The sequence below is a fragment of the Lolium rigidum genome, chromosome 7, assembly GCF_022539505.1.
Source record: "Lolium rigidum isolate FL_2022 chromosome 7, APGP_CSIRO_Lrig_0.1, whole genome shotgun sequence".
NCBI classification, from domain to species: Eukaryota; Viridiplantae; Streptophyta; class Magnoliopsida; order Poales; family Poaceae; genus Lolium; species Lolium rigidum.
In genome coordinates, this window is record NC_061514.1 from 292,676,641 (window position 1) to 292,748,195 (window position 71,555).

General features: G+C 46.3%; 4 protein-coding genes across 5 annotated transcripts; 3 read left to right on the forward strand and 1 right to left on the reverse strand.

The window, feature by feature from the left end:
- Nucleotides 1–15,403: 15,403 nt before the first annotated feature.
- LOC124670632 (probable cellulose synthase A catalytic subunit 8 [UDP-forming]) lies at nt 15,404–20,929 on the forward strand. Its single transcript, XM_047207108.1, has 14 exons — nt 15,404–15,442; nt 15,537–15,729; nt 16,088–16,332; nt 16,426–16,525; nt 16,628–16,814; nt 17,028–17,294; nt 17,384–17,729; nt 17,815–17,952; nt 18,086–18,211; nt 18,288–18,500; nt 18,680–18,935; nt 19,065–19,267; nt 19,551–19,901; nt 19,984–20,929. The coding sequence occupies exons 1-14, from the start codon at nt 15,419–15,421 to the stop codon at nt 20,566–20,568; spliced, it is 3,234 nt and encodes a 1,077-aa protein (XP_047063064.1). The 5' UTR covers nt 15,404–15,418; the 3' UTR covers nt 20,569–20,929.
- A 9,583-nt stretch (nt 20,930–30,512) lies between these two features.
- On the forward strand, nt 30,513–31,746 carry LOC124677091 (fruit protein pKIWI502-like). The gene has a single exon (XM_047213088.1). The coding sequence runs from the start codon at nt 30,619–30,621 to the stop codon at nt 31,492–31,494; it is 876 nt and encodes a 291-aa protein (XP_047069044.1). The 5' UTR covers nt 30,513–30,618; the 3' UTR covers nt 31,495–31,746.
- Nucleotides 31,747–33,213: 1,467 nt separating this feature from the next.
- LOC124672999 (F-box/kelch-repeat protein At3g23880-like) lies at nt 33,214–34,590 on the forward strand. Its single transcript, XM_047209139.1, has one exon. The coding sequence runs from the start codon at nt 33,214–33,216 to the stop codon at nt 34,516–34,518; it is 1,305 nt and encodes a 434-aa protein (XP_047065095.1). The 3' UTR covers nt 34,519–34,590.
- A 12,374-nt stretch (nt 34,591–46,964) lies between these two features.
- Nucleotides 46,965–50,519, reverse strand: LOC124676779 (zinc finger CCCH domain-containing protein 53-like). Of its 2 annotated transcripts, none has more exons than XR_006993796.1 (8): nt 49,158–50,518; nt 48,882–49,067; nt 48,604–48,789; nt 48,419–48,501; nt 47,850–48,312; nt 47,479–47,709; nt 47,285–47,368; nt 46,965–47,150 (listed from the first exon to the last, which is right to left on the reverse strand). XR_006993796.1 is itself a non-coding variant. In XM_047212810.1 (8 exons), exons 1-7 carry the CDS (start codon nt 50,135–50,137, stop codon nt 47,335–47,337), a joined length of 2,163 nt encoding a protein of 720 aa, XP_047068766.1. In that variant the 5' UTR covers nt 50,138–50,519; the 3' UTR covers nt 46,965–47,150; nt 47,317–47,334. The 2 variants fall into 2 exon arrangements, 1 of the variants encoding a protein (XP_047068766.1); XM_047212810.1 differs by having other exon boundaries at nt 47,317–47,368; nt 49,158–50,519.
- Nucleotides 50,520–71,555: the final 21,036 nt, after the last annotated feature.

The window sequence follows — 71,555 nt, forward strand, 5'->3', positions numbered from 1 at the left end:
CAACCTCCATAGTAAATATGTGTAATGTGGTACTGCCATAAACCTTGCATAAGCTGGACGTCCCAACAAAGCATGATACTGTGACGGGAAATCCACGACCTCAAACTCCAACCTCTCTATTCTGTAGTTTTCTCGGGTTCCAAACTGAACGTCGAGGTTGATCTTCCCCAGCGGATAACTTGGCTTGTCTGGCGTGATACCATGGAAACGTGTGTCAGTTGGTTGTAGGTTCGCCAGGGATATATTCATCTTCCTTAGTGTATCTGCATACATAAGGTTTAGACTGCTGCCTCCGTCTATGAATACTCGAGAAACGTCGAATCCTGCGATCACCGCTGGTAAAATAAGTGCTGATTGCCCTGGTCGAGGAACTTGCTGTGGGTGATCCGCAATTGTGAAGCCGATGTCTTGTCCCGACCAATTCAGGTACTCAATTGTTGGTGGAGGCATCTTTTCTGCCATGAACACTTGACGCGAGATTACTTTCTGAGCCCTGTTAGATGGCCTAGCTTTCTGAATCATCGAGACCGCACCATTGGTGTTGATATAGGGGGGTGGGTTTGGAGCTGCCGCTATTTGCAGCTGATGTCGATTTTGATCTGTAATTGCGGGAGGAGGTGGAAGGTGAATCTCACTCCTTGGCCCCTGGGGGTTTCTATTCATTGCTTGCGTATTGGCTTGCCCTGCAAATCTCAGCATTGCTTGAAAATTTCGACAGTCCTTCTGCAAATGTCCTGACTGCCTCTTTCCATTATTATCGAGGTAAAAATGCATCTAACATGGTCCGTTCATCATATCCTCGAGAGATATGTATGGTCTCTGGAACCTTGGTCCACTATTTTGTTTGTTGCTACGGGAATCGTCTCTATTGTCGCCTCGCTGCTCGCTACTCCTTTGATAATCATCTCGATTGTTTCCTCCCGTGTTTCCTCGAAATCCAGCCGATATTTGGCCAGGAGCATCATAGCTCGAAACTGTCGAGGGAATCGTCATCTATTTTGAAAGTTTCGACTGCGGTCCTCCTCTGGCGACCTGTGTCGCTTGTTGTGAACAGCGTCTTCTCCATCTACCCGCCGATTCGCTATTTCCATGAGTGCTTATATTGTTTTGGGGTTGGTTCTACCCAAATCCTCGACAAAGTCTCTCCTCCTAATACCAGCGACAAATGCATCTATTGCCCTCTCGTCAGTTATATTCTCTGCCGAGTTTTTGATGATGTTCCACCTCTGAATGTACGTCCTCATTGATTCATCGTGTTTCTGCCTGCACGCCCGCAGCTGCTCCAGTGACGTAGGTTTCTTGCACGTGGATCGGAAATTCTTCACGAAGATATCCTCGAAACTTTCCCAGCTGTCGACACACCCAGGGGACAGCTTTTTGATCCATGACCGTGCAGCACCGCTCAAGTGTACTTGAATACTCTGCATGGCTGTTGCCCTAGTTCCACCATCAGCTTCACCGTCTCGAGATAATCAACTAACCAATCCTCAGGATCTTGCAGGCCGTCGAATTTTTTGTAGTTATCGGGTAGTTTAAATCCTGACGGAACTCGAGTTTTGCGTACTCGCCTCGTAAAGCACAGGAGTCCACACATATCCTCATCATCTTCTGGTGAACGCCGACGTTCTCTTCGTTCATGTCGCGCTCTATCTACCCTTGCCTGGGTTGCTGCGTCTCTTGCCCCACTCGATCTTGCGGGATCTTGCACCGCTGCAGTGGGTCGTGGACTATTTAGTCTTGCCGAACCTTCGGGAGGTGTACTTGCAAATGCTATTCCCATGGCTCCAACTCCTGTCCATGGCCATGTTATACAGTGCTTCTCTTGGATCTCCGGGAGGTGGTCTGGACGCCAGGATGAAGGCCTGCGTTGCCATATATCCAGCCTCTGGTGTTTTGGGAATGATGTTTCCCCTTGTATCTATCGACATAAAGGACATGTCGAGGTTCTGGACTAGGTTCTCCCTCTCAGCTTCAGTTATATTTTGCAGTCGAGATCTTGCCCTGTTTCGAGCTTCTCTATGGCTGCTTCCCGAAGTGCCTGATTGTCGACTCAAATCTGCTCTTCGCCTGCTTGACTCAGAAGCTGCGGCTTGTATTTTATCCAACTCGATCTTCTGTTTTTCGAGTTGCCGCCTGGCACGGGCGAGTCTATATTGATATGCTTATAACTCTTCAGCTGTCGCGGTTACAGTCATTGGCTTTGTACCGTCAATGGCTCTAGCGACTCTATCCCATACTGCTCGCGGAATTGCACCATATCTCGCGTTCCAGGCCCAACGTACTTGCTTCCTAAACCTCGCGTAAGATCAGCGGGGTCGACGTACGGATTTCCCAAGTCGTCGAAGTGCTCAGATGTTTCCTCCTGAGGTTGGCTTGAATCTCTGGTTGCGTAGATCTGATGGTACTTTATTTTTTGTATTTTGTCGAGATTGGTGACACCGTCATGTAGATCGGTGAAGACCTTTCCAACAGCAGTGGATTTGTCGATGAAACCGAAGCTGTCGACGTTGTCAGAATCGCTGCTTATATAGGAGTCCGCAGACGACTCGAAGGACATGTCGCTGAAGATCTTGGCGTGTTTTTCGCTTGCCAAAGTGTTGATGAAGCGTGGCGGTGAAATTTCTTCATCGCCTGTCTCGATTGATGTCGATGAGTCCGAAGAATCGTAATCGACCGCCGATAATTCCGTTGGAGATGGGAACTCGAGACGATACGACCCTTCTTTCTCGACGTGGAAATTGAACTTTCCGAACGTCATCTCCATGGGCTCCTCCAGATACGCATATGCATCCAAACGGGAGGGGCGGGTGAGGAACAAAAGCGACTAGATCAGTTTCGATCTGTTTACCTCTATCCATCGCGTTGCTTGCTGTTGAAGAAGTTGACGATCTTGAACGTGCCATCGAGATCAGTTCCTTGTCTCCTCTAATTCCCACAGACGGCGCCAATTGACAAGGTATTAACTAGTCAATGCCTACAGATTGTAGACTAGGGTTTAGTTGGAAGTAGAGGACAAGTAGATCTCGAAGGTTTCAGCCGAAAAGTACTCGACGATTAAGAAACTAGGGTTATGTTGACAATGGATTCGATGCTCTCTTTGTCCCTCGACTCCCCCTTATATAGGAGGCGGAGCCGAGGACTTCGTGTTACACAAGATTACATATTCCGGGAGACTCTCTGAGTTCAACCCGTAAAGTTACACATCTCTATATTTCCTAATACAACTCTATATTTCCTAAATTCTAGTTGGGCTTCCGAACTTCATATTCTTCGGGTCGTGGGCCTTCAGTAAACCCCGGGTACCTTCTCTGGCAGGCCCATTGGGGATGCCTATGTCAACCGGTGAGAAAGAAACCCTATCAAGAGCAAACCTTAACCTTGCGCATTCCACTTGAGCTTGATGATGACGGTCTTGACCGCAACAAGATGGAACGCCTTTCTTGATTGTGCTTGCTTGATGAAGTCATGCGAAATTCTCCCCCATACTCCACCATGGGAGAGCTACTTCTTCGGCACATCTTCACATATCCATGATCACCATATGGATGGCAAGCTTCAAGCATATGATCTCTTCAAGTTGGCTCATCTTGAACTTGCACTACATTTCTTCATTCTTCATCATGTTGATGTCTTGAAGTAACTTGAGGGCTCACTTCATCTTCAACTTCAAGACATACTTGATACTTGATATCCTTCATCAATTTCTTCTTATTGCAACCTTGAAGCCAACATATGGTTCAAGCATTGCCTATGGACAACTCCTACAAATATAACTCAATGCAAACAATAGTCCATAGGGATTGTCATTAATTACCAAAACCACACATGGGGGCTCCATGCACTTTCAGCGGCGTGCCCTGATTCGGCCGGAGTAGGCCGGAGCACGGCGGCGACCATGGAGGCGGCTCATTCGCCACGAGAATCGCCTCGGGCGATTAGGGTTAGGGTTCGAGAGCGAAGCGGTAAGGACAAGAGAGAGTGAGGTGGGCCGAGTGACTCGGTGCCACCGAGTCGTTTTGGACTGTCCCTGATGGGCTGTCCAAATGGGCCAGAGAGGTGGGTCGGCCCAATTGGGCAACGTGCATTTTAGTCTTTTAGGTTTTTGAATTATCTCCTGGATTCTACCAAATAAAAATAAATGGAAAAGACCTCTAAAAATTCAAGAAATATAAGATTAAGGAATAATAAATTATTCTTAGCAAAAATAAAATAAGAAATGAGAATGAAGGAAAAATCAAGGAAAAATGCAAAATGAATTCAAATAATAATTAGTATTCAAATAATTTCAAAGGGAATTCTATTATTCCAAATCATTTCTTTTCAAAGTTAAGATTTTCCAAAAAGAGGGAAAATCTTAATAATTAAAAATTCATTAATAATTCCCAAATATGGGAAACCCTAATTTTCAAATTCTTTATTTGAAAGAAATGTTTTCCAAAGGAAAATATCAACTATATTTCATTCTTTTCTTATTAGAAAAGCAAACCATGTTAAAGTACTTACATATTTATAAAGTACCGCCAAAGGCACCAATCCTTAACTCAAACTCTAAATGTGTAATAAGTAATAACCAGGTCGGGGTAAGGGTTCCAACATGAAATAACACATCCATACATGCATCATTTAGATCTTATAACATTGTCTTTACCGGACAATGATGCTTCTTTACGAGGTTCAGGTTCAATCCAACACTTCGAACTGCATTATCTCGCAGTCACCAGGCAAGTTCACTCTTGCTCATGTCACCTTGATTATTTTCTATCAATTTACCGCGAAAGTACTATACTTATCATTCATGCATTGAAAAGGAAAATGTTACTTTTCCAATTATGAATATGACTATGTGGTGGGCAATGGAACCATGGTATGTGTTGATATGGTGGAGGTTCCATTGCAAGGGTTCTATTAATCTAGGACTAATCACCAATGCTGTCTAGTGATTCTAGCGCCGTACAATTCGCGTTAACCATAAGATCTATAATGGCTCTGGGGAAGTCAGCTGTATCTTTTCCCTTTTGCATATCAACGGACCTGCTGGTAGAGCATGGCTGGGTGTTGGAGATAACACTGCAGTAGGTTGGGTAATCCTTTAAAAATCCCCATCCGTGTGGATGATAGGCTCTATCGTCTATGAGGGATTGTCCATAGTACACCGGGGGTAAAGCCGTATGATCAGGAGATGTCTACCGGGGGTGTACGGATGGACAAAAGGGTGGGTATGCAGGGTCGCGGAGAAGGCAGTGATTGACTTGGATCTTACACCTGGCCCACACCAAGGAAGTGTGGACGAGAAACGCGTCTCGGTTGGTATCAAGGATAAGTTCTCTTATGGGAAAAGTAACGCACCTCTGCAGAGGGTATCAAACTGTGACAGTCACTCCTTGTTCCGGGAAGGGAACTACGAACGCGGCAAGAAAGGAACTGTAGCGACCCAGGAAAAAAATCCCCATATTAGATTTCGTTTGTTATTTTTCTTTTTGCATCATCATGCATCATGCATCATATCATCCATGATTTTACTAAATAAAATTATTTTATAAACCCTCTCTTGTCCTTCCTTTTAAATAAAACCTTACTCTTCCCTCTCATATTTCTTATCTTATAATTAAGTTCTTCCAACAAATAAATTCTTGAATATAAATGTGCTTTGTTTTGATTAAAAATAAATTAAATAATTTAAAACTAGTTTTGATTCTTGATCCCATCCCTATTTCAAAATTAAAACTGAAAAGAAGTTTGTTTTCAAAAGGTTTGAATAAAAACAGAAAAGAAAACCCCTAACCCTATCTTCCCTGGACCTATCTAACCCGGCGGCCCACCACCACTCCTCATCTTACAACCCAACAGCAGCAGCCCAACCCATTGTCCTCTCTCTTTCTCTCTTCCTGGCCCAAGCTCGGCCCGACCCTTTCTCTCATTGAAACGGTACCGGTTCGGATGGAGAGAGATAGAGCTCTCTCCGTTGTCGTCATCCACCTCACGCAAAGGGCGTGAGCCCCTCTGGTCCTCCACCAACACCGCGCCCAGCTCCATCTGCCCCGCGTGAGCCTCCCCTCTCCTCACGCTTTATCTCTGGGCCACGCCTCTCTCGCCTCCCTTCTTTCTTCTGCTGCAAGCCAAAACCGAGAGAGGGAGAAACCCCATCGCCGGCCACCGTGGCATCTCCACCATGGCGCCGCCAGCTCCGTCCACCCCAACCAGCGCCGATGCCGCCGTTCGAAGCGCCTCGTCGTCGAGCATCTCCTGGTGCAAGGAATTGTCCGAGGGCGCCCTAGATCGAGCGCAAAATCGCCGTTCCCCTCTCCGTCCCTGGCGGCGTTCTTCCCCGATTCCGGCGACCACCATCCACCTCCGGCCACACCGACTCCTCCTTCATCTTCCTGGTAACCTCGCACGCCTTCTGGACATCCTCCCCTCCTCTTTTGCTTCCTGGTTCGTCCTCCCCTCGTTGATGCCGATCGCCCCTCCCTGCAGATGCTCCCCGCCGGCGGCTTCCGGTGACCTCCCGTGGGCGGCGCCACCACCTCCTTGCTCACCACGACGAGACGAAGCCGACGCGCCTAGCCTTGCTTCCTCACGCGCCCTGCACCGCCCGCGCGCGCGACATCTGGGCGCTGGTGGTCACCGCCTGCGACGCGCCGGCATCCCCTCGTCGAACAGGTTCTGTGCGCTCCACACGCTTTGCCACGCTGGCCGCCACATCACCCTCCGGCCCCTCCCGTCAGCCAGCCGGGCTAGCCATGTCTTCGGTGAGAAATCCCTTCAGATCCAGATCTGGACGCTTTTGCAGTTAGGCCCCTGCACTTTTCCGTTTCCTAACCCGGGGTCCTCTCTTCTGCCTTGTCAGCGCCGCGTCAGCTCCCCCGGGCCCCGCATGTCAGCTGCTGCGGGTAGCACAGCCTGGGTGAGAAAAATCTTCCCCTTTTTCCCTATTTTGCAGAAATTCCAGAAAATGTGTAAATCTCGTATAAATCATATCTTTTAAACCGTAACTCGAAATAAAAAGTGTTACATATGAAAATTGATCAGAAAAATGCAAGGATCATTAATATGCCATCCATTCATCTGTTTGCATCATGCATCATGTCGAGACGTGATAGTTATGCATGTTCACCTAACATATATGCGGACTATTTTGGATTTCCAACTAGGGTTTTCCCCGCTCCATTTAATATTGAAGTAGCGCACTTTTGCCATGTTATGCCATGCTAATCAACATTTAACTTTGCCGGTAGAAAAATAACTTGAACCATATAATTGTGCGCCGGGATTCCGATTCCGCTTAAATTGGATAAGTTGTATTGCATCATCGCTGCCATGTCATGCATATCATCTTAATCATGCTGGTTCTTATTCCGTAGTAGTACGACTTGCATCCGTTGCGTGTTCCAGCATTTGCTTCTTCCCGGATAGGATCACGAAGTGTTGTTGTGAGATACGACGAGTTCTTCGACAAGTTCTTCTGCAGCTTTTCACAGGCGAGCCCTCTCTCTTCACCTATTTTACTCTCTCCCTCGCACTGCTATCCTTATGTTGCGCTTCTTTATTGAGTCACGTGTCCTATTCCACTTGTTTACCATATTAATCCTATATGCACCATTCCTTATCCATAGCCGTTGCTTGATGTTTGAGCCTTGCGAGTCGTAGGCGTGTTTAGGCTTTGCTGTTTATCTCGATCTGTTATCGGGATATGTTGGGTTGTTGGGAGGTTATCACATGCTATATCAGTTGTTGGAGATACACATGCTTTACTTGTTTGTTAACAACTAAAATTGTAAGCAGAGGCATCTGTGAGCCCCTTTGCGAAAGCATCGGAACTTTGACTCACTAATGTCCCCTAGGACCCGAGTTCTTGTTATACATTCAGAGGCTGAGCGCTCTAACCACACGTGGGTATGTTTCTGGGTCTCCCCTCGACCACTGCCGGAATCTACAGCTTTGTCCAGTGGCCACAACTAGTTTGCAATGTTTTACCATTTGTTGTTTGCGTGCATGCCAGCCTGTTACTTATTTATTTTGGGGAAGCCCAGTGAGCCTTGTATCCCTTGATTCTGGTATGCACGTATAGGTTTGCGGCCTGAGCATTTATCGCATGCTGAAGCGGGTCATTCGCCCCTGTGTGTGTTTTGACCCTCGGAAGCCGTGCACGCAATAGCTGGGTCCGTTTCGGAGATACGGCCGGACTTCGATTCGGGTTCAACTTGGTTAGGTGGCTTCCTGGACATTGTTGTCGTGAAGGAGAGTGCGAGTCGTGATATCCACCTGCCGCAAGTGGGTTGAGCGTGCGTGTGGGTACATTTGGGCAACCCCTGCAGGGTGTACATCTTATCGATAAGCCGTGTCCGCGGTTATGGACGACTTGGAGCTGTTTAACTCGATCATAGAATAACTTACACCTTTATGCTGCTGATAATAATTTGCTAATAACTTGTTTAGTAATATAGCATTACTACAACCGATACCTAATAAAACTTGTCCACCGTTGAGTGCCTTTTACATTGCCTCTTCGCAATTGTTGAAGGGGATATGTGTAATCGGCCAGGTTATGTTTGTGTAGTATTTATCTCATTACCTTGTGCGCTCTCTTATCTTCTACGAGTAGACGGATGTTGTAGCGTGTCTCTATTGGTTATAGTTTTGCTGCCGCTAAACCTACCATATAGCCCCGGGCGATATATATCTATACTCGCCTGCGTGAGCATAGCCATTTCTAGTCTCGCTAAGTACGTGCTGGAGTTCGTTCCTTGGTACTTACTCTCGCCTTTTCCCTTTCTCTTTTGCTTCCTCCCTTTTGTCGGCAACCGATGGCCCGACTTCGACGAGTACAAGATGACGACGTTAGCAAGGTTACCCTTCCGGCTTGGCATGGGCGGGGTTATGGGCGCCATTGGTTATCTTCAGGACTCTTAGTCCAATTTGTATCTTGTCCGTACTCGGACGCATTCGATCTTCTGTATGATTTGGATCTTTGTATTGTATATTTGTGTCTTGACTCGTTGGAGTCGTTGTTGTAATATATCTGTATCTTGTGGGCTCTATTGTAATCCTGTTGTAATGTTACCGCTCGTGATTGATTCCACCCGCATCGCGTGCATGCTTCGGCGTGTACGAGGCGCTTGGTGGTGCGTCTCCTAAAATCGATATCGTGCGGATTTCGGCGGATTCGCTGGGATCCTCATGGTACCGGTTTTGGGGCGTCACAGGAACTCCATGAAGTTCTGTTCAACATGTGAAGACTGGCAAGCATAGTTTTATGAATAAAATAAACCTTTTGAAAAATGTTTGCGAAACATGCATTGACCGGAGATTTTTTAATCAATGGTCGTAGCTAATGCATCAAACACATTTTTCCTTTTGAGCTTGCTGAGTACCTCTGTACTCACTTTCTTTCGACACCCTTGCTAGACCGTAATAATGAAGTGGAGGCCACTAACGGAGCACTGGAAGGCGACTACGAGCTGGTCTATGAAGAACCTGATCTATCCGGAGGAATGGAAGGCGTGGACTATGGGATAGTCTACGAGCCCGACAACAATGAGGCGGAGGAGTAGTGTCATACCCTAGTGACATAGAGCCGAGCAGCGTAGAAACTTACCCAAATAAGTTGCTGAGCTCAGTTTACTATTTATGTTGGTTTGTAATGAACTTAAATAGTACCTTAGGTTGTTCTCATCGGACCTGTGAGAACACCAACTTGTTAAGTCTGTGATTGTAATATAATCTCGAGTGTTATGACCTGCAATGTTTCTGTTGTACCACTCTGAAGGATGTGATATTTGTGAAGAAGTCCCTTCATGAAGATCATATCAATAACTTATATACTACAACATGCAGTGGTATGCTGGGTCACCGCAGAAGCGTTCATAATCTTTCTAGATTGTAGCATTCTCATAGAAATTCTTGAGGATTCTAGTCTCTGATTTGTTTTCTGTGTGAGCCTTATGCATCATAGGTTCAGAGTTCACAATTTCCTATATATTTCATTCACATGGCCCATTCTCTACAAAATATGCAAGTCCATTTGCATTTTTATCTATATCTTTCCACGTTTTTTTCACTAATCCAAAGTTTTCAACTTTCTTTTATTTAGGTATCTTGCAAAAATCATTATTTTGTGCCATGTTATTAATGTGTTGTTTCTATGCATATGCTTTTATGATATCTTCATATGTCACGAATGGGAGAAGGATGGATTAAAAAAAACTTAACAGAACGTCACATCACGTCACGTTGACGCAGGGTTGGCCTGGTCGAACCAATATGTTTTTTTAGGGTCCGTTTGGTTGCAGACCAAAAGAGGGATGGGATGGGATGGCTCTAATTTTGTATGCGTTTGGTTGTAAATTATGAGGGATGGTACCATCCACCCAACAGAATATACCCAAAAGATGCTGAATCAAGTGATCCCTCCAAATTGACCGGATCTCCTCATCCATGTTTTTCTAATTTGTGGACCGCTTCCTAACCTCTCTTCCTGGCACTAATCCGCCCATCGGAGTTAACCGCCACTGCCCCATCGGATCTCACTGCGCCGCCGCCCCATCGGATCTCACTGCGCCTCCTCATCTCCCAGAGCCACCCCGTCGAGGCCGGCCACCTCGTGCGTCGTGGCTGCGTGGGGAGGTCATCGGCAAGGCCAACAACCTCGCGCGTCGTGGCGGCATGGGGAGGCCGTCGGTGAGGCCCGCCACCTCGCGCGTCCTGGCGGCTTGGGGAGGCCGCCGGCGAGGCCAGCCACCTCGCGCATCCTGGCGGTGTGGGGATACCGTCGGCGAGGCCCGCCACCTCGCGTATCGTGGCGGCGTGGGGATGCCGCCGGCGAGGCCAGCCACTTCGCGCGTCGTGGCGGCGTGGGGAGGCCGCCGGCGAGGCCCACCACCTCGCGCGTCCTGGCGGCTTGGGGAGGCCGCCGGCGAGGCCCGCCACCTCGCGCATCGCGGCGGCGTGGGCAGGCATGCGCTTGATGTCGCCCGTGTCTACCTCCATCGTTCCCTTTTTTGCTAATTGCAATTTGCCTTGTTAACCCACTGTTGTTGAAAATTAGAAGCTAATCACATTCCATCCCGTCCATTAAATTCTTGGAACCAAACAAAACAAGGGATCACTTTAATTGGGACCATCCCATCCACCAAATCCGATCCATCCCATCCCATACATGCTTGTCCATCAACCAAACGGACCCTTAGAGAATGGGCCAGGCAGTATGTGCGATGGTCTAGGACCGAAGCTGAATAGGGCCGACACCTCATTTCATATAGCATTTTAGCTTGTAGTCTAGACTCACGTAGTCCAAGTCCAAACATTATTGGGCCTGTTTTCGGGGACTGCTATACGCTGACTTGTCCGGCTCGTGCGGGGGCGCCGCACACCCCAGCGACCAGGTCGGGTAGGCTGGGCCTCGGCCAATTAGCCTCAGTTACGGGTTTTTTCTTTTCTTCTTCTTCTTCTTTTTTCTATTACTAATATTTTCTTTTTCATAATTTAACATTTTTTAGAAAATAAAAATTCGAGATTTTTTCGAAATATGAATAGTTTTAAAACTCGAACAATTTTTAGATCTGAACAGTTTTAAAATTTGAATGGATTTTCAAAATTTGAATAATTCAAAAATAATAATTTGAATAGTTTTTAAAGCTGTATATTTTTATTGAACAAACCAAATTTCAAATTTGAGCATTTTTTTGATTTGAACAATTTTCAAATTTGAACAGTTTTTAGATATGAACAAATTCCAAATTTGAACAATTTTCAGATTTAAACAATTTTCATTTTTTTAAAAATTACAAAAAATTCAAATTTTATTTTTTATCATTTGTTTGAATTTTATCGTTTTTAAATCCTATAAGAAAAAATAAAAAATAAAAAAAAACAGAAATGAAAAAACATAACAGAAAAAATAACTCAAAAAAAGAAACGGCCAACTAGCCCAACACCTGAACTAGGCCGGCCCGTACCGCGCGGTACACGCCGACCTGGTCGGTGTATAGGAAATCCCCCTGTTTAGTCCCCGGGGTTCTCAAATATCAGGCCCGGTCCAGTTAGTATGAACATATTTTTAGCTCATTGTCTTTAAAGGGGGAAATAAACGCATACATTTGAGATAGAGAGAGCGAGAGAGACAGAAAACATCATACATCTTAAATTGAAATCACGTAGAGATTCAAGTTTACATTGGTTATGTGTTGCACGGCAATACATTTCCTAGATATTTTAATATTTACCTCCTGCGACTTAAATATATCTTATATTTAAAATTTTAATTATGGAGATTCTCCAGATATTTGATGAGAATAGTAAGTCTAGAGAGCTTCTTAATTCACGCGATCAGCGACTTAGTGCCCATGGGTTATGTTCACTTGCCTGTTACTGTTTGCACTGCCGCTCTGACAGTGGAATGGAATCTCATATATTATTTGTCACATGCGGGGGTTAAGGGACCAACCTTCTTCCAATTATTTTATTCTGAATGATGAGTTATTTGAAAAAATCTTGAGCGGTGAAAAGAAGACAAGTCAATTATACATGCCCATGAGAGTCAATTGCAGCTCCTGAGCTGTCCTATTCCTTCGTATTGCGATGCCAGCTAATTTGCATGTTGTGGCCATTAATAATTAGTTTGGATGTTAAGCTCTACTTGGTCTGTTCAAGCATTGCCATCAGCTATAGACAGCCGTCACCTATCGAGATTATAGAGTAGAGGTGCACAGACGAATATCTCTTGGCACGGTTAAAACTGAATTAAACAAAGTTCTTTTACAGAAAAAAGTTAAAAATAATAATTGGGGCACAAAGAGTCCATGTTTTATCTTCTGATAAAACTAGGCATCCTAACACCTATCGACATTATAGAGGTAAGATCTCTTGATGCGGTTAAAACTGAATTAAACAAAGATCTTTTACAAAAAAGATATTCATAAAACTAATTGGGGCACAAAGGGTCTATGTTTTATCTTCTGATAAAACTAGACATCCAAGAAATATTATGCGGCTCGAAAATCCTATGTTGATTCTAGGTGGCCTCAACGTCGCTCTTATATGACTCGGGTGGTGAACCCTAGCCCGCTTCATGCTCCGCCCATTCACCTACTTGGAGGTGTCATCACAGTCGTTCTCAAAGGAGAAGGGATTTCCCGCAACTGATTGTGGTTGCAGCTCGTATCATGCACGTCCAGATTTTTTTGGAATCCATGCCACCAACCTATTCCAAAGATTTGAACTGAAATACAAGCAGGAGAAAATTATCTATACGGCCATATCGTATGCTAGGAGGCCTATGATGGCTAGTGCATTTATTTGAAGTAGTTATGACAAATTCGAACGATTTTGAATCCGTGTGTGCCAACATCTAATGTATGGTTGGCACAGATGAGGCTCTTCAAATAATCTGTACCAAAGCGTCCATACTTATGTTTTCATATGATTCAACTAAACATGGCATCTCAATTCTACAACATATATATTTCGACACTTTATTATCAGCGAAGTAGCCATATTGAGACATGTGTGGTCAATTGACCTGTTGGAAAATCCTTTTGTATGCTAGTGTGAATCATGCAAAAAAATCAAAATAAGTAAAACACATGTACTTGACAATTGAAATGACAACCCAAACTTCAAATTCTGGCCCGTTGTTTCTTATCCAATGAATCAGAAGTTTGCCGGTCGGTGGGTGTTGTGCTCATTGTACTCCCTCCGATCTCTTTTAATCTCTTTTAAAAGAGATCCGAGGGAGTATATGTTTACACCATTTGGCTCCTCGATCTTAAATCATATCCACCTGTGACCCCCATACAATAAGCAACACCATACATGCGAGCTAGCGTATTGGGTTCGTCGACCATACATGTCGCCTAAATGTCTTCCGAGTGCCCTCACCAGTTGTCCCCCAAATCAACTCCCAATGGAAAAACATAACCGAAGAGCAGGGCGGGGCAGTGTCGTCTGCAGCTAGTGCTCGCCGGCAGAATCTGCATGCATCCGCCACCGCATATCCACTGGGAGCAAGCGCCATCTCCTCCGCCTGTAGCGGCCGCCGCGACATCACTGCCGGGAGCATGATCCTCGACCGCGGTAACCTACCCAGCCACAAGCGTGGGACCATCCTCAAACCACTCCGTCCAGATCTTCACGCCAACCATTACCACCGTCGGTGAGTAAGGCTCATTGGTCGGGGAAGGCTGGGCCACGCCTGAAATCCAGCGGGGAATGCTGAACCGTGCGTGAAAGCACGTCGTCTCCGCACGTGCTTGAGGAAGGAGACGAGCTCCAGGGCAGCGGCCATCAGGATGGCAACAGAAGTGGGTTGCGTCGAGCGTGCAGCCGTGCAAGTGACTGGCTGGAGAGCGCGAGCGAAGCGGCGCAAAGGGCGTTTGAAATGCGTGGAGCGTTCGACGATAACGATGAGACACGATCGAGGAAGACGAGTGGTGCGGTTGGTGAGGAAATTGAGAGAGTGTGGAGGGAGGGAGGGGTAAGTGAGAATTGAACGCTGATGCGTGTGCCTGTCGGTCCTGATCTGACGTGGAGTTGGTGTTGGCGCCCCGATTGCCACCCCAAATATCGGGTTCATTTGGGGTTGTCGGTGCCTGTATGGGGCTCACGATGACGTTCTTCTTTTGTTTAGACCCCAATAATAATGACCCTAATGGCCGTATGGGATGTTATTGTAGTCACCGGTTAAGACGCTTTAGCGTAAAAAGTAATATTCACACGACTCTAGCCATGACGATGAGAGTAGCGACAGGTTTTACGAGTTCCGAGTTTTTGCAAAGCCTGGTGGCAGTTTAGTCGGTCCAAGCCATCGATGCACTACTAGTGAGTGGGGAAAAAGGATGACAAGCCGTCAGCCCGGTTGATGACACGCATAATATTTCTTTGCGACTTTCATCAAACTTCCCAAATGAAACATTTTCTGCATCTCATGTGCAAAGCTTTGCTAGGCTCTTCAGACCGCGTCACTCCCACTCTGTGAGCCTGATTGATTGTTTCCGGCTAATAATCACACATTTCCCGTGGTGTCGGTGGTGTGAGAGTGCACCTACCAAAATCGCCCCTCCAACGCCACTCTGCCTGTCGGTGACCGACGGCCATCGCTCTCTGCCGCGCGGGCCCTCCACAGCTCACCTTTCTTCCACCTCCCGCCTCGCTGTTCTCCGAGTAGAAAAAAACTAATCAGGCTGGCCAACCATGTCGCGGAGATCCATTGTTAATGGTTAACTAATAATCCCGCATGGAAACCGACAGCGCAACCACCTCACTCTCGGTGGCCCGTCCTTTTCCCCCCTCCTCCCGTTAGTTAAGCGCCAGTGCTACTAGTACCAGCGGCATCCCCGCGGTCACCCCCCACCACTGCCCCCCAACCCCGCGCGCGCTCGGGATCGGAGCTCGGCTGGGAGATCGGTGCGGCGTGCGAGGCGCCATGGACCGCGACGCCGATGCCGTGGTGAGTCCGTCTCCTCGCGGGATCTCGCTCGCTTGCATTTCGCGGGTGGATCTCTGGGCATGGCGGAGTGTCTGAATTTTGTTTCCGTGTGCAGAAGTCGGGGAGGCTCGTGGGCGGGCAGGTGTGCCAGATCTGCGGCGACGGGGTGGGCGCCGCGGCGGAGGGCGAGGTCTTCGCCGCCTGCGACATCTGCGGATTCCCGGTCTGCCGACCCTGCTACGAGTACGAGCGCAAGGACGGCACCCAGGCTTGCCCGCAGTGCAAGACCAAGTACAAGCGACACAAGGGTAACGCCATCTCTCCACCCCATTCTCGATTCCCCCAATTCAACTACTATTGACCACAAAACTGGCAAGTTTGTAGATATAAGAACAGGCGAAATGAAATGGGGATTTTATTTACTAGATCTTATTATTAGAGCGTCCTCTCCCTATCTCGCTTCCTGCCTCAAATTCGAGCGTAATTCAGTAGATCTTACAGCATTACTCTCTCGCGAGCTACTAATAGGAGCTCTCAGGTTTCGCATATTTTTGGAATTTGTTCTATCTGGCCTCTATGAATTGTAGCTATGGATAACTAGTAGATAGAGAAGTATTGTTACCATATGGTGCCAATTCTATGCTGAGCTGTGTATCCCTTCTGCAGGGAGCCCTGCGATCCGCGGGGAGGAAGGCGACGACACCGACGCCGACGACGGCAGCGACTTCAACTACCCCGCGTCGGGCACCGAGGACCAGAAGCAGAAGGTTGCTGACAGGATGCGCAGCTGGCGCATGAGTGGCAGTGGGAATGTTGGCCACCCCAAGTATGACAGCGGCGAGATCGGGCTCTCCAAGTATGACAGCGGCGAGATCCCCAGGGGATACATCCCTTCAGTCACTAACAGCCAGGTTGGTGGTGCTATTAACGAGTTCTTTACTAGGTTTTGCTTGGGTACACACTATTAGTTACATTATTATTGAGTTTGATTTTTTTGCTTGCAGATCTCTGGAGAAATCCCTGGAGCTTCCCCTGATCATCACATGATGTCCCCTACCGGGAACATCGGCAAACGTGCTCCGTTTCCCTACGTCAATCATTCACGTATGTTCGTTTCTTGCCATTATTTCTCGTGTTCCGTTTTGCAACACCCATTCTAGTGATGATATGAGTGCTAAGAGGAGTTGAATCATTTCCCTTTGCCAGCGAATCCGTCAAGGGAGTTCTCTGGGAGTGTCGGGAACGTTGCCTGGAAAGATAGGGTTGATGGCTGGAAAATGAAGCAGGAAAAGGGTGCTGTTCCCATGACCAATGGCTCAAGCATTGCTCCCTCTGAAGGCCGGGGAGCTGCTGATGATGCATCTACTGAATACAACATGGAAGATTCTTTACTGTGAGTGCCAGCACCCTCTTAGCACCTGTATTTTACAGCTGCATCTGCTGTTTGTCACTACGAAACCTGATTGAACTTAGGATGCTGTTGTCTTTATACTTGCATGACTACTAAGCCTATCCTTTTCAGGAATGTTGCACATTGTTCTTTTCAGCAAATGTTCTAGCCTATTCTGTTGCAGCATTAAGTAATTTTATGCCATCTAAATTACAGGAATGATGAAACTCGCCAGCCTCTATCTAGGAAAGTCCCCATCCCTTCATCCAGGATAAATCCCTACAGAATGGTCATTGTTCTGCGATTGGTTGTTCTAAGCATCTTCCTGCACTACCGTATCACAAATCCCGTGCGTAATGCATACCCGCTGTGGCTTTTATCTGTTATATGTGAGATTTGGTTTGCTATGTCCTGGATTCTGGATCAGTTCCCAAAGTGGAATCCAATCAACCGGGAGACCTACCTTGATAGACTGGCTTTAAGGTGATTCTTCTTATCAGCTCTTTTGTACTTAGTTTTAAGTAGACCTTCTTTGATCATTCTTCCTGATGCTATTACTATTCCACTAACAGGTATGACCGAGAAGGTGAACCATCTCAGTTGGCTGCTGTTGACATTTTCGTCAGTACAGTCGACCCGTTGAAGGAGCCACCTATCGTCACTGCCAACACTATATTATCCATTCTTGCTGTTGATTATCCCGTGGATAAGGTTTCTTGCTATATATCTGATGATGGAGCTTCAATGCTGACTTTTGATGCACTGGCCGAGACTTCAGAGTTTGCTAGGAAATGGGTACCGTTCGTTAAGAAGTATGAAATTGAACCCAGAGCTCCTGAGTTTTACTTCTCCCAGAAAATTGATTACTTGAAAGACAAAGTCCAGCCTTCATTTGTTAAAGAACGCCGGGCCATGAAGGTTTGTATGCTTTTTATATACATAAATATTGATTTCACTTTTTTCTGATCCTATGCTAATATGTCTTCCAAAAAAACTGTTGCAGAGAGAATATGAAGAATTTAAAATTAGGATAAATGGCCTAGTTGCTAAGGCAATAAAGGTCCCTGAGGAAGGATGGATCATGCAAGATGGCACACCATGGCCAGGAAACAATACCAGGGACCATCCTGGAATGATTCAGGTTAGCGTATTTCCAATATAGACTACAATTGCTGAATACATAGACTCGTCTGGTTAGGTAGCTTTTGTGTATTCTGCTATTTAGAATGGTCATTGCTTGGCTAACTCTAACTCCTGTTTCTGACCATACTCAGGTTTTCCTTGGTCACAGTGGTGGCCTTGATGCTGAGGGTAATGAGCTGCCCCGTTTGGTTTATGTATCTCGTGAGAAGCGTCCTGGATTCCAGCACCACAAGAAGGCTGGTGCCATGAATGCTCTTGTGAGTAGTTAAATGTTACTGACGTTAAATTATCTACTTAGCTTTGGTTCTAATGGCAGATCAATCTTTTCCACAGGTTCGTGTCTCGGCTGTCCTTACTAATGGACAATACATGTTGAATCTCGATTGTGATCACTACATCAATAACAGCAAGGCTGTCCGGGAAGCTATGTGCTTCCTTATGGATCCAAACCTAGGAAGGGGAGTCTGTTATGTTCAGTTCCCACAAAGGTTTGATGGTATTGATACTAATGATCGATATGCAAACAGGAACACTGTCTTTTTTGATGTAAGTCTGCGATCCTCTCCCATGTCTGTATTCACTGATGTCAAGTAATCATAGCTTAATAGGTGATGTTTTTTTGGGTACTTAATAAGTGATGTTAAGAGCCTAAGTTTGTTGATGCACTAGTTTTAAAATTCCTAACCGTATCCATTAACTTTTTGGGTTATTTCTGCTTCCTGCAGATTAACTTGAGGGGCCTTGATGGCATTCAAGGGCCTGTTTATGTGGGAACTGGTTGTGTTTTCAACAGAACAGCTATCTATGGTTATGAACCCCCAATTAAGGCGAAGAAGCCTGGTTTCTTGTCATCACTGTGTGGGGGCAAAAAGAAGGCAAGTAAGTCGAAGAAAAAGAGCTCAGATAAGAAAAAGTCGAGCAAGCATGTGGACAGTTCTGTCCCAGTATTCAATCTTGAAGACATAGAGGAGGGTGTTGAAGGTACAATCTTTATTTTCTTGCATCATCTAGGGTCCGATTCCTGAGTTACTGTTTTGTCATCCTGCAGCGGTTATTGTTTCCGGAGCTTTAACCAACATGTAAGCATATTAACATGTCAACTTGTTGCAGGTGCTGGGTTTGATGATGAGAAATCAGTTCTCATGTCTCAAATGAGCTTAGAGAAGAGATTTGGCCAGTCGGCAGCATTTGTTGCCTCCACTCTGATGGAATATGGTGGTGTTCCTCAGTCCTCAACTCCAGAATCTCTTTTGAAAGAAGCTATCCATGTCATAAGTTGTGGCTATGAGGACAAGTCTGAATGGGGAACTGAGGTAACATAACAATCATCCCATCAATAATATTCACATTCATATTTTCTAGTATTACTAAATTTGTGTGGAAAAATAGAAGTGAAATACCAGTTTGCAAAATTAGGGATGCAACTGATGTTTGTGTATCTTCCCTCCGGACAATAAAACTTCGTTGCTATTTTTTATCAATTGCAAGTTGCAAATGATATGTCTCAGTTGGCATGAGTAAGGCCAGTTTTTTTTTTTTTTTGAGGGAGTAAGGCCAGTTCTTGATTAACTGTAACAAGGTTGTTCTGAATTGCAGATTGGTTGGATCTATGGATCTGTTACAGAAGATATTCTCACTGGATTCAAGATGCACGCACGAGGCTGGCGGTCAATCTACTGCATGCCTAAACGCCCAGCTTTCAAGGGATCTGCCCCCATCAATCTTTCAGATCGTCTGAACCAAGTGCTCAGGTGGGCTCTTGGTTCTGTTGAAATTCTTTTCAGCCGGCATTGCCCCTTATGGTATGGCTACGGAGGACGCCTCAAGTTCCTAGAGAGATTCGCTTACATCAACACCACCATCTACCCACTAACGTCGATCCCGCTTCTAGTCTATTGTATATTGCCTGCTATCTGTCTGCTCACTGGAAAGTTCATCATGCCAGAGGTAAACGTTGGTTTCATATTTCCGTTATTCAGTTGAGAGAGCTTGCAACAACACAACTGACTGAATTCATTTTGGAATGCAGATCAGCAACTTGGCCAGTATCTGGTTCATCTCTCTCTTCATTTCAATTTTCGCCACTGGTATCCTTGAGATGAGATGGAGTGGTGTTGGCATCGATGAGTGGTGGAGGAATGAACAGTTCTGGGTTATTGGAGGTATCTCTGCCCATTTGTTTGCCGTCTTTCAGGGTCTTCTGAAGGTACTTGCGGGTATCGACACCAACTTCACTGTCACCTCAAAGGCTAATGATGAAGAGGGTGACTTTGCTGAGCTCTACATGTTCAAGTGGACGACACTTCTGATCCCTCCAACGACCATTTTGATCATTAACATGGTCGGTGTTGTTGCTGGTACCTCCTACGCCATCAACAGTGGTTACCAATCATGGGGGCCGCTCTTTGGAAAGCTCTTCTTTGCCTTCTGGGTGATTGTTCACTTATACCCATTCCTCAAGGGTCTTATGGGCAGGACAAACCGCACACCGACGATCGTTGTCGTCTGGGCTATCCTTCTTGCTTCGATCTTCTCCTTGCTGTGGGTTCGTATTGATCCATTCACTACCCGTGTTGCTGGCCCGAACGTCCAAACCTGTGGCATCAACTGCTAGGAAAATGGTAGTTGCAGAGACACAGAAAATACGAAGAATTGTGTTCTTTTGTTCAGAATATGTACATGGTCAGTGATTGACTGACAACCCACGGAAGATAGTTGTTGGGGTTGCAAATTACTACCTTTGAAAAAGTTGCCATGACAAACAGGGCATTTCTGAAGAACACAATTGTAAATAGATGTAATGGGCCATTTGCCATTTTCACAAGGTCGAGGGCTTGTTTGAAACAAAGCAGTTTTCATAGGATTTTAATCCTATAGCAATTTTTTCTTATGAGACACTTTGGATTGTAAGCATGTACCTATAAATTATTATAGAAGATATTCTTGTCCTCATTATGAGACACTTTGGATTGTAAGCATGAAGTCCACCATCATGTTAATGTTTCTTTGAGAACTACTACCTCTGATCCGATCAAATCGACGCCAACTTATGTTGTATCTATTAAAACGGATTGGAAGGAGTACAAGGCAAGATGAGTATCCCTCCCTTCACCTCTCTGCAATCACGATTCTATTTTCTTCAAAATTGCTGCAGTGCATCCAAACCATTTATTTTGTGAAAGTCATGTGCTTTGCATTCATGTAGGAAATCCACAAGAAAAGGCAATCAAATCATGTACTGCCCATATATATGAAAAAATGTACTGCCTACATCTGTTAAATAATGTCTAACTTTAATTAGACCCGTATGTCTAAAGAGTAATCTATGAGTATCTAGATTGAGTTGAGACACCTTTTCCGGATGGAGGAAGTATGATTTCTCGTAAACAAAGAACAGTGAACTCTTCGTGGGAGCTCCGTCCTGTTTACAGACCACTCTGCTGCAGATTTTTTTTCTATTGAGATATACTACCTTCATCCAAAAGCTTAAGCACTGTAATAATTTTAGAAAATCAAACTATGTTAAATTTGATCAAGTTTTTACTAAAAATCGTTAACATGCAAAATATAAAATCAATACCATTAGAAAGATAATAAAATATATTTTCATATAATATCTATAAAATATAATATTCATTGAAATATTCTACAAATAATTTGATCAAACTTTACTTGGTTTAATTTTCTAAAAAAATATATAAACCTTAATCTTTCTATCTGCTTCGCACGTATGACGGTGGAGAATGAGGTGGCCGCCGAGGCGCCGACCCAGGTGGAGGACATCTCCAACACGCGATCTGAAAAAAGAGTCGCACGACTAATTTCTCTAGAACGCATTTGATTTTATCTTTTAGCATGTGAGTCAGACGATCGTTTTATAGGGCGCTGTACGTTTTGGCGCGAATAGCAGCGCGCTTCACCAGACGCGCTAAAGTCGTGTGATAAGTTTAGTGCTAGATCAATATAAGGCAATATCAAATGATAAACAATTTAAAACACATTCAACTAAATTGATAATTTTGTTCCATATAACATATTTGAAATTCATGACATAGTTTAAAAGGAAAGTATAGCTCAGCAAGTTCATGACAAACAAAGTTCATAGAAACAAATGAGAAATCAACATTCAATCTTCATGTATAACAAATATGTTTCATCATCGACACTACGTCGCACGGAAATGATTAAAATAAATTGCTATTCATCTACCTCAAGACAACACAAAGAAGAAGGGTTTTTGTCTTACCTTCTGTCGTCGTCGAGCAGGTTGGGCACACCGCTGTTGCCGATGGTGCATGTGTCGGCAGAGGTGGTGGCTAGCGGTCGCCTTGGACTTCTTCGCTACGGCCACCTTCGGCTTTTTCTGGCCAACGGTCGCCTTGGACCTTTTTTTTTGTCGTCTCGGTTTGTCGCACGCTGGAGTGAACACACCAAATATGTTGCGCTCGATAGCGTGTTATCCCGCGCTCTGAATTTTTCTACCACGTGCCCGATTTTACAACGCCTGTTGGAACGCTGATCTCCAACCCCCCACCCCCCCCCCCCCACCCAAAATGTAGTTTTTTCAGGCGCCAATTTTTTCTTTTCTGAGAGACACAGTACAAACATAGTCGTTCACACACACGCGTTTACACTCGCCCATATGGATGCACACATGCACACCCTACCTCTATGATCACCTCTGAAAAACTGAGCCGACGGATTGGATATTGAAATTGACGAAGTCAACACAGCCGCTTCGTTATCGACGGGAACATCACCTCACACTTAATGAATATTCCATCTTTATGACATACACATATGTTAAATCTGAGGTTTAAACTCTGGTGAGCTCGGGGTATAACCATCATCCTAAGCATCCAACCTCAGATTTGTTCTCTTCAGGTGTCAGCTGTTCGTTTCATCCGGGCGTATAGTTGGCTGAATTTTCAGCAGATGTGAATGAAGAGTTTTTTTTTGTTGAAATTGTTAACAATGGAGAAAATGTAACCAGTTGGATCCAAATAAAGACTTTGCGGCCCAGGACTAGACAGAGCAAACAAATCCATCGAATTACCCTTCTAAAAAAGACATAATAACACCACAGGTTGTGGGCCTTGTGGCCGGGGGCTACAAAACCTAACCGATCGTCAATCCGACGATCTTGGCAGCTGCGCATCCGTAACTAGAATATCAGATCAACACCTACGAGGTAGCCGTCGAATCGAAGGTCATATTGGTGGTATCGGTGGCGGCGGCGCGGTACGAGGCTGTGATCTAGCCATCTAGGGCACTGCGATTGCTGCTAGCTGGTCGGCAAGGCACCACCATGGCCAGGACACTCTGCGTTGCGCGAAAGCGGGTACCTCAGCGACCTACGCGGCTGCCGCGGCGCAGGATCCTCGTCGCATCTCTCCTAATCCAAAACCCTACTACCGCCGAGCAGAGGGGAGCCACCGACGACAACTTTCCGGTGGTCGACCGTGAGGCCACGGCGGCTCTACCTAAGCGGAGACGGAGACAGAGGCGCTGGGTGGCCGTCGCCGCCCTCGACCTCCCGAAGGAGATCATGGCGTGGGAGATTTTTATCCGCCTTTCGGCAAAGGATATCCTTCGCTGCCGCGCCGTCTGCCGCTTCTGGCATGACCTCACCTGCGCCCCTGATTTTCTCCAAGCCCACCATCAACGCCAGCCGACGCTCCCGCTCGTCATGCTCCACCGCACAGTTAGTACAGACGGCGGCTTGCCATTCCGTGAGCGCGGCCGCACTGTCCTCGGGTTTGACGACTACGAAGGCTTCAAGCTTCTTGCGTCCTGCAACGGCCTTCTCTTGCTCTACCTCTCTGACGGCCGCTACAGCATCTGCAACCCGGCCACGCGTCAGTGCTCTCCACTCTCATGCCCATCCGGCGAGTACCGCGTCCTGTACTGGAAGGGCAGACAACAGGGCCACCCCGAAGCTGCCTACTACATCCTTATGGTACGGCGAGGGCGCTCGCCAAGGTGCATCGGCGTTCCTTCAGATACCCCTGGCATCAAGAAAGCTATACTAACCTGGAATGGAGTAACTCCTAACTATTATGCCCCACCTGTCATGTTCCGCAATTGCCTCCATTGGGACAGTAAGGTTCCCAACGGTGTCAGGCTAGTTGTTTTCGACACTGTGGTTGAGTCATTCAGGTTCATGCGTCGTCCGGATGGCGCGACCAGATTCGTCACTCGTTTGTGTGACATGGAAGGTTCAATTGGCTTCAGCTGTTTGAACGTTGAGCGGACATGTGCCAAAATCTGGGTGCTAGAGGATTATGAAAGGGAGGTGTGGTCAATCAAATACCACGTTAATTTCCCAAGCAAGAACTTGTCTTACCTTGACGATATAAAACATTTTGTTTTGTCACAAAAAGGAGATGTGCTGGTCTACAGTTGCTCCACAGGTTACATGTTCCACTGTGACAGCACTGGAAAACTGCTAGAGGAATTCCAGTGTGGTGATCCATGGAGTTTGAGCATCATTGGGCATCGCTTCAAAGAAAGCCTCGTCAAACAGGACATCTCCTTGAGGCGAGGCTGTGGCTGTGTTAGACAACTACGATTTTTCCAAAAGATCTAAGGTACCTTCGCATATACATATTTCCCTGATTCAGTGGAGCTTCTTCTCTCCTCCTAGATAAAATATGTTCCACAAATTTAAGATCTTACTACCTTTAACTCAGACTTCTGGTGGGGGGAGTTACACTGGAAGTATCTACTAGTAAGTAGATATTATCTCAGTGTTTCTTCTAACAGGTCAATATTGCATATATTTGGTAAAATTTAGATGGCCAGTAGACACAAAATGCATAATATCTCCAGAGGTGGTAGTAATGATTTGATGCCTCCCCACTTATCAAGTAGTCAATATGGTTCATCTTATTCATTGAACATTAGATTTCATGTATCACGAATGGAGAATAGGATTGAAACTGCATGCTTTACACACCTGGAATGTCAGGTCTTGTTAGTTGGTTTGTCTATGAACTTCCTGGTGTGTGAAGATGAACCCTGATATGTTCACTGGGGTAATCTATTTTTTAACACCTAGGTCACTAGGGTACTTGTAGACTTTATTTGTTCCTTTTTAGAACATGGTTGCTCCTTTGTTGTAGAGAATAATAAAACCACCGGTTTCATATGATGTAGGAGTGTCTCTATATAGTCAGGTTACGGTTTAGTGCAGATACAACATCGAGATTTATAACTATGGGAGAATACTTGATGCATTAATTCTATCGTTGTTGCACTCTCACTCTTTCGGGCCATAGGCTAATGATTCTTTCATGCATCCTGAGTTTCATCTTCTATTTTATTGACGTCTTTGATGCATCCTGAATATAATGTTTTCATATGTTGCAGTTAGAATGCACTCTCTGAAATTTACTTCTACTTACTATCTGTCTATCTATCTATCGAAAATCCAAGACACAATGGATACTAGGTTATTTTGAGCTCCGAATCATTTTCTTATTATAATTTACTGATGGTATCACTTTCTCTCTCTTTGTTGTTTCTAGACTATGTCAAAGACGCCTCTGTTGATAAGGAGTATTGGTCAACACCACGGAGATTTATTTCATGCGTTGCCAGTGACAGAATTTCAAGACAGAGTCATCTATTTTGTCCAATCACAACATTTACAAATGCAATGTCTCTCTCCCATTTATACTCCTTTAGTTCATTCACTTTTGATATTTCATATACTCTTCATGTTTGTCGTAGTTCTCTTAGTTGGTTTTGCCATTCCTTAGTCGATTGAGAATAAGCTTAATTTTCAGTTGACTCTGATTATTGGATTGCGTCATGATTCACGCTAGTCATGAGTTGCAACTTAGATTTCTTTCGGTCGCACGTGAAGTTGCAACTAAGAATTTTCTGAGACTTTTCAGATCGCACATGAGGTTGCAACTGAGATTTAATTACTTGCACGCGGATTGCAACTGAGAAAAATACCCTGCCGTTGGATTGCTTCATGATTTGTGCTAGTAATGACTTGTCACATGGGTTGCAACTCAGAAAAATGCCCGGGCTGATTGATTGCTTCATGATTCGTGATAATATGAGTTGCAAGTGACATTTGACTGAGAATTAATTTAATTCTCAGTCGCTCCCTTCCTTAGTTTTCATGCTCCGGTTATATGTTCTTCGGGGGATTTTATATTCCAAGTTCGGGGGATTATATAGATGATTCCAGATTGAAAATAACTTCGAGAATAGTTTGAGTGAGAGAAAATATATGATCCAACACAACTTGTGTTTTATGTTTTATATTTTGAGATGAGCATAGCTTATAACTTTCTTTAAAACCCCGCAAAAAAGTACCACTTCCTTTAAAAGGTGGATCTGATTTGATAAACCACATCTTGCTTCTTTTGGATTGTTTGAATTCACTTCCTGTAACATCAATATTCTCGCAATGATGCCTATGAATGAACACTACAAATTATGGACCTTATTTCCATGGAGAGTATACAGTTCTGTGTATTATCAACACCTGCTGGAACAATGTTGCTAGTGTTCAGATTTGCAACTTTTGTTTGATCTACTTTCAGTTGATTCCTTGATGTGTTATGGTGTTAGTAAAAACACTTATTGGTGAATTCTGGAGCTTGTGGATTCTGAGGGAGAGTACATGTAGTAGGTATATTGTGTCTTCTGATCTTCAGCTTGGGTAATGCATTAGACTTATGAAGCACCAAGCTTCTTGATGGATACTCTTCCTACATACATCTCAATGATTTTTCTGCGAGATATCTCCATGATTAATCCCTATAAATTATCTTCTCTAGTGTATCCCTGATATTCATTTTCGCAGAAACTTTCTCAAAATAAATGTATAGGTACCTTCTCTATATGATTTAACTGTCTAGTCATAATATTACTATGATAATCTCGCCAAATAAATATTACTCTGATAATCGGAGGCGACACGAGAGTCAGTTCCAAGTTCCAAGTCAATTATTAGTGGGTCACTTTTTCTACTGGTCGCCCCAGTCAAAAAGGATTTGGCTGTCAGAGTTAGCATCGTATTGCAAAGCTTTTTCTCCATCCTTTTTTTGTTCATTGCGTTATTTAAGTGGATTTGGGAACAGGACACCATTGGGTCTGTCCAGGTCATTACTTCAATTCAATATTGGCTCCAAGAATGGTTTGTATTGCGGATTTAGGCAAGCAGATTGCAGATTAAACGTTCAACTCACATAGTTGAAGTACCATTTTGTAAAAATTTGCAATACTGCATGGACTTTACATGCTTAAAGTAGTTGCTTCTAATAAGCTAAGTGGAATTTAATTTTCATATGGTTATAGGAACAATACTTAATTTGCATGTGTACTTGATGGTTGTATTTAATTTCTAATGTGTGTACTTAGAAATCAATGTCTATGATGTATTGATTTCTATACATATGTCTGTGGCAGCATTCTGCTGCGAGCTGGAACTTGCAGAAAAGCTTTGCATTTAACTCGGTTTCTTCACCTTGATAAACTATATAAATTGGGTGGTTCGGCTCCCTGCATCGTGGTTGCCAGTTTGCATATTAGTTTCATGCCTACGTATACCCGAGCATTTCTCGGGCTGGGCCGGGCCTTGGGCTGAAAAATAGGCCCAGGCCTGGCCCATCACACAAAAAGCCCATCGAGCCTCGGGTCGGGCCGCTTCACTAAATCGCACAAAATCAAGGCCCAGGCCTGGCCCATCCTGACCATCGGGCCAAAAAATAGGCCTAGGCCCAGCCCGAGGCATGGTCGGGTCGGGCTTGACCCGGGAATTTTGGGCCGGGCCGAGCCAGGCCCGTACATTATAGGTGTGCACGCCAAGTGGGAATATGACATTTATTTGTGCTCTATGTAAAAAAAAAGATTAAAAACGTATCGTGAAAAGTTTTTTTAAACACCAAATTTTATGTTTTTGCACGCGGCAGAGAAAATATCGATTTTCGACGAAACGACTTTCTGAGCATGTAGAATATCAACATGTATCCTTCTATTTTTTGCTCGGATTTTTTTTGACATTTTAAACTACATTTGGAACTCGTTCAAAAACCGAGAGCATATGCTCCCGGGTGCAAAAACGACTCGTCCTAAATATGTGTACTTTGTTTCATATTGACTGGCTTCCCTCAGCTTAGACCGGTGTCGCCACCTCGCCCAGGACTGGAATGATTATCCCAGCCCGATGGGTCTACATTTATCCCTGAATGTCGTCGGGTACTCTTTACTTCCCCACCTTAAAATATGTTTAGATATATCTAAATAAATGACAAGTAATATAGAACGGAGAGAGTATGAACGAGGGGAAATACTTCTGTACACTTATACCTCAAGATTTGTGCCCACCATGGTAGATGAAAAGATTTCTTTCTGTCACCTCTTTTTATCCGAATCTCAAAGGACAATGAACGGTGACGAAAACACCCATACCCATGCGTGAGTGTATAAAATCCACTCTCTATGAAAGAGATATCAACATCTATAATATAAAATCAATATTATTAGAATCATAAAATATATTTTTATATTGTATGTATTTGGTACTACAATTATAAAATTATACTCCAGAATAGCATTCACTCAAAAATGAAATTTGATTTTTTTAGGTAAACATATATATTAAACCGAGCAAGCAAGTCGCCTCATTAAAAATCTTCTAGTCCCCTTTAAGGAAAATAGTGCGTCAAAAACTTGCTGCTCCCAATCAAAGTACAGTTACATCATTTAGGAAGGCCGAAAGGAGAAAGCTAGTGGGTTCATCGACCTAATTACAACAAGATTTTCTAGAAAAACTATCCCTAGTCAACTCATGAGCAACTAAATTTGTATCCCTCCAACAATGCATGAACACAACCTTCCCTATATTTGCAGCTTGTGCAAGAATATCAGCATATATTGCAGTTGCCTCATTCCACATACGGTTTTCTCCCCCACAAATCCGGATTACCTCCATAGAATCAGATTCAGCTTCCACTGCATTGCCCCCTATTTGGTTCACCAGAGAGAGACCATGCATCATTGCCGTAGCTTCTGCCACCGCCGCTGAGTGCACATGCGGTATGAAAACTGAGGAATCCGCCATAAAATTACCTTGGCTGTCCCTTATCACCGCCCCGTTGCCCCAGCATGCTCCTCAATGGAGAAGGCAACATCAACATTCAGTTTTAAATTTCGAGCACAAGGTTTCAGCCATATATGTTTCTTGGCAGATGAGGTCGGTATTGTAGCTTTCCCAGAATTTGCTGTAATGGCTCTGATTGAATTAACGCAATGATGAACAGGAGGAACTTGATCACCATGAGATTGGCATCGCCGAATCCACCAGATGTACCAACACTCCATTGCAATAAGATCTTGCACCTTGATATTGCTAAAATGTGGAATAGACAGCAGAGTTGATTTTAAGATAAATTCCAGTGCTTGAGGTCCTGCTCTCCCACCACTCATAGGTCTATTGATTACATCCGTCACACCTAGACCTTCCCAGATCAGCGCAGCACTTTGACATTTGAACAACATATGATTAACATCCTCAGCTTCCAGATTGCATAAAGGACAAAGATCAGAGGTACCAATATGTCTTTGAAATAAAATAGCCTTCAGCGGAATAACTCCATGCATAATTCGCCAGCAATGGATTTTTACTTTTGCAGGGACTGCCAACCTCCATAAAATCTTCCAAGTCGGATTGTCAAGGGAAGTACCCATAATAAGGGATCGACAAGTAACCCCATTAAATTGGTGCCTCCACTCCACATGATAAGATGACCTAACTGAAAACATACCAGTTTTTGTACCATGCCACGCAATGAAGTCTTCAAACGCGCCAATATTGATGGGAATTTGTAAGATCCGAGAGACATAAGAGGATTAAAAATATCATGTATCAGTGCCTGGTCCTAGGCTCCAGAAATTGGGTCAATCAGCTCTTCCACCTTACGGAGGATACAATCACCTCTGGGTGTCATTACCTTGCGGTTAGGGCTATTGGGTATCCAAGGATCGACTCCAAATATCAATTTGATCACCAATTCCCACTCTCCAGATACAACCTCTTTTAAACGTTTGAATGCCCACCACAATGCTCTGCCAAGTAAAAGAGGAGCCCGCTTTAGGACCAACTTTAAGGGCATCACCATGAGGGTAATATTTGGCCCGTAGAATTTGAGCACACAGAGAGTCAGGCTCATCAATAAGTCTCCAGAATTGTTTTGAAAGCATAGCAAGATTGAAGGAGTGCAGGTCACGGAAGCCCATTCCCCTTCCTTCTTCGAAAAGCACATCTTCCATCAAGAATACCAATGCATTTTTTTTACTTTGATCATCATCACCCACCAAAATTGAGCTATGACATCAGTAATCTTTTTACAGATATTTTTTGGAATCAAGAAAACCGACATAGCATATACAGAAATACATTGAGCAATTGCTTTTATAAGAATCTCCTTACCATCAATAGATAATTGTTTTTCCACCAAAAATGAAATTTGATTTTATTAAGCTGAATCGATGGAGAAGGGAGACAATTGGAACTACTCCGGAGCGCACCAGTGCCCCATCCCAAAGGCCAGGCTATCACGGCCTGCTATTCTCATCGCCACAGAGCCAGTTTATCTCCGGCTTTCTCGGCGCCTTCCAAATCCCCAACCCTCCCTCCGCCATGGCCACCATCTCCACGGCCGCCACCATCTCCACGCCCACCACCCTCCGCCCCTCCTCCAGGCATGCCTTCGCCCACCCCAAAATGCTGCGCTCGCTCCCCTCCCTCCGCCGCCGCCTGCCCTCCCTAGTCACCGTCGCCGCGGTCCAGCAGGACGCGGCCGTCTGGAACGCGGCCCCGGTCGCCTCCGTCGGCGCGGCCAGCGCCGACGGCACGCTCTTCCACCTGCGCGTCGACCTCTCCGACGCCGCCGACCTCGCCGCCTCCTACACGTCCCCGGGGCAGTACCTCACGATCCGCGTGCCCGGCGACGACGGCCTCAAGCCGGCCTTCATGGCCATCGCGTCGCCGCCGGGGGCGGGCGGCGGGTTCGAGTTCCTGGTCAAGACCGTTCCCGGCGCCACGGCGGAGAAGCTCTGCGGCCTCCGCGACGGGGACGTGGTGGAGCTCGGCGCCGTCATGGGGAAGGGGTTCCCGATCGAGCGGGTCACCGCCGAGGAGACCCTGCTCCTCTTCGCCACCGGGACAGGGATCAGCCCGATCCGCTCGCTCATCGAGTTCGGCTTCGCGGCCGATCAGAGGGCCGACGTGAGGCTCTACTACGGCGCCAGGAATCTCCAGACCATGGCGTATCAGGATCGATTTGCAGAGTGGGAGTCGACGGGGCTCAAGATCGTGCCCGTCCTGTCACAGCCTGATGATAGTTGGGAAGGTGCACGAGGGTATGTTCAGAAGGCGTTCTTGGATGCCAAGAACATTGCAAATCCTGCTTCTACTGGAGCAGTGCTGTGTGGGCAGAAGCAGATGCTTGAGGAGGTCACATTGGCCCTTGCAGCAGATGGTGTATCACAGGATAAAATCTTGAAGAACTTCTGAAGCGGATTACTGTGTAAACTTGTCCATCTTTTCGCCTTACTGTGACTTTCTGCTCCTATTAGAGTTTTGTGATCAAATTTGATCCATTGTTTTGATACTTCTCAACAAAAGAAATGGTAGATATGTATCAGAGAGCATGTGCCACCGTGCCTAGCCTCCACGAAACCCTGCTGTGTGCTGCCCCTTTGCCAACAGATATGTGTATCATCTCTCAGGTTAAAGATCAATAACGAGACATTTACATTTCTCTCACCCTTAAGTCCAGTGGTTTATTTAGCAGGCCTGCTTTGTGCTATTCTAGTTCCAGTATACATAATTACATATTTTTCTGGCAGGTCTGCTTTGTGATGTTCTAATTCAAATTGTGGTTTCATCTGCCTTGTTTTCTCTTCATAGTCAAGGTTCAAAGGCACCTTGGTTAATGTTCCCTGGACATGCTCATACAAAACCCTTCTTTGGCTCAAAGCTGTAAACTGATCGCAGGCCATGTAACTGATACTGGGCATGGATTGATCATGGGTTCACTTGAGCAGGACAAACTATGACATATTTGCCTAACAAGGTAAAGTTCTCTTCGCATGCGCTATTCTGACTTCAAAATTTGGTTGTCACAAAATTGTGTTGTGTCCAATCTTTTATTGTTTAATTTTCTAGCAGTCCACTCCCCATCACTTTCAATATCAATTAGGCAACCCCATCTCCAAGAAACATAAAAATCACCTCTAATGCCATAGCTGTTTAATGTAATCGTCCATATTTATTGCATATCTTTGTAAACCGGCCAAACTCATCAACCATTTCTACTATGAGTAGATTAATTTTATGTATTGGTTCCGTGCTTGGCAAAATGCATAGGATAAAGCTAAGGATGAAAAGGCATAAAGCTCATTTTTCCTCGATTGGACTCGTATCCTCATGAAACTGATTCTGCAATACTTCCTGTCGCTCTGAATTATAAGTTCGGTTGGATATTCTGATGTATATTACATATAGACTTACAATTGAGCAAATACATTGGAATGCGTCTACATACGTAGCTATAGAACATTTTATAATTCCGAACGGACTGATAGATCTCTAGGGGCTAAAAGTTCACTGCTATTTACGTTTTGAATTTTGGATTGATCAAAACTTCGAGACCCACCACATTAACAGGAATTTCGTGTTTTTTGGACATTATTTTGAAATTATCTCAACCATATTTCATCAAATTTTAAAATAAACTTGATTTAAATTTAAATTTCATTTGTATTCTGTCTGAATGTTCACTGAAAATTTTGAAGAACATATATTGCAGAACCCACGGAAATTACTCAAATTTTGTTGAAGATTTTATCCCTGCAATAGACGCATCCAAAGAAGATTAAAAAAACGGGTGGGCTAATTCTCATCTATGTATAAACAAATATTCCAAAGTCAAAGACTCTACCGAGTCGATCTCCTCCCTGCTGTGATCGGAAGCGGAAATTCCCATCCCCATTCTAGCACACTGCAAGGTCAAAAAAGTTCTGGCTCTTCGAAGCGGGGATTGAGCACGCCGGAGCGCCTTCTACCCCGAGCGATACAGGTGACCAGCATCACCGCCCAAACTGGCCACGGCCTCTATTTTCTCTGGTGCGTATTTTCTTATTTTTCTTGGCGCTCAAATCACCCTTGTATTTTCGTGTCCGATCGCAGCCGTTCATCTGAATCGAGTTCTCAGCCCCTGGTCGTCGCGAAATGGCTGCCAGTTCGAGCACTTCTCCTGCCCTGGGTGCGGACGCGAACGATCCCGCTACGAGAGCCGCGACCCTGCTCGAGGACCTGCCTCAGGAGATCATTGACAAGATCCTCGTCCAGTTGCCGTCCAAGGACATCGGCCGCTTCCGCGCCGTCTGCACATCGTGGGGCAGTGCTACCTCCACTCCCGAATTCATGCTCGAACACCACCGCCGCCAGCCATCGCTCCCCATCATCAACGGGAATGGGCGGCCGGCAAGTCTAGTCGTCCTCCGTGACACTAGTGCTCGAGCCTCCAATCAACACCTCTGGCCTTTCCGTCCGGGCTTCAAACACCGCTCCGAGTATCGCCTCCTAGGCTCTTGCGATGGCTTCCTCGTCGTATGCCGAAGATCCCAATTTGGATCCCGATTCTACGCCTACAACCCGGTCATCCGCAAGCATGCTCTCCTAGCACAGCCTCAAGTTGGGCAATCCTTCTACAATACCATGATCGGTTTCTACCGGCACCATCCAACCGGAGAATACAGGGTACTGTGGGTCTCACGGTCACATCACTCGTGGTCACATCATTTGTGTAAACCCGGCTTATACATCCTCACGGTAGGATCAGACAGGCCAAGGTACGTCGGATTCAGAACAACAAAAGACTTGCCGCCTTCGGAGCATATTATGTTTCTGCAAAGGCTGTGTTGTTCGTCCTATTATTCGCCACCGGTCCACCACCGTGGTAGCCTGCACTGGTGTTCTTATGGCACATCAGACATAATTGTGTTTGACACACAAGCTGAGTCATTCCGGTGGATGCAGAGTCCCACCGAGTTGTGGCCTAGTAAGTTGTTCGACATGAAAGGGATGTTGGCTCTCTGGGCCGGCTCGGCTCGCTATTACAATGGTTTCACCATCATGGATGTCTGGGTGATGCGGGATTACGAGGCTGAAATCTGGGATTTCATGTACCGAATTGACCTGTCAACGGTGGAAGCATCTAGACAACTTTATTCTACTTCCTTCTATAAGAGAAATAAAAGGAAATTTAAAAAGAAAAAGCTACTTCATTCACCAGTTCGACTGTTCGAAGATATGGCTGTGCTCAACAACCGTGAGTTGTTGATCATGTATAATGAAAACCATGTCTTGCGCTGCAACATTGATGGCAAGTTCTTAGGAATTGTGAACCTTGGAAAAGGACAATATTATATGTGGCTTACTCAGCACCGCCTCCAAGAGAGCATTGTTCCAATTCCTTATCATGAGACGCAAGAGGAAGATGAGGAGTCTGTGTTCTCCACGGGGTGTGTCTGAATGTTCAGGGCTCCTGGTTTGCTTTGCCTTTGGTTTGCGAGCATGTCTTTTGCTCTTAGGTCTTCTTACTTACTACTACCATTGGAACATTTTATTTTGGATGGTTGCGATGTCATTATTTGGTGGGTGCATATTATCATGTCTTCAACATCTTGTTAATGTTCTGAGCTATGGAGTACCTATCTAGGACATAGAACTTCTTGTTCATCCCTGTCTCCCAAAATTCCGAGCTATGGAGTACATATCTTGGACATAGAACTTCATTTTCATCCCTTCTTTTTTGTATGCACTAGTGACATCGCTAAGATAAGAAATTCACTCTTGGTCGCGCTCTCTTTTGTTTTTGCGATTTAACTCTTGGCCGCCCTCTTTGAGCGAGCGGATTTATAGTTGTTGAATTGTTATTCTAGATCTCTTCCATAGGTTGTTAGTTTGATCTCTCGTTTAGTGTACAATTTGTCTGTAACTGCTATGTTGCACCTGCACTTTGTATGAACATACGCGTACTTGCATAGCTGTTCTATTAAGACCGCGTAAAAAATCCAGTGATTCCAATGATGATTAGAAGATGGTTATACGGTTGTGTGATCGTGATTATTTCTATAAACACAAACTGGAACTCCACACTATCGCAGAGAAGTGAACACCTAGATCAATGTGTTCAGAAGAATGGAGGCTCCAACTTCTGGCCAGAACTTCGGAAATAGAACCTTTGTTTCTATCTTGTTGCAAGTTTAAAGTTGGGAATGGTGCTAAAAGGAGATATGGGAAGATAATTCGCTCTCAGGTAACTGTCTAGCAACTTTTTTTCCCTAGATTTTATTCTATTTCCTTGGAACATAACAGCTCCACTGTCCAGATTGTGTTCTCACAAGGACTGATTCCCTGACTTTCAGAAGAACTTTTGTTGGATGGAGACTTTCTGAATGAAACATAGTTATTGAGCAAAGTGGATCTTTTACTTTGTTTGGTGGGGAAGACAGAATCATTAATTTTTTATCATTATAAACAATTCCGGTTAAATCCATATATGTTGCGAAGCAAAATTGTTTTACAGTTCCCTACAGGTTTATGTCAAAACTAAAAATCCCTTAGAGGATCAACATATTTTTGTGGATGGCTCTGAAAAAAGTGTTCCCGGACAAGATGTTCTCTCCTTACTTCAGAGAGGAGGGGTATGTGCACAAATTGTTTGTTTTGTGGTCAAAACAAAAATATCAATCATCTTTTTTTGCATGTCCGTTGGCCAGCTTGTTTGAAATAGGATGTTATAAGCTGACTTGAAATGCATGTTTGTAAGCACTCAACATCGCTTAACAGAATGGCTGAACAGTTTTGGCACTAAGAGTAAAAAACATGACAGTAGGGTTAGAGATACATTCTTCTGGGGTATCTGGAAAACAAGAAACAAAGCGTGTTTTGAAAACAAATGGCTTTCTGAGCCAATTGAAGTTATTCACATGATTTTTTTATTGGATTCACTCGTGTGCTAATTGTAGGTATCGGAGGGAGAAGGTAACTTTTGCTCATATGCGCTATTTTGAATTCAAATTTTGGTTGGAAAATTCACAAAATGGTGTTTATTTATCTAGCAGTTCACTTCCCAACACTTTCAATGCTTTAACAAATAATCTAACAATTACGTCAGTAGGCAACCCCATCTCAGAAGTTATAATTAAACTCACCTCTAGTTTAATAGTCTGTTAATTTATTCATCAATTAACCTCCCCAATTTTGCCAAACCTCTGTGATTGAAAGTAGACCAAACAGAACCTTATCTACTAGGTTAATTTTCATATTTGTTTCAGGTTGGGAAAAAACATAGGAGAAAGTCAAGAGTTCAATATTGGCACCTCTAGATTAAATTGTTGCAGTGTATGTGTCCTTTTCATTTAGACTTGATTTCCTAATTAGCATAGGTGGTAATAGCTGATCTGAGAACAGATGGCGATTTTATCAGGCAGGGCAAAGTGTTTGTTAGAAATGAGTTATATCAGATGCAATTTTGAAAGATAAATCAAACAATATATTCTTAAGCCATGATGATAGTATTGTCTCAATCTTTATATAATTAAAAGAGGCTTGCTGGTTGGTGGGGAAAACATTTCACAAGGGCGGGAAGGGTGATTCTCTGCAGATCAGTCCTCTCCTCCATGGTGCTTTACCACCTTGCGGTTTTCAAGCTGCCTGTATGGGTGCTGAGGAGGATTGAAAAGATCATGAGATCCTTCCTTTGGATGAAGCCGGGGGCGACCCCGGGGACGAGGCCACACCCTTTGGTTAACTGGCGCACAGTTTGCAGGCCAAAGGAGCTTGGAGGCCTGGGCGTCCTAGACCTTGAGAGGTTTGGGCGGGCGATGAGGCTCCGCTGGCTGTGGTACGCTTGGACTGACCCCGACAGGCCATGGATCGGGACGGAGAACCGTTGCGACGACACAGATATGGCACTTTTCCGTGCCTCCACGGAGATCACGCTTGGGGACGGGGCCAAGTGCCTCTTTTGGCATGACCACTGGACGCTGGGAGGTGCGTTGCGCCACCAATTCCCGGACCTCTTCACCATTGCCACTAGGAAAAGGAGAACGGTCCAGAAGGAGCTTCACCAGCAAAACTGGATAAGGTCCCTAGCGCGCATATCGACCATGGCACAGTTACAACAGTTTATTGCGCTATGGACCACCATGCAGGGGGTGGCACTGTAGCCACACCCGGACTTGATTCGCTGGAGATGGACGGAATCAGGCATATACACGACGGCTTCTGCATACCGCTACCAGTTCATGGGATCTTGTGCTCCCTCCGCTCAGCCAAGTTCTGGAAAGGACATGCCGAGGCCAAATGCAGGTTTTTCGCGTGGATTGCCCTGCATGGCAAGGCACTCACGGCCGATAACCTGGCGCTCCGGGGTTGGCCTCATGACCCAATCTGCAAGCTGTGCCAAATCCACCATGAGACGGTCCAGCATCTCACTCTGGACTGCCACTTCTCCACCTCCGTCAGGGAGCAAATCTTCGCTTGGAATGGGACAATCGGCATCCCACCACCACCTGGTGGAAAGTCACTCAACGACTGGTGGGATGAGACGATCTCCTATCTTCCAAAGGAGAAGAAGCGGGAAGCTAGCGGTGCGATCATCTACTCCATGTGGGGAGTGTGGAAGGAGAGGAACAGACGGGTGTTTCAGAACACCGCCTTGCAGTCGGCGGCCGTGGCGGCTCTTGTCAAGGAGGACATTGCTCAGAGGGCGTACGCGCACACCCAAGATCCCGGAGATGGGATTGTAGCCTAGCATTCTTAGCTCCTCTTTTTGACCCTTTGTCATCTGACCCGCTTGCGGGGCTGTTGTAATTAAAATTCTCCTTCTATCTAATCGATTGTAAATATGTCCATATTTTCTTGATTCGTATTGGTTATCTAGTACTACCTCCGTTTCAAGGAATAATGCGCATGCGTATTTCAAGACGAACTTTGACCATAAAAGTTGAGTAACAAAATCTTGATTATATTATATGTATATAGTATCGTTGGATTCGTATTGAAAAGCACTTTTTAATAATACTAATTTCATACAAACAATCTTTATCTATTTGAAGTAATTCTTGATTAAATAAAAAGCTCGTAAAACGAGAGCGCCTTATTCCTTGAAACGGAGGTACTATGTTTCAGTCTTGTCTTCTTTACTCTTATTTGATTTTACGTATTGGGCTGGTCTCCCTAACCCTAAACAGTAGCCTCCCACTAACTACTTTTTGTTGTATTCCCATGAATATGTGTCAACCTCGTTTTCTCGGCTAAGGATCGTATCCATCAAATTGTTTGTCCCCTCCTCTCCCTAGCAGGGATAGTCTACATGGCCTCCACTGTCCCCTCCCACCCCTAGACACATTTCCCCATCTCCTCATTTGGCCTTCTCCACCCCCTCCGCTTCTCCAAAGCATCAGACCGCAATGTGTCCATCTACCAATCTAGATTCCCAGAAGGCTCAAGAGAAGATGAGCATACACATCGCCTTATCAAGACCTGCGAGAAGATGGAGCATACCATCAACGGTGCTTACCAATCATGTGGAGCACTCATTTGAAAGTTCTTCTTTGTCTTCCTCATAAGTGCTTACTTACAAATTACCCAACTGTTTTCTAGGTAGGCAATACCACGCAGTACTGATTGTATCGTCTTGGCTATCGTCCTCGCTTTAATTTTCTTGTGTATGTGGGTTAGTGTTGATCCGTTCACTGGATGTACCACTGGCTCAAATATCAAATCTAGGTTTTGCACAACTAACCGTGTTTTTTCAAACAAATAAAAAATTAAAAAAATGGGTGTGCAAGTGTGACTTCAACGCGCGTGGAGCCTAAAAATTAGTTTGTCGGGTTGAAATTACTGGTGTAATACTTTCTCTTGGATAGGTCTTTCTTTATTCAAAAACTTGTTGATCTCGTTACTCATTTTGTTCCCCACCAATCTAAGCCGTAGATGTTTGAGTATTTTCATTGCCCTTGCAACATTATTTATGTGCTATGTGTGTCTTAGACGGTATACACATGTTGTTTATTGAAAAATTGTAAAATTTATCTTCTATTATCGGATGGATGTCTCCCATGATGGGAAACCTATATGTCTTATCTGATGTATATTGTTGATTCCTGAAAAGCGGGCATGTTCTTTATATCGTTCGTCGAGTTGAAATACTTTTTTCTTCTCAAAAGCTTGAGCAACATTCACGGCTGACGACATGAACACCGAACTATACATGTAACTTCTTATGGTAACATCTTAAATTTAACTTTTTCTAATAAACTGATTGTTTTATGTTAGCCTAATTTAGTTTTTAATTTTCTGAGAGAAAGAACCTATTTTTAGGTTGGTGTAAAGAAATGTTCATTTTTTTGCTGGCCCATTGGAGGGAGGATTCAGTGCATTGTTTTTTTTTTTTTGAACAGCCCACCGAGAGGGTTTTTTTTTTGCGAAACACCAAGAGGGTATCGCAAATGTTTTCTTTATAGTACCTGCTTGTCTTCTTTATCAGGCCCATTTGGGTTTACCAAGCGGGGCTCTAATCTTCCTGTATGGACTTTTATTCTTAAATCCTTTGTAACTAAATGGCCCACCGTTCCCCCTAAAAATAAAAGAATGTCCAACTGGTTGTAATAATACTAGATGTGGCTGTAATTGTGTGAGCCAAATCATTTTGCAACACAATGCTGAATGCCAAGTACAAGAACGCTTCTAGCAGGTTGCAAAATTAATTAGCAACCGTGCAATGCGCATGTGAGCTTAATCTGCGCCCAAGACGTGGCTGCAGCATTGCACATGCGGCGCAGAAGCAAGAAAAACACGGCGACGGACGGACGTTGAGAAGTGAGACGGACCCATGGTCCATGGATCCGTGGAACCCATGGTCCATGGACGTTGAGAAGTGAGACGGAGTCTGTGTTTTCTATCTCTACGAACCCCGGCGGATGGGGAGTCGGGACAGCCGTGCGTGCATCCGAAGGAAGCCTCCACGGCGGAGACGACGGCCGGCCGGCACAGCACGGTCTCCCGGGCGGGCGCGCGCGCACATTCCCCATCCATCCACCACCACCCACCATGGAACCGGACCAAATTAATTTCTCCCTCAAGCCTGGCGATGCACGAGTACTAATAACCATCCGTGCAGTGGGGCGCAGATCGCTCTGCCATTAATTGGCGGTTCCTGCATTGCACGCGCACCTAATCATCCGGTTAACCTGGTTGATCTGGTGATCCACTCCGGATAACGATTCCAGCACCAGCCGGTCGGGCCGGCTCCACGTCCACGGTGGTGATCCGATAATCAGATCAGTTCCACGCATCTACAGTCGCTGTATCTACGCTGAGGATCTGTTCTGTCCTGCGCTACGTAGACGTAGCGTCTCCATCAACAAGCTGTACCTGCATGCAGCTCAGCTACGTGCCCGATCCAACGGCACGGCACTGTACGGATACGGTCGATGGATCATGCAGCGAGAGCGAGTGAGGACTGACACTGGAGTATTATTGAGTGAGTGATCCGTAGATACAGCTACAGATACGCACCCAGGGTCACACGCATACGGTAGTGCATCTGAGGGGAAGGGGACAAGGTGGAGATGGGCAGCAGCGGCAGCACATGGACGCACATGCAGCTCGGCCCTCCCTCCGTCCTCGACCACGGCGCCGGGCCGGTAGGGTAGTCCTCGTCCGTGTAGGGTAGTCCTACACGCGCGCCGCGATCGGCGCAAATCTGCGGATCATGCATGCATACATACCTGATGGAGGAGAGACCATACAAGCAAAACGGGAACATATCAGGTGAAAATGAGGCAGATCCTGAAAATCTGAAAATTTCAGTTCCTAGCCGTTGGATCTTGCTCTAAGGGTCAGATTCGAGTCTTCATCCTCCACCAACCACTTGGTGCATGTTTCCTAGAAACCCCCCGTGAACTGACATATTCGCCAACATGATGCTTCGATTTTGAAGCTTTTGACGTATGGAAGCATGGGTTAGGTCGATGGGACCATCTCCTGAAGAATTGAATCAGACTTAGAACTCGAATTCCACATATCAAGTACACAACCAGGAACGGGACAATACAACCGATTAGAGATCTGAACAAACTCTAAATCAAGAAAAGGGGAATCCAAGATCCAATATTGACCAAGATCTAGTGTCTTTGTTGACAGATCTATGCCTCCAGCCTTGGCAGAATCAAACGAAGTTTGTCGGGAGGAGCCACTAGAGGTTGCTGGGGGAGGCGGTCGTCGGAGAAGCCGAAGCCGACGACAACAAATCTTGCTGCAACTTCAGAATTGAAGAACGCGACCATGAGAGGAAAAAAGAGGTGGATGGCTCTGTGCTATAGTTCAAGGGACTTCTGTGCGAAAGTGGTGGATATGCTCGATCTGAGCGTTCCCTCACGATCCAGTGGTGCAGAACAACATTTTCAGATTTTCAGAATCTGTTCGTTTGCACCAGATACGTCCCCCAAGCAAAACCGCCCTGGTTTCGCTTTGCCAAATCAAGCTGCCACCGCGAGAACGAAGGTGGGCGCTGGACTCGCGGCCGTGTCGCCGTGCTGGCCCGCACCGCCGCAGGCTCGCCAACAGGGGCGCTGTCTGGATTCATTATTTGCGATTGAACCAGCATCATTATATGAGCAAGATGGTCCGAACAGCCGCGGTGCATCGGCTATCTGGCCAATGCTTTGACTAATCAGGAACGGAATTTTGCACATTACACCCTCAGCTTTTCGCTGTAATCAGGGCGTTTGACCGGTCCACGCCCAGCCACGAGCTGCCCGCCCCACGTGCATGCGGGCGACACAAGGGAACGAACAGGAACGAGAACTGATTGGATTGGATTGGACCGATTTTTAACCGCGGTAATCACGCGTGCAGTCCACGTGGACGCCTAGCATAGGCCACCCGTTATCGCTTGTCGCGTGCGCGCGCAAAACTCAAAAAAGTTACTACGCGGAGCAAAGAGTAGAGTCCTAGTGGAGTGGTTGGATACTTGGATATTCGGATTTGATGATTCGGTAAAAGCGAACTAGGACGCACGGACACGTGGGGCGTGCAGGCCTGCTCTGACACAATGGGGATGAGGGTCCGCGTCCATTTGAACTTTCGGCTTCGTCCGATCCACCGTACCATACCCTAGGGTGAATTTTGCGTTCGCCGATCTACCTCCTGCCTATCCTGTCCGCGTCGGCCTGACTAGCTTTTCACTCCTCCGCTCGCAAGTTCCACGGTGAAACGAGCGTTTACCGCGCGGCATCTTGTCTTCTTAAAAAACAACCGGCAAGAAGTTGCGCTCACCGGGCAACAGAGGTAAAACAGTGAATTTTAGCATCAGCCACCCAAGACACGGCCTATCAACCGTTAACCGAAAAATTAAATAAATTAAATTCAAATGAAAACTAAAACCAGGCGAAATTTTAGAAAGATTTCATTCATTCAAAGATAATTTACATATAAAAGAAAAGAAAACTAAAAACTAAACCCTAGTTATGGTTGGCGCAATCCCTGCAGCAACGTCGACAACCTGCCACCTGCTCATTGTCCTCATCCTAGGTGGGCGCGATGATTACTGCGGCCACACAGGGTACGTCGATGGCATGTGCTGCGGTGGAGGCGGTTGTGCAACCATCTGCCCTTCCCACGCAGCTTGCAGCAGACGGTGGCAGCGACGCGTTGTGCTCCACCACCATCGCAGTGAGCCGGGCAACATCATGCTGCACCTCCCATAGAAACTTGACCTCCTCCGCAGCCATGGACTCCTCGGTGGCGAGGGCGAAGGTTGCGTCCTCTTTGTAGCATGGTGGCACTGAAGCCTCCTACTTGAGAACCACTTCCTCAAAGGGAGTCTCGATGTTGTCCCCCTCATTGTCCTCGACGCACTCCTCGTCGGTGAACGCGGCGAGGTCCTCGTAGTCTTTACCGTGATCGAAGTCGTGCATCTCTGAGGATGCACATTGCCCTTGTGCTACGAGACGATGAAGATGAAGCGAGTGCGGGAGCCAAGCGGTGGGGCGCTGCATCTCTGCTTCTAGCATCGGCCCATCAGTCGACGCTGACGGCACCGACACTCTACTAAGGTTGTGGTGTCTATCGTCGCGAATGAAGACGTCGTTGTGGTTGCATGGGCCCGCCTCCGCTCACCTCCGTTGGCACTCCAGCACAAGGACATAGAGATAGTTGCCCTCTCGTCGAGAAGAGTTTTAGGGTCTTCCACACTAATAGTACTAATATGATATGAGAATATTTTCTTATAGTATGCTAAAATCATCTGTTTCATTGAAAAAGAAAGATAAGCCAAAGAATTATGAAGGTGATGATAATTAGATAAACAAAGTGCTCTAAAAAAATTATAGAGCGGGTACAAGTTGAGGTACATGCTCAAACCATAGCTATGAACTACTTCATGCTCTGCTTGAATGAGCGAGTCTTAAACATGTTTGAGGGCTCCTCACAAACTCTTCCGGTTGAACTTGAACTTGATGATCCTATGATATGATAATAATTTATCCTCATATGAACTATTGGTACAAACTACAAAGGTGTGGAAGCCTCTAATTCATTTGAGATGTGAAAGTGCAACAGCTCATGATGTGGTTCTATATGTGACATTATAATTGTTGCTTCAAATGCCTCTTGTATTTTAACGACTGGAGATTCATGAACATGATGATAGTGTCCATTAAACTACTATCTTGCTCGGGGACGATCAAGACTCAATAGTCCAAGCTTGTGAAAGTTGATGAGTGCATTTTTAAGCAGATTTACCTTATGTGTTTTGCATGTGTAGTGTTAGGTTTTTGGTATTTTACAACGCTCGCGCGCAACTTTTATGTTTGTTTCCACAGGATCCCAAACTATGAAGATATTGCTAAACATATCATTTGGAGCTGTTATATTAAACATAAAGTGATAAATGTCATTGAGATAATTTTCCATACACCTGGGTGAAAAGGCAAAGCGGGAAGAAACTGCAGTAGGGTTAACGACCATCATTACGAGGGAAGCCCCCGTACCGTGTGCCCGTACCATGTGACGGCCACCTCGTCTCATCAAATAGTTTCACCTCGTGAAGAAGGAACTGAGATCACATTCAAAGACACCACAACTCGTCGAAACTTGATGTCATGAAGGAATCTGGAGGGCGAACTTGCAGAAGGGCATCATCCTTGCTGCTCCTCAAAGCATTGGAGGCCAAGGCATTATCCCACATCAGGCGCTGCATCTCCATCACGATCACCATTCCCATCTCATTTTCTTCCATCTTGTTGTAATTCCAATTGATATTGTGTATTCGCACATGTATTCATCCATACACTCGTATTCATTTTATATGCATATGATTGTGTTGTTTATTACTTTCATGAGTGAGTAGTTTACCCTATTTTTGGGGAGATGGAGAAACCCTAGCAATATTATGACATGAAATAAGGTGAGCTATAACTTTGGTTCATGGTTATATAATGTCAACCATCTAGTACTTTCCTTTGGGACTAGAGAGGGAATTACCACTAGACATATGGTAGTATCTATGGTGCAAAGTGACATAACGTACCGGCGTGCTATTTATATGGTCAACGAGGGTAAGGAGATATTCATTAAGCTCATGTCAATATCCATGGGGAAACCCTTAATTTTGAGGGTTGGAGTGGCTTGCTTACGATCATTGTAGTGGTTATTCGGGATGAAATATCAGATGGCTTGTCCGTGACCCCTTTTTTATGGAGCTCTCCCTACACATGTTATGAAGAAAGACATAGATTTATTCTAATCATAAGTAATATAAATGCTAGCGGTGGATCCTACATTCCACCAAAACACTTGGCCTTACAACAGTTTAGTTATTACTTACATCGCGTTTGTCTTCTTGTTTACTTTTATTTTCAGTTATTATTTTACACACAAGACAAATCTATTTAAAATACTCTTACTTGAGATTAAGTGCAGCTTATGATTATCCTTTCGTAGATAGTAACAAGGGGCATAAACATCTTAACTAAATAGCTCTCCGTGATTCGATACTCTTACTTTCAAAACTAGCTACAATGTCTTTTCACTTCCAGTCCTCAGCGGCATTGTGATCGGCGAGCCGCGACAATCCGCATATGCCGAGACCAACATGCATGCCCAGAAGCCGGAGCCGAAGGAGGTGGAGGGCGCCTCAAAGATGGTGGTGTACCTCTGCCAGTAGCGCCTCTTCACCGGCAGCAACAATCTAGAGGGCACGCGTCGCTACAATGCGGTGTACACTGACTAGATGAATGACCACCGTGCGTCGATAAGCGACGGTGGCATGCCCCTCGTTGACCTCACTAATGAAGATGGCAATGCATGAGTCAACGATGTCGTGAAGGACGAGCTGGCCGATCGGCACGGGAAGAACAACATGAGCGATGATGACTGGCGCTACTTCGAGTACTACTACCGCAAAATCGGCGATATACGTCAATAGATTTAGTTGTATTTCATTCAAAATATTGTAAAATATAGTAATAAATATGAATAGAATTTCAAGTTTACCCTAAAAAAAGAATTTCAAGTTTATGTTTGAATTTGAAGAAAAAAAAATAATGCGGCGCTACCCCAATCAATTAATCTGGCGCTTGTGTGCTCTAAAGTTGTGTCACTTACCTTCAAACCAATGTTCTTTCTACTAGGCTAGGTATGTCGATCTTTTACATAGCAAACTTTTCGAGCCGACCCGTATGGACCATGCCTACCAATTAGGCACTAATATTCGATAGCACAAAAAAAAGTATCATAACGACAATTATTCCATGCAAATTAGCTTTAATCGCAAACGGAAAGCAACCAAGAACGGCACGCACTTTCCGTGACAGCCATCTGGAGCCTCCCGGTCCAATCCGGCGCGGCGCCTTTCCGCCTCCGGAGAGCGATATGCCCGGAGCGCACCGCCACCAATCCCATCCCCAAAAGCCACCACGGCCGCCTCCGATCATCGCCACTGATTACTACTACTACTACTCAAATCTTTCTGCCGCGCGCTGACATGATTAGCAATCGTACTCGGCATCTTCCAGGGGAATAATTGTGAGTACCCCTTATATTTCTTTATCTTCTTCAGTATAGTAATGATAATTCTGATGTCGCATTCGCATCAGTTTCGTTTGATCTTCGGATGTGGACGGCGTGGGCATCCGTTGCAGGAGTATATTTTTTACACGTCGCGGTGGCATCCTGAGAAAAGCATCTCCACCCTGCCGGTATGTGTGTGCTCGTTCCATCTCATCGCTGTCTCGTCTACCGAGTGCGTCGTTACGACGGAGGAAAGCAACAGCACTTCAGCAGAGATCACCCAGGGTAGATTCAAACAGGAAACGGTAAAAAGATAGAAGAAAACAGTAGAACAGAAAACATGTTCTGAAGTGAGCTGAATGTGCTGCCGAGGAAGAGGAGGACCACGATCCACGGCCAACGCTGACACCCCTCCCTACCGCCGGCAGCGGCACGGTGTGGTGTAGGGCAGCCAAGGAGTGGTCCTTCCCCATTTCCCATCGACACGCCTAGTGTACAACTGACCTGATTTGTTCATATCTTCATTCATTCATTCATGTTGTGAAATTATACATACACCAACACAGCACACTAGCTATGCCTGCCTGTCACTTCTTGTATCTCTGTTTGTACTGTTCTGCAATACAGCGAGCACAGCACTAGCGTATGCTGCTGCTGTTACATTGTATTGTATCAATCACACCTAATGTGCTGCTGCTACATAACTAGTGTAGTGGCTGTAGTGTGGTGGTGTTGGTACATCAATGTGGGGTTGGTGGTGGTAGTAGTATTGGTACTAGTAGTACTAACAGTGGTAATTAACTAACTGTAACTAATGCATTTGGTAGTAATAATAGGGGGCCTACTGTATGTGGCACTGTATTTTTAAAGCCTTGGGGGATCTGCTGCTGTTCTTGTTTTCCTTCTCTCTTGTGGTTTAGTAATGTGCTGGTACCATCAACTTGGAGAGGAGACGGGGAAGAAAGAAAGAAAAAAGAAAGAAAGAAAAACGAGACTGAAACTAAAACTATGCTGCAACTTCTTCACTCTTCTTTCCTAGTATATTGTGCACTATTCTCTTTTCTTTGCTGCTAGTATTCCTGCGCAAAGGAGAAAGAGAATGTAAGACACCATCATGCATTCCATTCCAACAGGTAAAAAAGCACATGATTTTACTAGGAAGCATGGTGTTTCAGACGGACTCTGCAAAGGGGATGGAAGACTAGGTGCTTACTATGATTAGGCAGTAGTAGTAGTATTACTCACTTCCATTCAGGGCCTACTTTACATCCCGATCGCGCCGTGATCGGAGGACAGCCTGCATGCATGATACTTTCAGCAAATCAATCATGGTACACCAGATACATTCTGCAATTTGCAATATTAAAAGTGAAGTAGTAGATGCCATGGGGCTAGTGTTGAGCATACCTGGACATGGGGAAGAAGTATGGTTTTGGTGAGGGTATGTCCAATGCAGGGGGCAGGAGATGGTTAGTGCCATTCCTCACGCCATTGCCGATGCCGATGTAGGCGGCGTTGCAACCGGTCGAGGCGGTGGCCGCGGAGATCTCGGCCTCAGTGGGCGCGAAAGGGCCACGGGCGAACGTGGCGGCCTTGGTCGGCGACGCAAACGGGCTGTCCGGCAGGTTATGCTCCGCGCTGCACATAGCAACATGAGGAGCTAAAAGGTTGAGTTTGGTGAAATGTTTACTTCCCTCCCTCTGCTGGATGAAAGCTAAGTGTAATGAAAGGAAACAAATGGCGATGATGATTGTGATTTGTTTAGCGTTAAATTCCACCTTTGGTCACTGTCAGTGTTAGGGCTGGTGGAATCGCCGGAGGATTCATCCTTATCGGCTCCGTTGACCGCCTTGTGAGGGAAGAGGAAGCCGCAGCCATTGCCTTGCTCTCCCACTGTTACGAAATCAGCGCAAGAAACATTAGCAACACTGCATCTGTTGTTGTTCCGACAAGTGATATGGTTTGTGTTGTCCGTCGCTCGCACGAAGTCTTTACCAGAATCCGGCGGTGACTGGTTAGGGCTGGCGGCAGCGGTGTGCTTGGGACTGAACGGGTTGCCGATCGGAGTCGGTGCTGCTGCGGCGGAGGAGCGTGACTTGAGGTCCAGCAGCTGCAGTCCCATGAGGCGCCGGCTCTGGAGCTCGATCGCCTGCTGCAGCTCCACCGCCTGCTGCTGCTCCTCGAGCTTCCTCCTCAGCAGCATCTCGTTGGCGCTGTTGGAGTGCTGCAGCATCCTCGCACCTTGAATCCAACCAACACAAAATCTCAGCTCCCATTCAACACATATTCTGATCAAATCAGCGAGCATGAAGATTGCATCAGGCAACTGAATGTGACAATGACGAACCGAGCTGGTGCAGATCGAAGGGGTCTCTGGCGTCCAACCCGGTGGGAGAGCCGCAGCCGGAGAAGTCCACGCCCGGCTGCTTCCTGTAAAGCAACAGACAAGTAATTAGTCATGGGTGTCGTTGTTATTACTGCTGCCGGAAGCAAGCGGCAGGCAAAGATGGGCGTGGGTTAGGTGTGGCTTGCCTGAACTTGTCGGGGACCTTGCCCTTCTCCTTGTAGGGCTTGACGAGCACGCGGGCGTCGCAGATGAAGTGCGGGTTGCCCTTGGCCAGGATCAGCTTCACCGTCTCCGGGTACACGAAGGTGACGAACCCGAACATGCGCTTCTGCTGGTAGGGAATGCGCACGTCGTGGACGGGGCCGTAGATGCTATATGGTTCAGACGAAGAGCACGGTTAATCACGGTGAAGCTCAGCAATGGATGCTCTGCAGTGAGCTTGCGAGCGAGCATGGTGGAGTACCTGAAGTAGTTGGAGACGTCCTCCTCGCGGAAGGTGCTGTCCGCCGGGAAGGTGAGGTAAATCTGGCGGGACCCCGGGTTCATCAAGCTGGCGAAGTCGGCGCGGTCTAGCCGGGGACGGCCCATGAACTTGTGCGCCTCGTCGCCGCCCAGCATCAGCGCTGCTGCGGCCGCCGCGGCAGCGGCCCTGCGAATCGGAGCAACCGTTGGCTGCCTGCCTGCTGCTGGTAGAAACGAACGAGAGCGGCATGCAAGGAGCTCGGAGGTGGTAAATTACCTTTGGCTCTCGTTTTGCTGCTGCTGCTGGAGGAGCAAGCTCAAGCACTTGCTGGCCGCGGAGGGGGAGCCAGGGAGCGAGCCGGTGGGTGAGTAGGGGAACGCGGCGGCGGCGGCTGCCAGGCGCTGGGACTTGGAGCGGAGGAGGAAGTCCTGGCACTGCTGCTCCATGGAGGCCTGGTCCATCTTCGCCCCGACGAGCGCGTCGTCGGAGAGGCCGCCGCCGTGCACGAACCGGCAGGCGCTGCCGTTTTTGCAGTACCCGCGCGCGTAGTACAGGCACGGCTTCCAGCCGAGGCCGTCGCTGCCGCCGAAGCAGAGCTCGCTCACGGACGCGCTCCGTCGGTGCCCCGGCCCGCCGTTGGCCCACCCTGCGCCGCCGTACGGGAAGAGCCCGCCGTCGCTGGCGCCCGGGCTTCGGCACTCGCCGTTGTCGAACTGTGGGAGCTGACGCCCTCCTCCGTCGCCGCTGAGGAAGGCGAGCTGGTCCTGCAGGTGGAGCTCGTCGAGGATCAGCGAGTCCCCGCCGAAGAACGGCGACGGCGGGCCGTTGGCCGGGCTCATCAGCTCCTCCCTGACGCCGGCCATCTCCTCCGCGGCGCCATTGCTCACGCTGTTGCTCCTCGAGAACACGGGCGGCGGGGCCCACGAGGACGGCGAGGAGACCGAGAGCGGCGAGGGCGCCGTTCCGCCGCCGCCGCGCCCGGAGTTCTGGCGCGAGAGCATGAACGGCGAGTGTCCTCCTCCTGCCTGGGAGGCGGAGGTCGGCGTGCCCGGCCCCGACCCCGGGAGCAGGCCGAGGTCCTTGCGCGCCTTGGCCATGACGGCGTGCAGCAGCGCCTCCGGGCCGAAGGCGAGCCGTATCATCTCCTTCTCGCCGTGGTCCTGGATGAGCAGGAGGCCCATGATCTTGGCGGCGTGGTCCGGGTCCAGGCCCTGGATCCGCGCGAACACCACCTTGGTCGCCTCGTAGGCGTCCATGCCGCGCGCCGATCGAACAAACTCGAGCGAGAACCAACCTAGCAAACCTCACACCCCCTCTTCTTCTTCCTTCCTCCTCGTCCTTCGTCGCAGAACTAGCTAGACAGTACGGTCGAGCCGGAGACGAGCAGCTCCATGAATCCGCAGAGCTCGCGCGCGGTCGTGGGTGGCAGCGAAGAGGGTTAGCTAGCTATGCTAGTAGAGTTGAGGGTGGTGCGCACCTTCCCCCTCGGGCGGTACCCCAATCTCTCTATCTATAAGCTGGCTGCTGCTCAGCTTGGCTTTCGCGGGGAAGAGGGGGTCGCTGGTGATGGGGAGGACATGGCGGGGGTGTTTAGGGAAAAAGTACCGGGTTTGTCCTCTGATGTTTTTAGCAGTGTTGTTTGGACTGTGTGTGTTTTTATTGTTTCAGGAGGTGGATAGATCTGGATCTCCGTGGACCCCATTTATAAAACTCGACCCACCTCCTCTCTGTGACTATCTTGGCCTCTTTCTCCTTTTTCATTTTTTTTTCCCGTTCATCATCATAGGAAGGAAAATGTGTTCTTGTCTCAACATTCTTTGACGCCCAATATCCGTCAATACAAGTTTGTTTCGGCGACACATGAGAAACAAAATCGTATGGTCCATCTCGTGAGTGTTTTTTTTTAGAGCAACCATATATTTAATTATTTGAAAAACAAGTTACACGAAGTAACACGTGTGGAAACTAAAAAACAAACCGGGATAAAATAATTATCTTGAATTAGCTTAGAAAATTCTTAATGATCGAGAAATACAAAACGACCCCTAGGGTTTCCTACAACCACCATAGCCAGCAGACGCCGCACAACTCCAGCGCCACCGAGATGGACACTGGAAGAGACGTCGAGCCTCCAGCATTGCAAGACCCAAAAAAGCAACATCGCCAACGAGGTTTTGTGACTCGATGAACAGGCATGTTGTAAGGAGCGAGGCACATGTCGATGTGGCATGTCGACCGGGGGACGTCCCCATGCTTTCTTGGACAAAGATCTATCGCCTCCCATCAATAAAGTCGAAGAAGAACGACATATACACCACCTCCGGACCAACATCTCGTGAGAGTTAGGCTAAAGCTCACGCAGTTGTGGTTCATGGATTCGCCATCGGTTTGAACACCATGCCATGTTTGTTCATCATTCGAGCTCATGAGTTGACACGGGAACAACACAACGGACATGAGGTCGGAGGTCCAATATTGTGTAGGGAAGGGATACGGTTGGAGTGGGAGCTTCTGGCGTCACAAAAGATGACTGTAGCATGTCGGGTAGTAAGATGATCATATAGACACGTTATTGTAGCAAGTGAACGAGGGGTAGGGTGATGAAATGCATTAGCATCGCAACTCACGCGCACGAGAACGAATCGGGTACGTTGGATCGGAGGGTGGTTACCAGAGGTTTGGGAGATGAAGTTATAGTTTGCGAGATCCATAATAGTGACTGGGCACGCACGTCGGCCGAACCCTAAAGTTTGGAACTTTTTTATTCAAAAATGAAAAAATTCCAGACACATTAATAATTTTCAGGATCCTAAACATTATCACCCAGTACAATGGAAATAACCATGGGGGAGAAGTAAAATAAAGATAGAAATATATTTAAAATGAAGTGGAACTTAGAACATACCTAGAACAATCTTTAATGCCATGTAGAAGTTTGCAAAGCTTTACACTCCTTTTGAATATCTTCCCTTAATTTTACCAAGACCGAGACTTTTGAATGTCTCAAGCTCGATGTAGCTCACCATCAATTCATTTAGTTAGCAACCAGACATCTTAGCCAAGAGAATTTTTTAGTGATTATCAAGTAATATATCCTTCCTTCTCCAAGATGGACTTCTCAACTATGGACACATCACCAAAGAAATCCTCGAGATCATTGCAGCATCTCGATAAAGCAACAACCACGAGTTGCAATTGGTCGGCGGAGCAATGAATATTAGAAAAGCATATGGGTTATCATCATGCATTAGTTCCTTCTCTCATATTGGATGATCCACCATACTATTTGCCTCGTAGTCTAACGCAAACCGGGTATACCACTAACCTCCGAAAGTTAAGGAACCAAGATGGTGCCTAGAGGGGCGAATATGCGACTAAGAAACTCTTCCGAATTTGGATTTATCCTAATTAATGTGGAACTGAACTAAATGGATACTTTTCAAGCATAAATCCTGAATACATTAGACTCAAGTATGTGCACCAGAAAGTTATAACTCAACATATAGCAAATACAACTAAGAGCTAGCAAGTATGAGTTGCGGGATGTAAAGGGAACAAGAGACAACCAATGTATTTACCGGCGTTTCGATATCCACCGACATCCTACTCTCCGTTGGAGAGTTCGTGGAGGAAAATCTCACATGATCCCTCACCGTATCTAGCCTATTCTTCCTCGAGCTCTCCAAACTAAGCGAGAACCCTTGAGTTGTTGATGTCTGGGTTCCTGCGATCAACAACAGAGTTATAGCAGTACTTGTATCAGCAAATACTATTTATATAAGTTTGTCCATTCAAAGCTTTGCAAATGGCAATCACACAACCCCGTAGCCAGGTTGTTAGTGCGGCCACGTTCGCAACCAAAATGGTGTTTGAAGATAGTCTACTATATAGGTTACTAGAATGACAATGATTTAAGAGAGGTATGAAGTAACTAAGAACAAAGATCTAAACAAGAAAAAAGTAAACTGAAACTGAAAGTAACGAGAGGGGTTGTACTCGTAGAATTGAATAGAATAAAAGACAATGTATAGGCTTTCGATTAGTCTCACTAGTACTAGAGAGGCAAATTATGTAGCCATCTACGAGAATTACACAAGTTAATACTTTAGACAAATAAACAATCTCCTAATGGTTGATGGTTGTCACACTATGACCCAAACGATCACATGAACTCATCTACCTCTTTCTTGTCATAATAGATGAACCACAAAGTCTAGTATTGCATACTAGATCATACCTCAACCTAGAACCGAATCAATTACTCAAACATAGATGAGTAGAAATACACAAAGTAATTCATGGAGATCATCATATTCAATCTTACAAATACAAAATTGTAAACAAGGGAGAGAGAGAGGTGGAGACACCGTTGGAGATGATGACGATGAACGATGCACGCGGTGAAGATTGGGACGTCTCTTTCTCCTTCTTTTGCTTGGATCTTGTGGAGGTGTGGGAGGAGATCTTGATATTGGAGGTGTGCGACGACTATGGAGGCGGCGGAGCGGCAGAGCTCCGCCCCGGAGGCATGTGTGGCGTGTTGGAAGCGGCGGCTAGGGTTCCCCTCCTTAAATAGGCCTTTTGGAGGTCGGTTTTGCAAACCGACGGATCTCGAGGCCGAATATGCCCATCGGGACTTCACAAATGTTGTTCCGTTTTACGAATCAAAGCCAAAGGAGGTCTATATGACCATTCGGTACGGGAGGGTCTACCCGTACCGATGGTCGCTATTGGCACTGTATGCTTTCGAATTTTGGCCACTATTTTTTCATACGAACTCCGATTGAGGTGTTCATTGGCTCGTTGGACTCATATGGACGAGGGCTACAACACCATGGCCTTAGATCTTAAATATAAGATGTTAGAAAAATATCGCTTTTCCCACACCTCATATGGCTAAGTCTAGTGCTTGTAACTCTCCATATTGTATCCTCTTGGTACATTTTGTCTTTCTTTATCCATGATTGTAGATAACACCTACAAACATGTCAACAAAGACAAGGAAAAAAGTACTAAAATCTTACTAAAACTAGTAAATATGCAAAGACCATATGAAAGTGAACAAGAACTTGTAATTACGCAAAATAGGCATAGTATTAGCTAGATGGAGCATGAAATGAGCAACAATATGAGTAATTGTATTGTTTAAAACCTTAGTAGAAAGTGCTGAAATTTGGAGATATCAACCTCCTCAAGCTTAGCTCCTACTTGATGTCGAGTGACAAAGTGAAAAAGAATCATAGGGAGAAATAAACTTGGATAGAAAAATTCACCAGTACGAGAAATAAACTTGGAGAAAAACTCACAAGTACGAGAAATAAACTTGGGTACAAAGTGAAAAAAAATCTTGGCAAGGCAACATAGATAACTTGTTGATGGGTTCACTGTCACACTTGAGACTGTTGCATCATAAGATCTTTGGATTTGGCAAGCTTTCTTCGCCATGGCAGGTTCTAACAATGATATTAACATGTTGCAACACTCTCCGCTATTCTCTAGACTTGCGAGGTTCACTGTAGGATCAATGGTCATGCATACAATAAAGGGTACTATCTTGCTGGTAGTATATATCCTGCATGATCTGCATTTGTGAAGACAATCCACAACCATGGAGAAGAGAAATATCCGAGGCTCACGAAAGAATGAGCTTGAAAAAAAGATGTGGAGCGTGCATTTGATGTGCGCACTAGTCTCAACGGGCTTTTGTTCGGCACCCTAGAAAAACATGGAGCGTTGAGACGGCATGAGACGTGATGATCGTCTGTGTGATAATGCACAACATAACCTGTCAGGAGCGTGATGATATCCTCTTTGATCAAAGGTGACAATTTTAGAGTGAATTTGATCGAGCATACGTGAGCTGATGCATGATTTTATTTACTTGACAGTGAGCTACCATTGTTCAATTAATTGTGAAATATTTTAATCTTTTAACTGTAAACAATATTAGTATGCTCTATTTAAAACGGCAAAAATAGGTGCTAAAATGGTCATCGCGGATCAAATAGGATGATCCGCTGTGGCACCGGTTCGAAACGGAGCAGGAAGAACAACTCCCCAGCTAGTTTCCACAGCCTACTCAAACGAAATGAACATACTTCCTCCGTTCTTTTTTAATTGACTCAAATTTAGTACAAAGTTGTACTAAATGCAGTCAATTAAAAGAGAACGGAGGGAGTACATACTAGTATTTGATGTCTAGAATATTTGAAATTGACGGAGGAAGAGAGTATAGTACGGAGTACTAATTTACGTGGGTTTTGGATCTGTGATTGACCGGGAGCGGCCGTAATCTGGGGTGCTGACTGGGGCCCACGCGGCGGCGCCCACCCCGTCTCCGGTCACCGTCCCGTCCCGCTTTGTCCTTTCCCGCACTGCTCCCTCCCTCTGCATCTCCGCCGCTGCTGCTGCTGCGGCGCCAGCGGCCTTTCGCGATAAGAATGGCGCCGAGCCCAGCCCGACATTTTTATACTCCTTTCCCTCCGTCGGATACCCGTAGCTGTAGCCTTTCCGTCACTTGGCGCCATTTGTTTAGCGATGATCCTTGTCGTTTGTCTCACTGCTTCGTCAAGCGTGTTTTCCTCTCTAATCAGTCATTCGTATCCTAGTTAATTAGCGCCAAAATTTGTATGGGAAGCGGCTCACGAAGAGCATCGCCATCGCCACCCTCGCTCGCTCGCGTACGTCCCTCTCCCCGTCGCTTTCCTTCCTCTTGCTCCCGGACGCGTTCAGGCCACAGATGGAAGTGGGTAAACAAATATAGATGCACATCGTATAAATCCTAATTTCCACGTCAGTTCCAGTTGCCGTGTTTTTGTTTCCTTGTTGTTGGGTGCGCGAGGCTGTCTGTCTCCCGGCGGCCGATCGCCATGAACTCACCCCAGGCGCTCGCTGTAGTCCCAGAACCGATCGTGGGAAACAGGGAGAGGAGGAGAGGGCTGCAGGTTCGTTCGGTCGCAGGGGAAGAAGGGAAAGCCCCTCCCGTGTGTGTGTGTGTGATTGGCGCTGATACCCACGGATCACGGACGGGGAGCTCGGAAAGAAGCGATGATTTAGGGAAATCCACGGCGCCACGGGGGCTTTTGGCTCGTCTTTTCCCGCGCGCGCCTTTCTTTCTTCGTATAATCTATTTCTTGCCTGGGCACTGTGTTGTCTTCCAAAGTGCTCCCTCTCGTGGGCCGTCGGATCCTTATCTTGCGTCACAGAAGAAAAGGCAGAAACGGACAAAACGTGGGCAGCAAATTCTCTCTTCGTCTCCTTTTTCTCGTCGCTCTTGTCCGTTGGGTTCATCCCATTCCCCTTCCTGCTCGCTCCTCGCCTGGGCACTGAAATCGGCGATTCGATCTCGTCGTCGGCGAGCTTCCCGACGGAAATCCGTGGCGGAGTGGGCGGTTCGAGTAGTCGCTGGACCCGCCTGGTCGGCGCGGAGAAGCGAATCAAGCCGTTCGTGGCGCGGACGCGGCCGTGCTTGGAGGGTTCCTTCGGCGGCGGGCGCGGCCGTGCGCTTGGAGTGTCCCTCGGCGGCGCGGGCGCGGCCGTGCTTGGAGGTTCGCTTCGGCGGCGCCGCGTTCCAAATCCGACAAGTCTAGGTGGGTGAGGCCGTCGTCCGAGTGATTTCCGCCGGCTGCTCTGGGAGTCGACGCGGTCGCGGCCGTCATCGTAGCAGTCCTCGAAGCAGAGCATCCGCATTTCCGGTGTTGGTTAGTCCTTCGTTCCTACCTACTTCTTCTACATGCTCATGTTTATGTTCGTTTTTGCGTTTTTGGTCGATGCGATGTTCGATTTTGGTCATCGAGGTGCCAAACGGCTGTGCTCAAACTCCAATTAGCCACAGAGAAGGATGATCTAGTTGTGTGCAGTAATGAGTTTCTCGTCTAGTATATAAGATCACATAGTGTAGTCATGGTTCTCATCTATTCTCACCATGATATCCTGCGTCCATGCAGTCATGGTGTAGACTGAGCATGTTTAATTGCAGGAAGTACGATTTTGGTAGTCTATACATCCTTGGCATATGGTCTGTAGTATTTATATACTTATAGGATGTATTTTTCTTTGTTCAATTCGAGTTGTATAAACCATAATCAATTACTAGACTAAGGATGTATAAATGTACATTTTATACATCTTAGAAGCCTTGTATGACTGATGTGGGATGTAGTTTCTAAAATTACCTGTAGTTATAATTATTTTTTACATACATTGGATGTATATGCATGTATCATGCGATGTACAAATTGTGTAATGAGTTCATTTTTCTCAGATTTTGTGTATCCATAGGATGCATAATTTTTTTGTTAAATCATAGCCTACTTCTGCGTCTATTTTGTAACTACACAATATGCAGATTTGTAGATTTGTAGAATAATCTGTAGATTTCTAGATTTGTAGAATAAGCTCCATACAATTGCCACCATGGCTTCTCACATTTTAGAGTCGAGCAGGCCAGTGCCGTTGCTTGCCCATCTTTCTGCCTAGGCAAGTGGTGCTTGGCTTCTTTCTGGTTAAGTTCGGTTTAATTCGGTGAAGATAGAAGTTCGAGTAGGCAATGGCAACAACTACCGCTTTCCGTCCACTCGCAGACGCGATGGAGGAATGTGGGAGGAGATCCGCAGCGGCGATGCGGGGGTGGAGGAATATGACCCCATGTTTTTCGCTATCCAGGATAAATATTTTCACTCACAAATAACATGCGAACTGTACAATGCTGTAACCATGGTCACATTAGAGGAATCTCTGTTGGTTATATATGTTTTTTACTTAATACATCCTGGATGTTTTTTTGTATGCATTTAATACATTTTTGATACGGACATAGTACAAATCCAGGATGACTTAAATTTCTGTATTAATGTACTTTTTCTATGAAAATTACATATTGGCTTTTACGCAAACTTAGTCTAACCAACATTCCTTCTTGTTCTGCCTTTCCTTTTTTACGGGAGTGTTCATTTTGTTTTTAGAAGTAATTTCGACAAAGGAAACCATCGGTCGATATAATGGTATGGACGTATCTATACTTTTGTATTCGTTAATTATCTCGTGTTTCTATTAAGCTTTTTTTTCAACTTCTCGCTTCTTCCTTGTTTACGTGTTTTAGAAGCCTGCACACACACCGAAAAATGTCTGTTAAGGTGGGACACTCAAAATTTAGCAACATGAAGAAAAAACTGAAGTTAAAAGATAAGGTAGATGAAGAAGTTCTGAACCAGGAGTCGGATGATGTTCCGATAGAAACAGGATGTTCCGGATGCGGAAGAACGGGATGAAGTACCAACTGAAAATGTTGATGAAGCTCAGCCGGATGTGTTGCTCGCATAAAACTAAAAACCAGGTACATGTAAATTTTTTTCTCGCATAATGATTGTTTTTCAACTATTTATTTCACACTGGATTTCAACTTTCTTTTTTCTCTAATCTAATGTAGAGCAATCTTTTCAATCGCTCGTCACCCATGAAGCTTGTCAGGGTTTGTAAGAATATGACTCCAGAGCAGAGGAATTTGTTAACAGATGCAAAATTCGGAGCCATGATCCAGATGAAGTGCTCCAAGCTTATCCCAGAGTTGTGCCGGTTCTTGATGGGATGCTTTGACCCAGATAAATGTCATTTTGACTTTGGTGACAGGGGCGTGATACCAGTAACAGTAGAATCAGTTGTCAAGGTTTTGGGTCTTCCTATGGGCAGCTCTCCCGTCCCGTACCATGTAGATGCTGATGCCACAAGCTTGGTTCTTAATATGCTTGGGATAACAGATGGTGTGCAACCCAATGTCACAACCTTGGAGATGGAGTTAGGAAAAGAGCACCCTGCGGATGATGCTTATCTCCGGAAATTTGTCATATATATGATTAGCTCTGTATTTGCACCAACAACTCGCATTAAAGTCAGTCCCAAGTGTTATCCTTCGGTGTCTAATATAGAAGCCATCAGTACCTTGAATTGGGCAAGATTCATAATTGACATCCTAATTGAGACGGCTAATGCAAAGGACAAGAAGAATTGGTTTAAGGCCTGCATGCCATATATCATGGTGAGAATTCATGAAAGTGCATCATAATTCATTTTCCGTCAAATTACTCGGAAGTAACAATCGTGTGTTTTTTGGCAGATCCTCTATGTTGATTCTTTACAAACAGAGGCAGTTAATCTTCCAGATGATGTGACTCGATGCACGATCTGGACCAACCAGCTTATATCACTTGTATCCGGTTTGGACAAGACCAGAGAACGGATCATTCGGTGCATTACCTGTACGTATAATTCAGTGACTCATATATATATGCATATTACATTTGTTTCTCAGATTTTCTTCTTTATGTTCCTTTTTTAGTTACATAGCATGCTTATATTTTTTCTATATGTGCAGCTCAAGCCTTGTTTCAGGAAAAAATTATTTCTATTCAATCCTCAACCTGAACAAGTGGATATGTTCATCAGGCGGCATCTGCCAGGAAGTCACACCAATGAGGTATGCTTATCTTTTCTTTTTATCCCACATTCCTTTTTTTGATTTTTTGTAATTTACTGTGTTTGCTTCTTTTTGTCATCTACTATTATTATTTTGGATTAAGCACCTGTCTTTTTCAAATGAATTTATCAGGAAATAGCAAAGTACAGGCCAGCAGTGATGAACATGTGTTCTGTTCTTGAAGATGGTCTGGCATCTTTTATTCAAACTCTTGGAGAAAATGTACCCTCTACTAAACCTGGTCAACGATCAGCAAAGGAGTGTCGGCAGCTACCAAAGGAAAAACCAAAAAGGAGGAAGTATGTTCGTGCTACAAACATCAAGCAATCGAAGGAGGAAAAAAGCAAGAAGTACATCAAGATTCAGTTCCATTGGATACAATACATGAAGATACGAGTTCCATTGGATACAGATTTCTCAGAGACAATACCAAATGCCAATGAAGATCAATCAAGAAAGCGGAAACTTGTGGAGGATGAGCAAGATGATCAACCTCGATGCCGTAAACCGGGATCAAGTTAAAGAGAAGGTTTGTTCTGAAGATAAACAAGTTGTCAACCATATAGCACAAAGTCCACTTGAAGAAATGGTAGGAAAAAAGGAGGATGTAGCTATTGAGACAGTTGTACATGCTGGCAGTATAGGGAGTGCATCTAGCTTCCAGAATGTAACTCCTGATGCTCGAGGCGACTCCGGAGCTATGGTTCTCGGGTCCAATTCCTCCGGGAGTAGTTTCATTCCGCACAAGGTAGCCGAAGCGCATTGTTCACCTAGCAAACCAATACAGCTAGCTCCAAGATAAAGGTCATGAGGGGAGCATCACTGTACCAAAAACAAACTCATCTGGGAAATGAAAGAAGAGTGTTACATTTGTGCTGCAGCGGAACATAATGCACCGGCTAAAGTTCCCGAATCCAATGCACCTGCTGTTGTCCCCGTCAAAGAAGGCCGTACAATGCAATCTCGTTTCTTCTTTGAAGCCATCCGAGAGCAAAGAATGTACTCCAAAGCCGAAAAGAAAGCGGAACAAGTATTGCAATGCAAGTTGCCGATAGCCCTAGGAGAATGACAAGGTTTGCTACGACTGAAGCTAGGGAAAAATCAAGGAATGCAGAGATGCCTTTGAATCCAACCATTGATGTGCAAGATAGCATGAACAAGAATTTGGAGCTGCAGTTCAAACTCTCTGAGAATCGACCAGAAACATCAAATCAAAGCAATCGACGAGCGCTACTGGAGTACTACCCCTCCTTTGATCTAGGCTTCGATGACCATAACACACATGAAACTTCAGATGTAGTTTCCAAGGAAACTGAAATACCAGTCAGTAACAATGATGAGTTCATAGTCATCTCTAGTAATGAGGAGAGTGGGGACTCTTTAGATAAAATTTACGCCAATGTTGAGATGCCAATCAGGACTCCTATCATTGGGAAGCAGCGTGCCACCGAGGACGATCATGGGATATCTCAGTCGGCCAAAACAGCTTCCACCCCCATACCCGAAGCTCATAAAAAAGGATTGTCAAGCCAGCTCAAACTCAGAAGTCACCATTTGTAGCAGGAAGCAAGAAGGAGACTGCAACAAAATTTGCTACTGAGGTTTACAACAGGCTTTGTTCCTATGGCGGCAAAACTACAGATGAGTTGAACAAACATAGAATCATTGATGATGGTAAATTCTTCGTCTACGTCCGAGACCTAGCAGATTCCGTTAGGCCAGGAGCTTGGCTAAGCAATTCAACTTGCGAATTGGCAATACGTGTTCTAGCTCCTGAGATGGAAAAGCAGAAGAAATTTGTGATGCCATTGATGATGGCGGTGAGTTTCTAACTACAAACATTTTACTGTTTTCTACATCCATTCTAGTTTTACATATAATCACCTATGTACTTATGTTTTCTCATGGTGGCTTCATGCAGACGAAGCTTAGGAATGTTATGTGCATTCACGACAGAGTAGCAATCAAAGCGTTCAAGATGACTCCTGAAAAAAGACTTGATCACAAAGAGCAGGTTAGTTTGTAATTTCCTTTCTTTTTATATCTTTTTAATTTGGTTTTACGCACATGTATTTTTTATTCAACTTGTTTGTAATGTTTCATATAATGCTACAGGTACTGTTCCCTGTTTTGCAAGACCTCACCCCAGATATTGATCTGTTCAACGGGCATTACTATCTGATCGTGCTAAACCTTAAGGCCGAGAGGTTCGAAGTGATGGATTCACTAAGATCTAAAGGGAACCGGGAGCGATAAAAGATTACGGGTCCATAATTGGGTCAATTAAGTACTTGTGGGCTGAAAACTACAAGGACTCTAACATAAACATTGAGAAGTGGCCAACAGAGCACATTGTCACCCCAATGCGTGAAAACATCGTAAGTCCAAATTCGTTTCCATGATGTATTTTTCATTACTCGCCTTCTTCTTTTTCATTTGTGAATTTAATTTTATAAATCCTAAAAATCATTTTTGTCATGCAAGGTATGATTGTGGGTTCTTCATGCTCAAGTTCATCGAGCTCCGGAATGGTAGAAAACCGATCACTTCAATCAACCCAATGGAGATGCCAATAATTAGGAAGCTACTCACACTCAAGTGGCTTCGGTGGGTCGATAACAAGATCTCCTGGCAAGAAATGCTGTTCTGAATAGATCTTAATCATCAGACAGGTAGTTTTTTCATTAATGGTTCACAAGATTACATAAATAAAGTCTACATTTTATTTCCTCTTCTACTACTGTTTGTTTTTGCTTTTTCCAGTTCTGCTTGTTTTGCTTTTTCTAGTTTTTCTGCATAATCTCGCCCACCATTAATAATTGCGAAATCAATCTTGACAGTAAAAGTTAAATGTAATAAATTCCTACAAAATACTTCTCATATTCAATACAACCTTAATTTGACAACCATAAAGCAGATAGATATCATACAACCCATATTATGTGTGTCCACACACATAATACATCCTACTGTGCCTCTCGCTTCACATGTATGTAACAATTGATACGAAGATCATTCAACGTACGAAACTACCTTGTAGTAAGCACATTGTTGGACCTGAAACTAAATTCATACATAAGGACTTTTTAAAAGGACTTATACATGCTACTGATTCGTTACCTTCACAAACTCACAGTACATGCATTTTTAATACTAAAACATTGATTTAAGCATCACGATCTGAAAGTTACAAAATCTCAGGAGCCATATCACTGCCTCAAAGTCTAAGAGCATCTCCAGGAGCTCATCTATATGGACATGTATAGCAAATATGGAGGACAGACCCCCAAAAACCGTCTCCAGCAGCACATGTATATGGACATGGGTCGATACATGACCATACATGTCTCGGGTGCGTCCTCCACATCTCGGGTGACGAAGCCGGGATCATTGCTCACTCGCCCGCGCGATTCCGCTCGCGTCCGCGCGCGATTCCGCCCGGCTCCCGCGCGAATCGGAAGCCGCGGCGACGACGAGGAGGACGCCGGCGCTCGTCCGCGACTCGCCGAAGGTACGCGCCGTATTTTTTGTTTTCCATCGCCGCGCGGTAGCTAGGGCCGGGGACGGCGGCGCAGGCGAGATGGGGACGGCGGCGGCGCAGGCGAGATGGGGGCCGAGCTGGGGACGGCGGCGCGCGCAGGCGAGATGGCGGCCGAGCCGGGGACGGCGGCGCGCATCCGAGATGGGGACGGCGGCGGCGCAGGCGAGATGGGGCCGGCGCGAGCGAGATGGGGACGGCGGCGGCGCTGGATGTAGGGGCCGGGGCGGCGCAGGCGAGAAGGGGCGATGGAGGCGGCCGAGCTGGGGCGACGGGGGCGGCCGAGCTGGGGGTGGCGGCGGGCATGGGAGCCGGCCCCATGGTGGTAGGGAGCAGGGGGCGATGGGAGCCGGCGCCATGGTGGGCGATGGGAGCCGGCGCCATGTGCTCGTGAATTGATTTGGCTGATTTGCTACTGCCTTGTATCGCATCGCATGAAAAAAATTGTATCGCTTTGCTATGAATACATTTCGTCGTGAATTGATTTTGTGTAGACACTAAATTGTGATGTTGTTTCTTGTAGATGGACAATTCGGAGATGAACAGCTCACCAGGCACCTACTTCGGATCTTTTTGGACCTGTTGAATACTGGTTCCGATGACATGAATTGGGGTGACACACAGAATTATAGCCCAATTGGAGAACAAGTGACAACTCCAATTGAAAATGTTGTTGCATCTGGTAAACCCAAGAGTAGAAAGGGTGTCCCGAAGGGGAAAAATTGGTCAAGTCTTGAGGACAAGGTGTTGATAGAATCATGGGCAAACACAAGTTTGGATGGGGTAGTCGGAGCCGATCAACATTCAGATTCTTATTGGGCTAGGATTACGGAGTACTACAACCAACACAAGAATCCAGGCATGGCAGCTTCGTAATGTTGCATCGGTCAATGGTCGCTACACCACTATTTCATCCGCTACGAGCAAGTTACGTGGATGCCTTCAACGGAGCTTTAAATATGAACCAAAGCGGAAGAACTTTAGACGAGAAGGTATGCATGTTTTGAACATTTGTTAACTATCTTCCAATTCCCGTGTAATATTCTGTATGTGTTTTGCTACATATTTTAACTACACATTTCCTGCTGCAGAAAGAGGAGGCACAACGTTTGTTTATTCAAATAGTAGTTATAGGATATATTAAAATATAGGAGAGAGAATATAGATGTCCTGATTATAGATGATCTGCTGGAAAACTGGGGACATCTAAAAAAGAATCTTTATAGATGATCCTCTATATGGAGATATAGAGGACCAAATTTGGATGAGCTCCTGGAGATGCTCTAACAAACCAAACATAACACACCATCAACGAAACAACCTACACTGATATTACATTTAAACTCCTTCCTAATGACCCTAATCAAGAACTAAACCATATCGCGGAAGAAATCGAACTCTTTCTGTTCTGGAGCAGGAGTGATCTTTGATGGGCATTCTGATGTAGAGTGTTGTGCAGAACCACAACCTCTGCATTTCTGCGGTTTTGAAGCCTTCAAATGCAGCCCTGACTTTTTCCTCTTCTCTTCAGGACGGCCTTTAGTTGTAGTAAGTATAGGGTCCCTCACATGCTCGTACTGGGTACTGCTACCTTGACCACCATCACCACCAATTTCAGTCTCGGGTGTCACTCCATCATTTTTGCTTGGTTGTTTTTTATCTTTCCTCTTGGCTGCAGCACTAATCTTCATTGCGGCTAATTCTTTACCCAACTCACGCATGTACTTTTCTGCTAAAGTCGTAGCTTTCTCGATTCAGCTGCAATTTTTGCATAATCGATCCAGCTTGTTGCATAATGTGCCATATCTTAGTAGTTTCCTTTCTTTGTTCGACAACTTCCTGTCAGTTGGCATAGGAGGCAATTCCACTTTTTCTGGGATGATATCATCGGGGGGCACAGTCCACCTAGGCAAAATGTAGTGCGCTGGAATCTCATTCACAGCACCTAACTGCGCCATTACCCTCAATGCATGGCAGCACAATAAGCCATCCCTGTTTATTTTAGAACACTCGCAAATGTAGATGCCTTCCTCTCGAATTAGCTTCCACTCTGTAGGTCCTTTTGCCATACCCAAAAACAGATCCAAGAATCGGAACTACATCAAAAATCTGCCTGACCACATGGGTTGCATTATAGGATGTAACTTTCCGAAGCTCAGCCCGGAAACGCAAGTATATAGGCATTGTGTACACATGGAAAGCATGCTCTTCCGAGAGGCCACTCTCCCCAAAATCCGAAGATCTTGTCTTCCTCCTTGAATTCATTTGAATCTTCCGCCACATCAATTTTCTCCTGTGACTTCATGTATTGTTCAAAGAAATGGGAGAGGTCGTGGTGTGGAGTGACGTATCTTTTTAGCACCGCATTAAAACCCTCGCTGCGTGCTGTAGTTTGTAGGAATGGGAAGAATCTGTCCTTAAAGTATGCAGGGACAAAAGAAGCTCTCATGTCATAAATATCCTGCAAGTGTGTGTTGTCTGCAACATTGTGCTTCAAAATCATCTCTGCCCACCTAGTTTCAAACTCCTCAAGCTGTCATGCTCGTAGTCAATGGTAGCATTAAACTCCAGCCTTAGGGGTTCATTTTTAGCCATGTCATTACCCAACACACCTTGGGCATTCTGCATAATGTGCCATCGACAATTCGGTGACAACAATCAGGAAATACACTCAAGATGGCACTCCTCATTGATGCATCCTGATCAGTGATAATATTGATTGGTTGGACTCCATCCATAGCTTCAAGAAAAGCCTCAAATAGCCAAACATAATCTTCTATCTGCTCGTTGCGTAGGAAACCACATCCTAGCTGAATAGATTGACCATATCTATTTATTCCAATGAATGGTGCAAATGGCATGCTATAGCAGTTTGTCATGTAAGTTGCGTCAAACGACAAGCAATCATTGTATTTCTTGTATGCTGCTCGAGCTGGCCCATCAACCCGAATATCCTTCTAACCCTGTCATCATGGTCAAGATCGATTTTCTTGAAGAATTCGGATCATGTACCTTTACTTCCTCAAATTGTGCCAGCAGCTTCGACATGTCATTGTTCTTCCGTGTCTGCGGTATCAATGGATGCCATGTAGTTACTCGACATCTTTGCGTTCATAAGGTACATTTCCAAGCTTCCCATACAATTCCGCCATTATGGTCATCACCCGACCAATGAGACAGTTAACCTTGTGCGGTAGCTTCACAAATTCCCTTTCTTCCTTAGGAATTCCTTTATGTGACCTTAAGAACCTTTTCAGCGAAAACTTTTTAATACATGCATGATTGTGTTCCTCAATGAACATTGTAACGCGCCATTTGTCACCCCTTCTCTTAACTCGAAGACGTGCTTTACAGTCAGTCTTCTTAGTAATTGTACGGTTCCGCTGTCGGACCGGTGGAACTTCCTGCTTGTTAATGTCGACGTTTTTCCCACTCTTGTTGCATACAAAGAGGTATTTGTCCTGTCCGCTTGTCAACGAGTAGATTTCCTTGAGGTACTAGACTTGATTGAGAATCCAACATGCTTAGCATATCTGTTGTAGCACATTTTTGCTTCTTCCCATGAAGCAAACAACATATCTGGGTACGGCTTCTCTACCGGAGTTAGACTTGGTGTAGACTGGACTTCATCCTCTTCGCCGAATCATCGGTTGACATTGTATTCCCCGTGTCGGCATCTACGGACTCTACGGATGCCCCTGCATCCATTCCAGTACTGCCGTTGCTTGCTCCCCTTGCCCTGTAGCTTCCTGTTCATGTTGGATTTCTTCCCGCCTAACTTGCCCTGTATTATCTTGTGCATTACCCTGATCATATCCCTCATCTTGTACTGGCTTGTTTAGGTCAATTCCAGGAAACCAAAACTCCATCCTGCCACCTGCTAAAAATTGAAGCATGTTACACCAGTATTTTTGGTTTACACATACTTTTTGTTTTAATGCCATGCTTCCATGTTTTGTACATAATGTTACACCATGACTATGTATTTAAATGCCATGCTTCATATTTTAGTCCATGCAAATGAACAAATCGGATAGATTCTAATGTTTGTTCTTATGTTCAATTTTTTTTCGCATTCAAGGGCACAACGAGTTCCGGTTTCGGTGGCGTAAGCTCATGTTGTTTTACAGCTTTTGGAAACACAAATCTTCATCCTCTTCTACATTCCAGGTTCTTATGCGATTTACATGACCAAGGTGGAAAGTCTATCGGTGGCATGTATTTCACTTTTGGTTTCTCTGCTAAAGTCTATCGGTGGCATTGTAGTTATGATGCTAAAGTCCGTTTCTCGGGTTTTTGTTGCAATCCTGTGTTCTCCTGGATAAATCTCTATGTTTTTCTATCCTCTAGTACTATTAAACCTGTTCACTTTTGGTTTACTGCTAAAAGATCAAGATTGTACATCAGCAGATTCAAAGTTCCATCTTTTTCCTCATGTTTTTGGATTTCCTACATGCATGGCAGATGATTTCCTCTACTACTTCATGGATTTCTTCAGTTTTTACATGCATGACAGATGATTTCATACAGTTGGTACCAAATCGTCAGGAAACACCATGATCTGGTGTTGTAAAACTGGAGTTTTTCTACATGGAAAACTAGATCTGGGGTTGGAAGAGAAAAAATGGTTGCTCGTAACTTTTGGTACCTTTTCCCGATTTGATTTTCCACGAGTATCGTGGAGGTAGATCTTGATGTTCTTCCCCTTCGCTTCTTTTCCTGTTGCTGCTCGTAACTTTTTGGTCACCGAACTGGGCATGCCATGGATTTTCTGGTTCTAATGGAGGAAGGTGGAAGAAAAGGGATCGGAGGAAGAAGAGGTCCGTAGCAGGTAGGGTTTGTTGTTTTCTGGGATCCAGTTTTTGGTCCCAGCTGTAATTCTGGCGTGGTCCCTAGCCACCCAGATACGGACAAATCTTTGGCCCGGCGTGGTCCATGCAGTAGTTTCCTTTTTTGGAGCATGTCGCTTTCAACTGGTGGGCCCATTCCATTTTAGGAAAGAAAACAGATCAGACAGGGGGGGCACCGGGTAAGACTAAATGGTAACCGGGCACTCTGTAGCCACGTCCTTCTTTCTTTTCACCACTGCGCTTTCGCGTGCATGCGCGCCTTTCTTCGCGCCGGTGCAGGTGGGCGAACCCGGCCTAGCCTGCCTGCACGCAGCTTTCGCGCACGGCCACGCTGAAGCAGGAGACGGGACGTGCGTGCGGATCCGAGGAGGGTTTTGGTTCCTTGCCAATTGAGAAGGGTGCTCAGGGCATCTCCAACCCCGCGACCCAAACCGCGCCCGCGCGTCCGTTTGGGTCGAGCCGGACAAAAACCCGGCCCAGCGCGCGGATCCATCCCTAAAACGGATGGCCGCGGCGTCCGGAACGACGCAAACCCGGCCCAAATCTGAGCCGGGTTTGCGTGGCCGCGGACGCGAAAGGCTGGTCGCTCGCGTCCGCCCCTTGTCCGCCCCTGGCCCGCGTGTCATAGACATAAATATTTGTTTTCATTAGAAAGAAATCATTACAATTTTTTTTAACTACTACTTCTATCCTACTACGTACGGGGCCGGCGGCCTCGCCGGCGTCTCCTCGCCGACTCGCCGTCGGGGCCGTGGATTTCACTCGACGCGGGCGGCCTGTACGCGTGAGGATTCGACTCCAGCTTACGAGCTAGGTGGCGCGGCGGCGGCGGCGTCTTCGGCGGCGGCGGCGGCTTCGGCGTCTTCGGCGGAGGCCTTCATCCTCCTCCTTTCCGCCCGCGCATACCTCAAGCAGCATGCCTCGTGTGGCGGAACCATCCGCCTCCCGCATACCTCAAGCTCCTGCAGGGCGGCGCGTTCCACAGCGGTGCGCGCCTCCAGGCGGACGCGCGCGGGGGCCTGGGCCTCGTGGTTCTCCTGCCGCCGGCGCATGCGCTCTTGCCGGCCGCGCTCCGCCGACGCAGCATCCTCCCGGGCGCGCCGCTCGGGCGAGGGCATCTGGATGAGGTGACGGGCTGCTCGCATAGCGAGCAGCTCGTTCTTCTGCCCGAGGAGGTCGCCTAATCGGCGGCGGCCGGCGCGCCAGGTGGCCTCGTGCTCCCTCGTCACGCGCGTGAGATCGGCGAGACGCTCCTCGATGGCGGCGTTGATGTTCGCCAGCGCGAGGTCCCCCTCGTCGACGGGCTCCTCCGCGGCGGCCGCCTCCTCCTCCGCGGCCTCGTACCAGCCGTCCGCGGTCTCGTGCCAGCCGTCCGCGGCCGCCTCCACAATCTCGGCGTCCGCCGCCCCCTTTTCCGCCGCCTCTGCAGCGACGCGGAGCGCTTCATCGTCGGCGACCCACCGCGAGTCCGCGCGCTCCTCCTCCTCCGTCCGCGGGAACCTGGCCCGGGCGGCGAGGGAGAGCTTGGCCCACGTGGACTGCAGGGTGCGCGGCATGGCGACGGGGAAGGTGGAGTGGCCGCCGGAGAAGGTGGAGTGGGAGAGGAAGGTGAGATGCGGTCTGTGTGAGACCGCCGCCGTCTTTTATAGCCGGCGGTCTGGCGGGAAACTTGGGCGCGAGCGCGCGCCAATGGTGTTTTCGCGCGCGCGGGAACCTTGGTGCGCGCGGGATCTTTCCCGCACGTTCCACCGCCCGCCATGGCTGTCCCGTCGAGGCCTGCCATGGCGCAGCGCCGCGCAACGAAGACGAACCACGTGGCGTCTCTTTGGGTCGCCGCGTTGGGCGCCGCGTGCGACCCAAACGGACACGCGGACGCGGGGCGCTGTCCGCGTGTCCGGACGGCCACGCAAACGGCCCAAAACAGACGGCCCAGCGCGTCCGTTTGGGTCGGCCGGTTGGAGATGCCCTCACCGTCCTCGGCAAACCCTATTTGACGCTCCATGCGAAAGCCACTGTTGGGACCCCTATCTCTCTTCCTTTCTATCGCTTCCTATGGGCCGAGCCCACTTCTCCTCATGCGGTGGTCTTCACGAAGAAGACGGACACGACCACCGTGCAACCGAGCTCGCTAGAGGACTCACCGGAGACCAGTGGCGGACGCAGGAAAGAATTGGAGGGGGGGGGGGGGGGCACACCTCATTTTTTTTGCGCACCCACAAAATGTGAAAAAAACCTTTGCATAATGAAGTAATGAACTATATCGAAGGCAAATTTGTTGTAAACATTGAAGTTCAATACATATATCAAAATCAAATGTGCATGATTAAATAGTTCAAAATATTGAAAGAGTCTTACATGATAGAATATATCATAACTAGAAAATTACATCATTTCTTCAATCTACGGTTTCACATTGCAATGAAAGTCTCAACAATGACATCATCACTTACATGAATGAATACCCATGGCTCGATAAATGTCACTAAGCAATGGTTCAAGAGCTCATCACCCATACTGTTTCTCAACTTGTTTTTCACTAGACTTATTATGAAAAATACTCTTTGTTTTCCACTAGACTCATTGCGAAAAATACTCTTTGTCATCGAAATTAAGCCCACCATCTTCGATTTCTACATCATGTATGACTAACTGTGTTGATGCAATCTTCTTGTTTTTGATGCTTGTTTCTAAAAAAGTAGCACAATTTTGCTATCTCTCTTCATTTCTACACAATTAAAACATTCAAATATTAGCAATTTTCTTTGTTACACAGTACACACTGAGTCATGTATACATTTGCAATTTACCAAACAGACTAACAGAGAGAATAAGTAAATAACATATAACAGAGGCAGAGAGGAGAGCGCGCGGCTGCACGGCAGCAGGTCACCTGGTCGTCCACGACTCGGCGGGAAGAGCAGGGCCGCAGGGAGAGAGGCGGCCGACGGGAAGAGCGGCACGACGGCTGGCGGGAAGAGCGGCGCGGCGGCCGGCGGTTACTGCAGCGGCCGGGGCTGGGTGAGGGCAGAGATCGCCGGCCGGCCAGGCGGCGATCCTAGTCGTGGGTGGGCTCGCGGCGTGCGGCGGCGGGGCCGGGGCCGCGGCGGCGGTCGGTCGGGGCGGCGGCGGTTGGTCGCTGGTCGAGGCGGCGGCGGTCGGTCGCTGGGAGCCTGGCTGCTGCGTGGGAATCGCGTCCTCGTGCTGTGGGAATCGCTGACTTGGTGCTGGGCTAATTGGGCTTTTTTCATGGGATACCTAAAAAATTGGCTGGATTTCTGGGTGGGCCACGGCTGCGTCCGCCCATGCCGGAGACGGGAACGATGTGGCTGGCCGTGCCATCGCCAGCGAAGGTGAGGCTAGGAAATTAGGGTTTGGGTGCATGTGCACGAGCATAGGGTTCTGGTGAGTGCGGAGCTCGTCGGCGGTAGAACTTAGGGTTTCGGGGGTGTAGAGGGGCGCCAAAGCCAGAGAACGACAAGTTTAGAGGGAGGTCGGGGAAAGTCCAACGGTTGGCTATGGTCGAGCAAGATGGGGCAGCGAGGCACTGCGGGTGGCGGCGGGAGGGGGACAACGAGCTAGTCGGGAGGTTGTGAGGAAGGAGGAAGGTGACCACGGCGTGATGTTCTTCGGCCTGGCCCATGGTGCTCTCCCCGCGGGAGTCTACGCGTTTGGTGACGTGTGAGGTGTCAAATAGAACCACATGTTGTGGATATGCTAAATAGGTATATCAACAACGTAGTATAATACCGACAAGTTCAGGTGGCCCATAGATGATGGTTGGGCCTATAGCCTAGCAGGGCTGCTTAGTTGTTGAT

Coding starts and splice junctions, on each gene's coding strand:
- LOC124670632 (XM_047207108.1), top strand. CDS start 15,419: ATGGACCGCGACGCCGATGCCGTG. Junction 17,953..18,085: donor ACCATCCTGGAATGATTCAG/GTTAGCGTATTT, acceptor GACCATACTCAG/GTTTTCCTTGGTCACAGTGG. Junction 18,212..18,287: donor CTGGTGCCATGAATGCTCTT/GTGAGTAGTTAA, acceptor TCTTTTCCACAG/GTTCGTGTCTCGGCTGTCCT.
- LOC124677091 (XM_047213088.1), top strand. CDS start 30,619: ATGGCCACCATCTCCACGGCCGCCACCATCTCCACGCCCACCACCCTC.
- LOC124672999 (XM_047209139.1), top strand. CDS start 33,214: ATGGCTGCCAGTTCGAGCACTTCTCCTGCCCTGGGTGCGGACGCGAAC.
- LOC124676779 (XM_047212810.1), bottom strand. CDS start 50,137: ATGGACGCCTACGAGGCGACCAAGGTGGTGTTCGCGCGGATCCAGGGC. Junction 49,068..49,157: donor CAGCAAAACGAGAGCCAAAG/GTAATTTACCAC, acceptor TCCGATTCGCAG/GGCCGCTGCCGCGGCGGCCG. Junction 48,313..48,418: donor CTTCGATCTGCACCAGCTCG/GTTCGTCATTGT, acceptor GTTGGATTCAAG/GTGCGAGGATGCTGCAGCAC.